General features: G+C 41.5%; 2 protein-coding genes across 3 annotated transcripts; both read left to right on the top strand.

Annotated features, from left to right (window-relative positions):
- The first annotated feature begins 1523 nt into the window (after nucleotides 1–1523).
- LOC139386904 (prohibitin 2a) lies at nucleotides 1524–38014 on the top strand. Of its 2 annotated transcripts, XM_071132778.1 has the most exons (11): nucleotides 1539–1634; nucleotides 3642–3771; nucleotides 16525–16609; nucleotides 16910–16989; nucleotides 17807–17991; nucleotides 18336–18465; nucleotides 31004–31107; nucleotides 32857–32934; nucleotides 35525–35610; nucleotides 36405–36736; nucleotides 36964–38014. In XM_071132778.1, exons 1-10 carry the CDS (start codon nucleotides 1614–1616, stop codon nucleotides 36727–36729), a joined length of 1224 nt encoding a protein of 407 aa, XP_070988879.1. In that variant the 5' UTR covers nucleotides 1539–1613; the 3' UTR covers nucleotides 36730–36736; nucleotides 36964–38014. The 2 variants fall into 2 exon arrangements, with proteins under 2 accessions (XP_070988880.1, XP_070988879.1); XM_071132779.1 differs by lacking the exon at nucleotides 36405–36736 and having other exon boundaries at nucleotides 1524–1634.
- A 16062-nt stretch (nucleotides 38015–54076) lies between these two features.
- On the top strand, nucleotides 54077–71553 carry LOC139387395 (tetratricopeptide repeat protein 19, mitochondrial-like). The gene is made up of 10 exons (XM_071133547.1): nucleotides 54077–54572; nucleotides 54841–54932; nucleotides 58043–58153; nucleotides 58336–58374; nucleotides 61745–61801; nucleotides 62092–62153; nucleotides 65129–65223; nucleotides 69703–69857; nucleotides 70121–70283; nucleotides 70816–71553. The coding sequence occupies exons 1-10, from the start codon at nucleotides 54305–54307 to the stop codon at nucleotides 70980–70982; spliced, it is 1209 nt and encodes a 402-aa protein (XP_070989648.1). The 5' UTR covers nucleotides 54077–54304; the 3' UTR covers nucleotides 70983–71553.
- The last annotated feature ends 536 nt before the right edge of the window (nucleotides 71554–72089 follow it).

The following is a 72089-nucleotide window of genomic DNA, read 5'->3' on the forward strand; positions in this document are numbered from 1 at the left end:
GGTCCTCATGAGAGGCAGTGTCATCATAGTGCTTGATGGTTTTTGCGACTGCACTTGAAGAAACTTTCAAAGTTCTTGACATTTTCCAGATAGACTGACCTTCATGTCTTAAAGTAACGATGGACTGTTGTTTCTCTTTGCTTATTTGAGCTGTTCTTGCCATAATATGTCGTTGGTCTTTTACCAAATAGGGCCATCTTCTGTATACCACCGTTTGAGTCCATGACAACTGATTGGCTCAAAAGCAATAAGGAAAGAAATTCCACAGGCACACCTGTTAATTGAAATGCATTCCAGGTGCGACCTCATGAAGCTGCTTGAGAGAATTCCAAGAGTGTGCAAAGCTGTCAAAGGCAAAGGGTGGCTACTTTAAAGAATCGGTTTAACACTTTTTTTGAATACTACATGATTCCATATGTGCTATTTAATAGTTTTGATGTCATCACTATTATTCTACAATGTAGAAAATAGTAAAAATAAAGAAAAAACCTTGAATGAGTAGGTGTTCTAAAACTTTTGACCGGTAGTGTATGTAACAGTATAACTTTAAACCGTCCCCTCGCCCATACCCGGGCTCGAACCAGGGACCCTGGGCACACATCAACAACAGTCACCCACAAAGCATCATTACCCATCGCTCCACAAAACCGCTGCCCTTGCAGAGCAAGGGGAACCACTACTTCAAGGTCTCAGCGCAAGTGAGACATCGCCGATTGAAACACTATTTAGCGCGCACCACCGCTAACTAGCTAGCTATTTCACATCCGTTACATGTACATAGACTTGAAATCACTGGCCACTTTAATAAATGGAACACTAGTCACTTTAATAATGTTTTCATATCTTGCATGACTAATCTCATATGTATATACTGTATTCTATACTATTCTACTGTATCTTAGTCTATGCCGCTCTGACATTGCTCGTCCATATATTTATATATTCTTAATTCTATTCCTTTACTTAGATTTGTGTGTATTGGGTATATGTTGTGAAATGGTTAGATATTAATTGTTAGATATTACTGCACTGTCAGAGCAAGAAACACAATTTTGCTACACCCGTAATAACATCTGCTAAACACGTGTTTGTGAGCAATAAAATTTGATTTGACCTATGAAGGTGGATTGAAATGTGTTTAGAAATATCTGATTGCATGTGCTTTTTGGCTGTTCAGACTGCAGGAAAGAGATCAGATTAAATTCGGCTATATACAGAACACTTGTGTTACTTCAAACTGCCAGTGTGAACAAGGCTTTAGAGACTCATAGGGGCCAATAGACCATATAGGGAGGGACTGGATACATTTGAGTCACATTTATGTGCAATGTGTAAAATGTAATTGTCTACAGTGAATTCAACTTCTGTACATTTCAGAATGAGACCATTGCTTTACCTCCGTTTTGTAATAATTGTACAATTTTAGCATACTGAATTGCATCATACTGGAATCTGTGCATTTTGAGCTTCTGTTTGCAGCAGCAGGTGTGTTTAGCTCGCTGAAATAAATAAAGCCTACATTTTTCAATGATGCTCCACCCACAGGAAGTGCTACTTTCAACACACGCGACCTTCGATTCACTTCAAGTTACGTTTTCCAACAAGAACAAAGCATGGCGAATAAAGAGCCCGGTGTAAGTTGAAACCGTCATTTTTAAGCAGCTAGCGAATACAGTAGCTACATTATTTGGGCAATTAACTTGGTCTTGTGCAATATTGAACAAATGGAACGCCGTAGAAGCAACCATGTTAGCCAGCTATGCAACCTAGCATTAGCTTTTGAATGAGAATGATAGCTGACTTAACTAGCAAGATAGACAGTGGTTTGCGAGATAGACCATTCATAACTGAGACACCAATTCGTATAGATAGTAACTACATTATCCTGCAAGTATACTGCAAGCTCGAGTTTATCCGTTTGAGAATCTTTGCTAGTTAACGTTACCTACGTTAGTCCACACCCACTTGTTTTGTAATTTTCCATTATTACAGGATGAAGTTGAAGGTTGCCACGAAGATAACATGACACTAGTCTGATTAATCAGGCTGTAAAAAATCGTTACAGCCCGAGACGTGTGCGCAAAATCGTAAATGTTCCTTACAAGCCAGAGTGTTGCATAAAAGTACAGTATACTCTACTGGTTTGTCCTGCTGCTCGAAATTTGAGACAAAATATCCACAGTAAACTTGGTTCCAATAGTTTTTTGGCACCATTCATTTTTCCCCATATGTGATTTTAGAAACACTTCAAATTAGGTCTGGGTTTCGTGTAGGCTTACCTTAGCATGACCTTTTGATAACCGTGTAAATCTCTCTCGGTCAAGGTGATGTATTTACTCCCCCAAAATGAAACGCTAATGTGGCTATCATTAAAAATTACAAATGCCATGATATGGCTGAGACTGCCGAAACGAGCCAAATGTAAGAATCTCTATCTAATGTTAGTTAAATGTAGTAATGAATCATCAATTGGTTACATTTCTTTAAATAGACAATTCTGTGCACTGTCTTGTGCAAGTTTTAAATTGACACATTTAGCAAAGGTGTCAGCTAGAGATGACCTGCAGGGATTTGTAGTCTTGCATGAATTCTATGTTGATGCCAATTTAGCAGTTTTTTTTATCTGAAAGTAAATGGAGTCAAATATAAGGATGAAAGTCAGCTTGTCCGAGAGAGATTTACATGGTTATCAAAATGTCACGCCAGGGTAAGGCTACACAAATCACAGCCCTTATATTAAGTGTTTCTAAAATCCCTTATGGTGGAAAAACAATTGGAACCATTTCCCTGTTTGACCTCTAGGTTTTATGGGTATTATGTGGGGCTCTATTGTCAGTTCAAATCATGCACAAGACAGTTTACAGAATTGTCCATTTAAAGAGATTTGGCCAATATATTCACAACTACATTTAGCTGACATTAGATAGTTAATCCAGAGATTCTTCCCTTTGCCTCGATTCAGCAGTCTCATCCAGATCATGGCATATGTACATATTTGTTAGCCATATTAGCAGTCAATTAGCATTTCATTTTTAGAGGGGTAAATACAGGCAAATATATTACACGGTTGTCAAAACGTCACCCCAGGTGTGCTTACATGAAACACAGCCATTTCTAAAATTCCTGTATGGTGAATTTGAACCATTTCCCTGTTTGCCATCAAGGTTTTATTGGTATTATGACTCAAACTGTGGTATTCTATATGGTTTTACCAAGGTAAAATTAGTTTTATATTCTGCCCTGATTCCAGATATACCACTTTCATTGTCATTAATTGAATATCAAAGATAAAAACTTTACCCCTGTGCCTACCTCGGGTAAAGAATAACCTCTTGTGGAAAATGTTGTCAAATTTTGAGTAGCAAAAGGAAAAACCGTGCTAACGTTACCGGTATCGTAAGTTTAAATGTCATTCAACATTGTGGCTTGTAAGGAAAAGTTTGCACACAAATGATTAATCAGGCCATCATAACAATATCTACAGATTTTGCTAGTAGTAGATGTTACACAATTTATTTTGAAGTCTGCTCCACATGCTCTTAAAGTCCAGCTAGCTACCACTGTGACTGATGTAATCTCTGTCTGACTGTCCTGTAACTGCCATTGTTTGAGCTTTCTCTTTTCTCTCCCTCATTTTACAGGGTTTGCTAGGGCAGTTGAGGCAAATGGCTAGCAGAATGGGCTCTGGTCCAAGGGGTGCAGGTCTTGGGTTCAAGCTGCTTATAGGGGCAGGAGCACTTGCCTATGGAGTCAAGGAAGCCACATACACAGGTAAAGGACAAGACATACTATTAGAGCCTGACCAATTTATCGGTTAGTCTTTCACCGATGTCTATTTGTATCGATTATTCCACCGATCGTGCCGATATAATGAACAAATACGCCTGCAACTTAAATGCATTAATGTTCTAAAATGTTCAATGGTTGCCTGAAGAGGGTGCGCTACGTGAGCTGCTCATGGAATATCATTCAGTCCTGTGTTATAATGGGAGAAAGTATGGTGGTTTGATGTTGAGTGGCCTGCACTGCCAGAACATTTGAAATAATCTAAAGTACATTTCACCGAGGAAGCAGGCCTGTCCTTATCACGTCCTCACTTAGCTAGTTAACATTAACTGTCTAGTTAACCCTTGTAAATCTAGCCAGCTAGCTAGCAATCCTTTGCTGATGTGCTAACAGCTGTTAGCTAGTGCTGGGCTGGCGCATAAATGAACTCGTCTTTTGACTTAATACAAAAATAACACTTTCTGTCTGGGCTTGTCGGTTTAGTTAGCTTTCCGAAATATGCAATCTACAAAAAGCAAGACAGTTGGTGCAGTTCCTTTTAGTCCATGTGCTTGCCTTCATGATAAGGTTGTTGTAACTAGCCAGCTACTGTTGACGAACCCCATTCCATACGGCTTCAATGAAAACAAATGGGACTGATGCCAACAGTTGCTACAATCTGGGGTGTGAACTACGTTTCTATTCTAGCGTTGATTGACATGGTAATAGCCCGATGAGTATTGGGGGAAAGTTGAAAATACTGACCACTCTGACGCTGTACGTTAAATTGTGACGTGTCATGACGTAACGTACAGCATGCATAATGCAACTTATTCTGTCGTACAGCCTTTCTCCACCAGGTGTAGCGCTTCTCTCGCAGATTAAAAACAAGAAGGGGATAGTGATCGGGTAACGGGGGATACCTAGTCAATTGTACAACTGAATGCATTCGTTTTTTGCATCGAGACATCATGACTCTCAAAAGCCGCAACAGACGCTGTTTACTTCTGAGGATAACTTTAGCGCCACCCTAAAAACCTTATTCAAATTTGACACAAACCTTCAAATGGGTATGTAATGACATTAACTCTTTAGTGTTTTATTTACATTTTAGAGGTGATAAGTTGGACAGATCAGGTATAAAAAGCAGTTTGCCCACACAGCTTATCTCCCCCTATCACGCTGTAGGTTTCGCTTCCCCACCTGCCATTTTTAAAAAGACCAGACGGAGCTCATTTTCTTCAATCATGCAGAGACGGGCAGCATGACTGTCTCGTCATTGATTTTGCTGGAAAGGGTAGAGATTGTGGTACTCAACTGTGGTACTCAACTGTACTACAGTTGACCTGGAAGTATTATGTTTTTTGGGCGCTAATATAAGGTCAATTGTACGTTACAACGCGATGTACAAAAGTGCGTCAGCTAACTATAGCTTGCTAAATTAATATGCGTGTTATTAAAACCAGTGCAAGTGTTTGCCTGCATACATTTTTTTATTTATTAATCAGTGCATGAAATTTGCAGTTGAGAGATATATATATATATATATAACCAATACTTTTTGTATTGAGTAACAGTGTAATATTCATAGGGTTTGGATAAGTAATGAACCGCTAATTTATGAGAGCTCTCATTGAGAGCTCTCATTGCCATCAAGTGGAAACAAAGTCAAAATTGTCTATTGTAAAGTTGGATTCACTTAAGTTTAGGCATAAGGTTAGCACTGTCGTTAGGGTTATGTTTAAAATCAAATTTTAAGAAGAGACATATTTTTAAGTGGGCCGGGATTATGACTTTGTTTGTAACTAGTGATGACAGTGATTGTTTGCATGACCTTTGACTGTAGGAAAGCACTGTAGTAAATGTTCTCAATACAAATAGTGACGCTTAGTGCTAACATTATGAACTGCATGTTACTGCAATACATATTTCTGAACAGCACGTGTCAGCACACCTGCTTTTTTATTTGTGCTTTTGTTGCTTCAGGATGCTCACGTCTGCATAGCCCTTATTTATTCACTGTCCTAGACAAAGCGTGAACTCGTAGCTAAGAAGGTAAACTAAATAAGTGTTATTTTTGTATTGTTCAATTAAAGAAAGAAATGCATAAAATACAATCAAAATGTAAAATAAAAACGATAACCCTTAACAAAAACATAGTGATACGAACAAGACTTGATAGACACCGGTTGGCTTGTTTGTGTATTTTGAAGGAATCAGTTTATACAGTGCATTCTGAAAGTATTCAGACCCCTTCCACATTTTGTTACATTACAGCCTTATTCTAAAATTGATTACATTTATTTTTTTTCCATCAGTATACACACCACCATAATGGCAAAGCAACAACTGTTTAATACATTTGAAAACACTTTTTTTTTTCTTTTTTTTAAGATAAAAACGGATACCTTTTACATAAATATTCAGACCCTTTGCTATGAGACTGGAAATTGAGATTAGGTGCATCCTGTTGCCATTGATCACCCTTGAGATATTTTTACATGATTGGAGTCCACCTGTGTTAAATTCAATTGATTGGACCTGATTTCAAAATGCACACAACTGTCTATGTAAGGTTCCACAATTGACAGTGCATGTCAGAGCAAGAACCAAGCCATGAGGTCGCAGGAATTGTTCATAGAGCTCCGAGACAGGAATGTTGTTGAGGGACAGATCTGGGGAAGGACACAAATGTCTGCAGCTTTGAAGGTCCCCAAGAACAGTGGCTTACATCATTCTTAAATGGAAGAAGTTTGGAACCACCAAGACCTTTCCTAGAGCTGGCCGCCCGACCAAACTGAGCAATCGGGGGAGAAGGTCCTTGGTCAGGGAGGTGACCAAGAACCCAATGGTCACTCTGAAAGAGCTCCAGAGTTCCTCTTTAGAGATGGGAGAACCTTCCAGAAGGACAACCATCTCTGCAGCACTTCACCAATCAGGCCTTTATGGTAGTGGCCAGGCGGAAGTCACTCCTCAGTAAAAGGAAAGATGAACAGAGCAAAGTACAGCAAGATCCTTCATAAAAATAAAAAAAAGACCTGCTCCAAAGCGCTCAGGACCTCAGACTGGGGCGAAGGTTCACCTTCTAACAGGACTACGATCCAAAGCACACAGCCAAGACAACGCAGGAGTGACTTCGGGACAAGTCTCTGGATGTCCTTGAGCGGCCCAGCCAGAGCCCGGGCTTGTACCTGATCGAACATCCAAACCGACAGAGCATGAGAGAATCTGTAGAGAAGAATGGGAGAAACTCCTCCATATACAGGTGTGTGAAGCTTATAGCGTCATACCCAAGAAGATTTGAGGCTGTAATCACTGCCAAATGTGCTTCAACAAGGTACTGAGCAAAGGGTCTGAATACTTAGGTAAACGTGATATTAGACAATTCTATGTTCTTCCCAGCTACCTGAGGTTCTTCGTCTGCTGAGCAATATCTTTCTAGCATTGTATTTTTCGTGTGTGTATAGAGTACCATTCAAAAGTTTGGATGAACCTACTCATTCAAGAGGTTTTCTATATTTTTACCATTTTCTACATTGTAGATTAATGGTGAAGACATCACAACTATGAAATGACACATGTAATCATGTAGTAACCAAAAAAGTGTAAACAAATCAAAATATATTTTAGATTTGTCAAAGTAGCCACCCTTTGACAGCTTTGCACAGTCTTGGGATCCTCTCAACCAGCTTCACCTAGAATACTTTTCCAACAGTCTTGAAGGAGTTCCCACATGCTGGGCACTTGTTGGCTGCTTTTCCTTCACTCTGCTGTCCAACTCATCCCAAACCATCTCAATTTGGTTGGCGTCGGGGGATTGTGGAGGCCAGGTCATCTGATGTAGTACTCCATCACTTTCCTTCTTGATCAAATAGCCCTTACACTGCCTGGGGGTGTGTTGGGTCATTGTCCTGTTGAAAAACAAATGTATAGTCCCACTAAGCGCAAACCAAATGCAGCCTTCAGAATGCTGTGGTAGGCATGCTGGTTAAGTGTGCCTTGAATTTTAAATAAATCACAGACCGTGTCACCAGCGACGCACCATCACAGCTCCTCCATGCTTCATGGTGGGAACCACACATGCGGAGGTCACCCGTTCACCTACACTGCATCTCTCAAAGACATGGCAGTTGGAACCAAAAATCTCAAATTTGGACTCATCTGACCCAAGACATTTCCATTGCTTGTTTCGTCACCCAAGCAATTCTCTTATTATTGATGTCCTTTAGTAGTGGTTTCTTTGCTGCAATTCGACCATGACTGTTTCACGCAGTCTCCTCTGAAGTTGGCATTAAGATGTCTGTTATTTGAACTCTGTAGCAATTTTTGGCTGTAATCTGAGGCTGGTAACTCTAATGAACTTATCCTCTGCAGCAAAGGTAACTCTGGGTCTTCCTTTACTGTTAGGGTCCTCGCGAGGTCCAGTTTCATCATAGCGCTTGGTTTTTGCAAATGCACTTGACGAAACGTTAAGTCTTGACATGTTCCGGATTGACTGACCTTCTTTCTTAAAGTAATGGACTGTCATTTATCTTTGCTTTTTTTGAGCTGTTCTTGCCATAATATGGACTTTGCCCTATTTGGTAAAAGACCATCTTCTATATACCACCTTACCTTGTCACAACACAACTGATTGGCTCAAACGCATTAAGAAGGAAATAAATTCCATAAATTATCTTTTAAAAAGGCACACCTGTTAATTTAAATACATTCCAGGTGACTACCTCATGAAGCTGGTTGAGAGAAAGCGTAAAGCTGTCACGGTGGCTACTTTTGAAGAATCTCACACATAAAATATTTATATTTGTTCAACTTTTTTTGTTGTTGGTTACTACAGGATTCCATATGTGTTAATGGTTTTGATGTCTTCAATTCTACAATGTAGGAAATAAAGAAACCCTTGAATGAGTTGGTGTCTTAACTTTTTTGTGTATTGCGAGACCAGTTCTTTACATCCAATATGTTTTATGTAGTTATTTATATCCTGTTTTAGTCTGACAAAAAGGAACATTCTAACGGACGCTATTGACTGACAGTAAACATTTGTCTTGGGTGTTACTTTACTGGTAGCGTGATGCCTAATTTTAAATTTCAATCGACCCTGACACAGCCATGGCACGATAGCCACGAATACATGCAGTACTGATCATCCAGAGCGAGGAAAAACCAACCCTCTCCACCCATATTTTGTTTTTATTCCATGGTCGTTACTTTATCACCTCGGCTATTTTTTTTGTTTTAATTAGGGCAGAGTTTCAAGTTTTCATAACAATCGGTAATCAGCCTTTATGGACGCCGATTACATTACGAGGAGACCTGCTTGGCAGGCTGACCACCTGTTGTGGGTGCAGCATCAAAAGGACCTTCTGGCTGCAAGGAGCCAAAGTAAGTTTAATGGTAACTTATCTTAAACAATCTTCACATAACTAGTGGTTAACTACATGTGGTTGATATTACTAGGTTAACTAGCTTGTCCTGCGTTGCATATAATCAATGCGGTGCCTGTTAATTTATCATCGAATCACAGCCTACATCAACTTGATGATTTAACAAAAGCGTATTCTTGAAAAAAGCACCATCGTTGCAATGTACCTAACCATAAACATCAATGCGTTACTTAAAATCAATACACAAGTTTATATTTTTTTTAAACCAGCATAAAAATGTCACTACACCAGCAGTAATAGGTACCGCACACTTGAGTAAATATGGATCCAGATTGTCAGCGCCTAATGATTTCTTATAATCTATTGCAGATAAGACATCTTCTGACTTTGTGAAAATGTAAAAAACGGTTTACTGCTTTCCACATCAGCTAAAGGCTGAGGGGCTAAAAAATATACCAGTTGCCCATTTTTTCTTTCAAAAAGAAAACCAGCAGAAATAAAAATGCTTTTTAAAAACATCACAAATTTCAGCTCGGTCACTGAGCCCAGATTCCGATGTCTGTTTTTTTTTTTTGCCTAGTATCTCTGATATATGCAATAGAGCAGTGGTCACTGATGTCATTAGCAAATAACCCACTAGCTATATAGTTGTGAGGTGTATTTGTTAAGATAAGGTCTATTAATGTACATTTTGGGGGGTCTTTTGGATTAGGACTGGTAGGTATAGTTGAGTAAGATTTATTTAGTTACAAATGTCTTTTAATTTAAACAATGCTGGCATGAGCCAATCCAGATTGACATCTCTTATAATCAATCATTCAGAGTTTACAAAAGACATTAACTCAAGCAATTTGCTTAGTGCAGATACCAGAGCTGAGGGTGGGCGATAAGCTCCCACTAGCGTTAATAGTGCATTATGACCAAGGACCACGTTTAGAACTAAGCATTCATACTGTTTCAGAACAGAAGTTGAAATGGACTCAGGGACATCTAGATTGCATTTAACATATATGGAAATACCTCCTCTACCCACTCTGTCTGCTCTGTAGATATTGTAACCAGCTAACAGAACATCTGAGTCTGGAACAGAGACACAGAGCCAGGATTCAGATATAATCATGTCAGCATGTGATTGTGAGACCAGTATTTCAATCAAATCTAGCTTTTGGCTCAAGCTTCTAGCATTCAAATGAAAAATTCCTAGGCCACTATTTTGAGAGCTCATATCAGATGGAGCATTCAAGGTAATATTAGATGAGCGACACTTCCTTGTGTAACTACTGACAGGCCTGAGTTGGATGGAAATAAGATTACTTCTAACAATACCCCTCTGCCTGTGTTAACCTGCACGCCACACACTAGTAGAGACAACAACCCTGTTGACATTACCCATTCCTTATTCATTTTTAATATTGGGATTTAGTTTAATGTAAAAGGATGACACCAATCATTTTAGGATCTTATAGGCCTACTCCAATAGAGAATCTAGGCACATTTTATTTAGCTCTATAATTCTTTATCCTAGCCCTACAATAGATCTCTACCGATTTAAGTTTTATCTTAAAGCTAATCGTCTCATTCACATATGTGAACAAGTGCCGCACTACATAACAGCTTTTAAGTCATTAATATACCTGATCTCTACATTTAGCCATATGTCAAACAAACTACCTTGGTATTGCTAATGTACTACCTGTGCAATCCTCTTCAAATTTAATAAACAGCCAAAGAATGAAGGTCAGCCGACTGACGACACCGCTCGCGTGTCCGAGCGTTGCAAAATAAATGTAGAAATCTGTTATTCAATTCATGCTCGCGTACGCAAACGAGCGTGTTGCCAAGGGCTAAAATAGAAGTCAGTTGTATTTCTGACGCAGATCGCGCTGCAAGTCCTGCCTCTCCCATCTCATTGGTTTATAGAAGCAGGTACCCACGTGCCTTCTCCTCATTGGTTATACCCACGTGGGTGACAAAGACGACCGAGGTTAGTGGCGGTAATGCAACTAATCGCATTATAAAGTCAGGAAGGAGGAGATGACTAGAAACAACTCGGTTGACCGTTTTATGTGTGGATTAATTGTCGGATTAGAGGACCTTGTTATTTTACCTGAAATGCACAACTCAATGTTTATCCCAGGACAAATTTGCTAGCAACAGCAAGCTAGCTAAATGGGACAAATAAGCTAGCAAGTGTAAGCTAAATTGCCATACATGCTTAATGCTTTTCAACCCGCCCCCAAATGAATATAACTGGTTCAGATTATGTTTTGATATTTTAACCTGCGTGTCGTGATCGCATTTGGTGTGGGGGGAACAAAATACATTTATGCACTAGCGCAGCCGGTTTGGGTTACGGTTGCACATTTTGGGGATATTCAGAGGTGGAAACTTTCCATGGGAATTAACGGGAGTATTTGCAAATTAATATTAATACCATTTTAATCGTTTTTGCATGGGATATTAACCATATCATATGGAGACAGAAACATAAACCTTTTTCTTTAAGTAGACATCGGAAGTTTACATACACTTAGGTTGGAGTCATTAAAACAAGTTTTTCAACCACTACCCAAATTTCTTGTGAACAAACTATAGTTTTGGCAAGTCGGTTAGGACATCTACATTGTGCATGACACAAGTCATTTTTCACTTATTTCACTGTACACAATTCCAGTGGATCAGAAGTTTGCATACACTAAGTTGACTGCCTTTTAAACAGCTTGGAAAATTCCAGAAAATTATGTCACGGCTTTAAAAGCTTCTGATAGCCTAATTTACATAATTTGAGTCAATTGTAGGTGTACCTGTGTATGTATTTCAAGGCATACCTTCAAACGCAGTGCCTCTTTGCTTGACATCGTGGGTAAATCAAAAGAAATCAGCCAAGACCTCAAATAATTGTAGACCTCCAAGTCTGGTTCATCCTTGGGAGCAATTTCCAAATGCCTGAAGGTACCACGTTCATCTGTACAAACAATAGTACGCAAGTATAATCACCATGGGACCACGCAGCTGTCATATCGTCTCCTTGAGATGAACGTACTTTGATGCAAAAAGTGCATATTAATCCCAGAACAGCAAAGAACCTTGTGAGAATGCTGGAGGAAACGGGTACAAAAGTACCTATATCCACAGTAAAACGAGTCCAATATCAACATAACCAAAAAGGCAGCTAAGCAAGGAAGAAGCCACTGCTCCAAAACCACCATAAAAAAGCCAGACTACGGTTTGCAAATGCACATGGGGAGAAAGATCGTTCTTCTTGGAGAATTGTCTGATGAAACAAAAATAGAAATGTTTGGCCATAATGCCCATCATCATGTTTGGAGGAAAAAGTGTGAGGCTTGCAAGACAAGGAACACCATCTCAACCATGAAGCACGGGGGTGGCAGCATCATGTTGTGGCGTTGCTTTGCTGCAGGAGCGACTGGTGCACTTCACAAAATAGAACATTTGTGGGCAGAACTGAAAAAGCATATGCGAGCAAGGAGGCCTTCAAACCTGACTCAGTTACACCAGCTCTGTTCGGAGGAATGGGCCACAATTCACCCAACTTTGAAAGGCTACCTGACACTTTTGACCCAAGTTAAACAATTTAAAGGCAATGATACCAAATGCTAATTGAGTGTATGTAAACTTCTGACCCACTGAGAATGTCTGAAAGAAATAAGCTGAAATGAATCATTCGCTCTAATGTTATTCTTACATTTCACATTCTTAAAATAAAGTGTTGATCCTAACTGACCTAAGACGGGGCATTTTTACTAGGATTAACTGTCAGGAATTGTGAGAAACTGAGTTTAAATGTATTTGGCAAAGGTGTATGTAAACTTCTGACTTCAACTGGAGTTACAAATGTATTTAAATCCTTCCAATAGGAATACAATTTTGTTACGAATTGAACGTTAAATGAGTTGACTTCACATCGGATGATTTCACTGAACAAAAGGGAATATTGAATGATCCATTCCATCTCCTAAAAATGTTTTCAACATACATCTGTAAAATTATAGTCCTTTGGTTGTCTTCCCCTCAGGTTTCCATGTCTTCTCCCTGGACCTCCTCAATGTCCACCTCTTGAACATCAGACTGAGGCCTCATCTTCACTGTCACTTTCCAAACTGATTGATGATGGCTCGTTGTCAGGCTCAAAGCCTCAAATTTGCCCGGATGGCCACCAATTTTTCAACCCTTGTTGGTCAGCTGGTTGCGTGCTTTGGTGTGTGTGTGCTCAAATGAGGACCAGTTGCGCTCTGAGGCGGCTGATGTTGGTGGGATTTGGAGGATGGAGGCCACGGGAAAGAGCCTCAGATCCACAAAGTCCCTTCCACCAGGTGGCTGATGAGATATGTTGGCACGACTGCCATATTGCATCCCAAAGCCCTTGCTTGGATGTGCACTTCGCCAGACTGCCAAGAACCTTGCCGCGAGACATGGTAGTGATGACGCCATAGGCCTTGTTGATCTCCGCACCAGACAGGATGCTCTTGCCAGCGTACTTGGGGTCCAACATGTACGCTGAGGCATGTATGGGCTTCAGGCAGAAGTCTTCATGCTTTTGATGCATTTCAGAACTGCAGTTTCCTCTGCTTGGGGCAACAGTGAAGTGGGCAGGGCAGTACGGATTTCTTCTCTTACATCTGCAAGCAGAGTCTGAACATCAGAGGATGGCATTGGCTCCCTCAATCTGTGCAATGGCTACTGCTATAGGTTTCAGGCTGCTTACCACACTCTCCTTAAATACATCATCCAGGAAGATCCTCTTGGTGGGGCTGTCCATATCGGCAGACTGTGATATGGCCATTTCTTGGAGAGACTCCTTCCCCTCCAGGAGACTGTCAAACATGACAACACCACCCCAACAGGTGTTGCTGGGCAGCTTCAATGTAGTGCTCTTATTCTTCTCACTTTGCTTGGTGAGGTAGATTTCTGCTATAACTTGATGACCCTTCACATACCTAACCATTTCCTTGGCTCTCTAGTAGAGTGTGTCCATGAGCACCACAGCCAATGGGTGTGATGTGAGGGTTGTCCTCCAATTTAGACCAATCAGCCTTCATGTTCTCAGCATTTTCTGTCACCAGTGCAAATACCTTCTATGGTCAAGGTCATTGATGGCGGCATTCAGCTCATCTGCAAAGTAGAGACCGGTGTGTCTTCTTCCTTGTGTCTGTGCTCTTGTAGAATACTGGTTGAGGGGTGGAGAGGTAGTGTAATTATTCCTTGCCCACAAACAAACATTTGACCACCCATCAGAGATGATTACAATACAGTCTGACCTTCAAGTGAAGGTCAAGCAACTCGGCATCCAGCGAATTAGTAGATAAAGCATATCTGGTTTGAGGTGTGTATGCTAGGCGAAGAACATTGAGTAATCTCTTCCAATATACATTGCCTTTGAGCATCAGGCGAACCAGTTGCATACACAGCTCAAGCAAAACATTCATCAGCATTTCTGACTACGTTCCTCCATTGAGTCAAACGTCTGATTCCAGGAGGACCATGAGCTGTTGCTATCTATAAGGTGTAGAGGAACTTTTTGTCAGAGGCTGCTTGTTGTGAGCGTTAAAAGACAGTCAATCAACGAAACAGCGGGCAAATCATTGGTACACAATGATGTCATGACTTGTCTTCAAATCGGTTTCTTTCAGTCAATACGTCCTGCGAAATGGCCCATCAGGTTTGATTGTGTTACAAACAAACCAGTTGATTGCAGTGAAACCAAACATGACTGGAAAAGTCACGTTCTGTATGGGTTATTTGCCTGGAATGTGTTGTCGAAAATGGAATGTGACGGAATTCACGGAATTGAGGATTCTACTGTGAAGGGGGAGAGAATGAGAGAAGATTGAGTCACAGGTCTGCCAGCAGTCACGCGCATTTCACATGAGAGCTAGCTGCGTTCCTTTGCTTTTCTGAAGACAAAGAAATTCTCCGGTTGGAATATTATTGAAGTTATGTTATAAACATCCTAAATATTGATTCCATACATCGTTTTATCATACCGTAGTGTCTTTTAAGGGAGTCCACGGTAGTTGTAATTTTCCACTCGTGTTTTTTCCATTTTATTACTGTAATCCATTCCTGTTTAAGGCCTCAACCTCCCTCAGTAGCCAGGCAATAGATCCAGCTTTTTTTAACTGCTCACTTATGCTTGTAAGCAATGCTTTATCTTCTGGGGACGCAGTTATAAAGACAGCGGCTTCCTTTCAGTTTCACTCGCAGAGCTCGAGGAAAGGTCTTGTTCTCTTCGATGTATCTGATTCTTTTCGAGCATATCAAAATGCTGATCAATAAATAAAGGTTCTCTATATTATCCAGAATGTTTGTTTCAGTTATCATCAAATCCTCCATTTTTATGATTAATTCATGGGACAATCTGTGCCTACCACGCTACCACGTCATCAACTCTCAATCGTCTTGAGACTTCTCCTTAGCAGCAGATTCATTTAAATGGTTGTAAAACGAGTTCTCTAATCTCAAATATTTGGTCACATGATTAATTTTGTGTATGGTTTCCTAGAAAAAAGGGTTGGCTCAATTTACCATGCTCTTCCCAAATCAAAGTTATGTGCCTATAGTTAAAACGTGATAGCTGCAAGACCAAGTTTAGCCTCTCACTTCAATGCTCAAAGTTGTTGCGTAAATCAACCGTATATTGCTATTTTATTTAACTAGGCATGTCCGTTAAACAAATTCTTATTTACAATGACTGCCTACACCGGCCAAACCTGGACGAAGCTGGGCCAATTGTGTGCTACCCTATGGGACTCGCGATCACAGCCGGTTGTGATACAGCCTGGAATCGAACCAAGGTGTCTGTAGTGATGCATCAAGTACTGTGTTGCAGTGCCTTAGACCGCTGCGTCACTCGGGAGCCCGTGCTGACTCATTTTTTTTTTATGGTTAATGGACTACCTTTTTAGCTGGGATAGCTTTGTAAATTAAAGGAGAATTGGGGGAGGTTGACCTTACTGCTTGACAGACTAGAGACAACACTGCGCTACAAGGACCCAAGGGCTCTTTCTCAATTCGTCTTAACTCAATTCCTATCTCCTTTACTCACCACCACCTCATACATTGGTGGAAAGGTTCAAAAGTAGTCATTGGATGTTCTCACGTGCGACTTAGAGATCGGACAAGAGTAGAGGAAAGCGCAGTGTTGTCTGTTTGTCAAACAGTACGGCCCCCTCCCCCTAATCAACCTTAATTCACACTGCTATCCCGGGGAGTTGTCAGACATTTTCTATTAACGCTATTGTATCGGTGGTCATTACCATGGGATGCAAATAACCCCTGGATCATGTTTTGAAGCGTCATTGCTAAACTGTACTGCAACTGGTTTTAAATGAGTTGTTCCTTTTCTCCTCAGTGGAAGGTGGTCAGAGGGCCATCATCTTCAACAGGATTGGTGGGATGCAGATGGACACGGTACTCGCTGAGGGGCTCCACATTAGGTAGATGTCCTTCGTTATCACTCACCTTTTTGACCTTGACTGGCAGGGCAGTGCGTTGTCGTGTTCATTAGGCTCATGATGGAGGAAAACTGCAATAGGGAGGGACTACCTGCACATGTCCAATAAGAAACTAATGTTCGTTTTCCTTTTGCGAAATGTTTTGTTTTCGGTTGTGTGCTCTAATGAACACGAACGACCCTGAACTGTTTTCACAGCGGGGGATGAGGGTGATCCATGTCTTTGGTGGACTGTTTAAACAAGGCTATATTCATTGTCCTCACCCTACATTCTTGTTGACAGGATACCATGGTTCCAGTACCCTGTCATCTATGACATAAGGGCGAGACCAAGAAAGATATCGTCCCTAACCGGAAGCAAAGGTGACTTGGTTGGACATGTGTTTCTGAACATTTAATCCTGATCAAAATTATCCTTTGTCTTGGGATCAAATAAAACCTCTTGTTGCATATGAGATGCTGTTTAGTTTATGGAACACATCTAGGAACAAACTGTACCTTTTTTACCCCAATTATTTTTTTTTTGTGATTTGATTGACTCCACAACAGCACTTCAGTCAGTGGCCTGGGCCATTCTAAACTGTTGTATATTTGTGGAGAATGACATTCACCAAAACTAGATCCACATTTACTGAATTGTAACAAGGTCCATTATTCCTGCTGTTGCTATTGCAACACACTGATTCCATGGCAGGATGGATTTAATGGATTGATTTTTTAAATTATTGCTGTTCGTACAGAATGTATTCAGAACATTATCTTGCCTCCTGGCTGCAGTGAGACGAGTGGAAAAATATTGGATAAAGAACATTCATTATTTTCATAGAGAAGGAAAGAAAGACTGGCAAACAGTGAAAGGACCACTGATATTTACAGCCATTTTAGCCTAGTGGTTAAGAGCGTTTAACCAATTACCAAAAGGTTGATTGTTTGAATCCCTGAGCCGGCAGGATGGACAATCTGCTGTTCTGCCTTAGAGCAATGCAGTTAACCCCCAAAAACAACTGCACCCCGGGTGCGGATGACATGGACGTTGATTAAGGCCTTGCCTCTCTGATTCAGAGGGGTTGGGTTAAATGCAGACGACACATTTCGGTTTAATCCTTTCTCCTATTGAGTCTTGAATATCACCTAAAATGGCTCCGACTCTCTCTTCCTTATTGTCTCTGTCCCGGTACAGACCTGCAGATGGTGAACATCGCCCTGCGTGTGCTGTCCCGTCCTGTGGCCTCCAACCTGCCTGCCATGTACCAGCAGCTCGGCAAGGATTATGATGAGAAGGTGCTGCCATCCATCGTCAATGAGGTGCTGAAGAGTGTGGTGGCCAAGTTCAACGCCTCGCAGCTCATCACACAGAGAGCTCAGGTATACAGGAAGGGATGGTTTTGGGAATGCTGTTTCTCTTAAAGTGCTATGGTAAAGTTGTAGTTGCCACTTAGACTTTTGCGCTATTGGTATGCACTTTATCACCTTTTATTTTGTTAAATATTTTTTTTTGTTAGATTTGAGTCTGAAGGACTTTTCTGCATTATACAAACATTTACACTACATTTGTCCTGGCTCCATGCACCTGCAGCTTACTGAATGTACTTTAATGAATTGAGCTCAGTAATGGCCTTCTCAATTGAAACAGGTTTTTATAGTTTTCCAATCGAAATGCATTTTAGAATGATGGACCAATGGCAATAAAAGGGTTCTTCTGTCGTTAGGTGTCCCTGATGATTCGGCGGGAGCTCTTTGAACGGGCCAAGGACTTCAACATCATCCTGGACGATGTGGCCATCACCGAGCTGAGCTTCAGCAGGGAGTACACTGCCGCGGTGGAAGCAAAGCAAGTCGGTGAGGAGGCTCACGCTCATACCCTTGCTATTGCATATATAGTACACTACCTTTTTACCAGAACTCTAAATACATTCTGGTATTTGAAAAACTGAATTGGGCCCCCACTGTTTTTGTATACAGCCTATGGATGGGACTGGGGAAATGTTACCACTCAAATTCATAGACTGCACTCTAGAGCGGTGAAAACATACACGGAACAAAGAATAAGTAAAAAATATTAACTTGGCAGCAGAGAAAAAATTGCAGTTTTAAAGCTTATCTAATACAATTCTGCCATGGAGCTGAAAGAAAATGTTGCAGTTTCAAGCCAGTTTCCTGCAATTCTATACATTTTTGCCGTGTAGCTTGAATGTATTTTTCAGGAAAGCTAATTTCCTACAATTGTAGGAAATGACCAAGAAGTGACTGGTTGGTACGAATTCTCCGCTGCGCTCTATCAGCACCATGGACAGCGCCCAACATACAAAAGCAAGATTTTGACCAACCAGCTAGATTGTTTCTTACCTTTTCAGAAGAGCAACATTTACCTGTCCTTTAAAAATAGCCTAGAACTAATTACTAAAACACTTCCTTATTTGGATCTGTAGTGTATGCAAAACTTCAGTCTATTTTATTGGTTTTTACTTTCCTAAAACAATTCATTACAGGAATCATAAGGATAATGTACTTTACTGTTTAACCTCTGGGATATGTGGGACCCTAGAGTCCCACCTGGCCAAAAGCCAGGGAAAATGCAGAGCGCCAAATTCAAATAAATTACTACAAAATCTAACTTTCATTAAATCACACATGCAAGATGGCAAATTAAAGCTACACTTGTTGTGAATCCAGCCAACATGTCAGATTTCAAAAGGGCTTTTCGGGCGAAAGCCAACAATGCTTGAGGATAGCATCTCTGTAAACAAAGAAACCATATTTCAAACCTGCAGGCGCAAAACAGCGAAATAAAAATATACTTCATGCCTTACCTTTGACAAGCTTCTTTTGTTGGCACTCCAATATGTCCCATAAACATCACAAATGGTCCTTTTTGTTTGATTTAATTCCGTCAAAATATATATCCAAAATGTCAATTTATTTGGCGCGTTTGATCCAGAAAAACACCGGTTCCAACTTGCTCAACGTGACCACAAAATATCTCAAAAGTTACCTGTAAACTTTGCCAAAACATTTCAAACTACTTTTGTAATACAACTTTAGGTATTTGTTAACGTAAATAATCGATAAAATTGAAGACGGGATGATCTGTGTTCAATACAGGAAGCAAACAAACTGAAGCATGCTTTCTGGTCACGCGCCTCTATCTAACAGTACACTTCAAGTGACCCTCGTTCAAGATAGGCCGTACTTCACTACACAAAGGAATAACCTCAACCAATTTCTAAAAACTGTTGACATCCAGTGGAAGCGATAGGAACTGCAAGAAGGTCCCTTAGACATCTGGATTCCCATTGAAAAGAGTAACCTCCAAAATAAAAAAGAAACTCTGACTGGTTTGTCCTCGGGGTTTCGCCTGCTAAATAAGTTCTGTTATACTCAGACATGATTCAAACCGTTTTAGAAACTTCAGTGTTTTCCATCCAAATCTACTAATAATATGCATATCTTATCTTCTGGGGATGAGTAGCAGGTAGGCGAATTTGGGCATGCATTTCATCCGGACCAAGAAGTTAACCAAATGGTTTTAGCCTCCTAAATAAATAGGATTTTTTTTAGTGGGGTGAATGAATTTCCATCCTGCACCAATGCAACCAATAAAAAAAAGATCTATTCCCACAGCCATGTGTCAAACGGTCGCAAAAATGCCTTGTAGGCTTTACACTATAGGCATACACTAACTTTTTGTTTTACTTCCTCCTGCCTCCATATTCGCAAACAGTAGTAGCCTAGGCCAAGGCTCCTCTCGTTTTCGCTCTTCAGCAGCAGGGCAGTCCCGGACAATTTGGTTAGCTACAATTGTATTTATTGGCTTTTTAATTTATTTTATTGACCAAAAGCCAGCAATTACCGGCTAATAGAAATCCTGCACCCCAGTGCCTTTGTATAGCCCCCCTACATGCTCCGTCCATTGTGCTGACATCGAGCAGTGAAGAAGCATCTTTTTAGCTATTTTTATATGGGGACATAACTAAAATTGACCATGTACACGTTTCAACTGAGGGGGCTAAGCCCCATTTTGCCCCCTCGTTGAACCGGGTATGAGGTTCTCCATGATTTCTATTTGGTTTAAATAGTTAAGTTTACACTGAAAGCCTTTTTTATATATCTCTCCATCCAGAAAATGTATTCCCCCCCAATGTCATTCCGCGACGTCCCGACCAACCGTTTGGGAACCACTGCTCTAGATGCAACGGATGACAGTCAATGATATCCAGTGGTGTAAAGTACTTAAGTAAAAAATACAACTTTTACTCCACTAAATTTCTGAAGAAAATACTTTTTACTCCATTCATGTTCCCTGACACCCAAAAGTACTTGTTACATTTTGAATGCTTAGTGAGACATGAAAATGGTCCAATTCACGCACTTATCAAGAGGTCATCCCTATTACCTCTGATCTGGTGGACTCACTAAACACACATGCTTTGTTTGTAAATTATATCTTAGTGTTGGCGTGTGCCCCTGGCTATCCGTAAATAAAAAAGCATTGTGCCTTCATGTTAGATTAATATAAGAAATTCAATGATTTTTTAAAAACTTTTCATACTTAAGTATATTAGCAATTTCTTGTTCAATTATTTTCACTTTTACTTGAGTAATTGTCTACGGTGTCTTTACTGTTACAATCAAATAGTGTATATGGGGTCATATTGCACTTCCTAAGGCTTCCACTAGATGTCAACAGTCTTTAGAACCTTGTTTCAGGCTTCTACTGTGAAGGAAGAGAGAATGAGAGCTGTTTCAACCAGAGGTCTGGCAGAGTGCCATGAGCTGATCACGCGTGCCCCTGTGAGTTAGCTGTGTTCCATTGCATTTCTAAAGACAAAGGAATTCTCTGGTTGTAACATTATTGAAGATTTATGATGACATCTTAAAGATTGATTCTAAACAAAGTTTGACATGTTTCTACGAACTTTAATAGAAGGTTTTTTTACATTTCGTCTGAACAAGTGATCGCGCATTATGCATTTGGATTACTGGGCTAAACGTGCGAACAAAAAGGAGGTATTTTGACAAATGATGGACTATCAAACAAAACAAACATTTATTGTGGAACTGGGATTCCTGGGAGTGCATTCTGATCAAGATCATCAAAGGTAAGTGAATATTTATTACGCTATTTCTGACACCTTCTTTGGAAAATGGCTGGATGTTTTTCTGTGACTAGTGCTGACCTAACATAATCGCAAGGTGTGCTTTTGCTGTAAAGCGTTTTTGAAATCTGACAGAGGTTGCATAAAGAAGTTTATATTTCCATGCATAACACTTGTATCTTTTATCAATGTTTATTATGAGTATTTCTGTAATTTGATGTGGCTCTCTGCACTTTCACCGGATGTTTGTTTGAGACGATGCATTTCTGATCATAACACACCAATTTCAAATGAGGTTTTTGGACATAAAGATTAACTTTATCGAACAAAACACACATTTATTGTGTAACATGAAGTCCTGTGAATGCCATCCGATGAAGATCATCAAAGGTTGGTGATTAATTTTATTGCTATTTCTGATTTTTGTGAGCCCTCTCCTTGGCTGAAAAATGGCTGTATGGTTTTCTGTGACTAGGTGCTGAATTAACATAATCGTTTGGTGTGCTTTCGGTGTGCTTTCGCTGTAAAGCCTATTTGACATTGGACACTGGCTGGATTTACAAGAAGTTTATCTTAAGCAAGTATTTTAAGGAATTTTAATTATGGGATTTCTGTTTTGAATTTGGCGCCATGCAATTTAACTGGCTGTTGGTGGCGCTACCGTCCCACATATCCCAGAGGTTTTATTTTGAATCCTGCGACTGTTGGGCTAAATTACTGTGAGCGCTGCTATCTGTCCCGGGATCCTGCCAGATTCCATATAGGGGGAGAGACTGGAAAGCCCAGCTAGCCTAGCTGGCTCGGCGGTCTCAAATGGAGGTCGCTATTGAACGTTTCCAGTGTTGCAGGAGCTGCGTTTACTTTGCTTTGTTCTGGGACAATATGGACCGCGCTGACTTTCAATGTCGCAACTGCTTGCTTGCGGAGGACTACAGGAGCGAAGTAGCTATTCTTAGCCAGCAAGTAGCAAACTTACATAAGCTACTGGGGTCCCCACTCCCATCTTCTTCCACCCCAGTAGCCGGACGCCACTCTGGTGGAAGTTACGCCGCCTTGTCGGGCTCTCCACAGCCGACTGGCCAGTGCTAGGCAGTGTTCTATCTCAGGGAGCTGATCTCGACCCAACCAGCCATGGAGGTATGTCACTCACCGTGGAAGTCAAAGAAGGCGTCTTCTGTCAAGGGTCTCCATGAACTGAAACCGACCAGAAACTGCTTTGTCGCCCTGGGTCCAGAGGTTCCGGCGCCTTCTTCCTTGGTGGCTTCCCAATCAAGATTGGATCCGGAGCTACCTGTGTCTTGGTCCTCGGTTCTGTCTTTCTCTCAGGTGGCTTCTACCTCGGGTTCAGATCCTTGGAGCTCCCAGCCTCACCAGACGTGAGGCTGCCTGTGAGACCGGCCCATTCAACATCACCAGCTGTCATCATAGGCAGCTCTATGGTGAGAAACATCTTGGTCCCCAAGGCAAAAACCCTGTGCTACCGAGGAGCACGAGTACAGGACATAAGGCTGCTTCCGACTGTTCTACCACAGATGCTGGGAGCTGACACTGTCGAAGTCCATGTGGGGTCAAACGACATCAGGAGGGCTAGCTCGGAACATTTGAAAATGTATTTTAAAGAACTGATTTTAGCATTAAGAAGCCAATAAACGGCCAAAAATTTCAGGTCCAGTACCATCGTTGGGCTGCGGGTGTGAAAGATTCCGCAGACTACTGGCATTACATATCTGGCTAAAAGACTACTGTAGCTCTGTTAGGATCACTTTTATTGATAACTTTGACACCTGGAAACGGAAGATACTCTACAGGGATGACTGAGTCCATCCAAATCATCTTGTCTCCTGGACTCAACACATTTCAAGGCTGCATTGAAGCAATGACTGGTAAATGATCTAAGACCAGCTCAGTTAATCACTACCATTGTGACAATGAGTCGTAAATGGTGCATCAAATGTACATGATCTTAGGGGCATTGGCAAACGCAATGTAATTTAATTTATGTAGTCGGTGAAATTTGGGGATACATCTGTATATCCTACAGCTATTGTAATCATAAGCCTATACACCAAAGTTACTGTTAGCACTGAGGCAGTGTGCAATAGTAGGAAGACTACTTTATCCAGCTCACCCTACCTCCTGAACTTTCCAAAAAGCATTAAAAACAATCAAGCAACCCAGAAAAGTTCTAAAAATAGCCCATATTAACATATGTACAGTTGATGTCGGAACCTTAGCCAAAATCATTTTAAATTCGGTTTTTCACAATTCCTGACATTTAATCCTAGTCAAAATCCCTGTCTTAGGTCAGTTAGGTTCAACACCTTATTTTAAGAATGTGAAATGTCAGAATAATGTATTTTTATTTCTTTCATCACAGTCCCAGTGGGTCAGAAGTTTACATACTCTCAATTTGGTAGCATTTCCTTTAAATTGTTTGACTTGGGTCAAACGTTTCGGTTAGCCTTCCACAAGCTTACCACAAGTTGGGTGAATTCCGGCCCATTCCTCCTGACAGAGCTGGTGTTACTGAGTCAGGTTTGAAGGCCTCCTTGCTCGCACACTTTTTCAGTTCTGCCCACAAATTTTCTATAGGAATGAGGTCAGGGCTTTGTGATGGCCACTCCAATACCTTGACTTTTGTCTTTAAACCATTTTGCCACAACTTTGGAAGTATGCTTGGGGTCATTGTCCATTTTGAAGACCCATTTGCGACCAAGCTTTAACTTCCTGACTGATGTCTTGAGATGTTGCTTCAATATATCCACATAATTTCCCTCCTTCATGATGCCATCTATTTTGTGAAGCACACCACTCCCTCCTGCAGCAAAGCACCCCCACAACATGACGCTGCCACCCCCATGCTTCTCAGTTGGGATGGTGTTCTTCAGCTTGCAAGCCTCCCCCTTTTTCCTCCAAACATGACGATGGTCATTATGGCCAAACAGTTCTATTTTTGTTTCATCAGACCAGAGGACATTTCTACAAGAAGTACGAACTTTGTCCCTATGTGTAGTTGCAAACCCGTAGTCTGGCTTTTTTATGGCAGTTTTGGAGCAGTGGCTTCTTCCTTGGTGAGCGGCCTTTCAGGTTATGTCAATATAGGACTTGTTTTACTGTGGATATAGATACTTTTGTACCCGTTTCCTCCAGCATTTTCACAAGGTTCTTTGCTGTTCTGGGATTGATATGCACTTTTTGCATCAAAGTACGTTCATCTCAAGGACAGCTGCGTGGTCCCATGGTGATTATACTTAAGTACTATTGTTTGTACAGATGAACGTGTTACCTTCAGGCATTTGGAAATTGCTCCCAAGGATGAACCAGACTTGTGGAGGTCTACAATTTTCTTTTCTGAGGTCTTTGCTGATTTCTTTTGATTTTCCCATGATGTCAAGCAAAGAGGCACTGAGTTTGAAGGTAGGCCTTGAAATACACTGCTCAAAAAAATAAAGGAAACACTTAACTTCTTCGATATAGGGGGCGCTCTTTTAATTTTGGATAAAAAACGTTCCTGTTTTAAACCAGATATTTTGTCACGAAAAGATGCTTGACTATGCATATAATTGACAGCTTTGGAAAGAAAACACTCTGACGTTTCCAAATCTGCAAAGATATTATCTGTGAGTGCCACAGAACTGATGCTACAGGCGAAACCATGATGAAATTTCAAACAGGAAATGCCCCAGATTTTGAAGGCGCTGTGTTCCAATGTCTCCTTATATGGCTGTGAATGCGCAAGGAATGAGCTTACACTTTCTGTCGTTTCCCCAAGGTGTCTGCAGCATTGTGACGTATTTGTAGGCATATCATTGGAAGATTGACCATAAGAGACTACATTTACCAGGTGCTCGCTTGGTGTCCTCCGTTGCAATTATTGCGTAATCTCCACCTGCGTGTATTTTTCCGTTTGCTTCAGAGGAGAAACCCAACTGCCACAAATGATTTATCATCGAATAGATATGTGAAAAACACCTTGAGGATTGATTCTAAACAACGTTTGCGATGTTTCTGTCGATATTATGGAGTTAATTTGGAAAAAAGTTTGGCGTTGTAATGACTGAATTTTCGTTTTTTTTTTCTTAGCCAAACGTGATGAACAAAATGGACCGATTTCTCCTACACAAATAATATTTTTGGAAAAACTGAACATTTTGCTATCTGAGAGTCTCCTCATTGAAAACATTCGAAGTTCTTCAAAGGTAAATTATTTTATTTGAATGCTTTTCTTGTTTTTGTGAAAATGTTGCCTGCTGAATGCTAGGCTTAATGCTATGCTAGCTATCAATACTCTTACACAAATGCTTGTGTAGCTATGGTTGAAAAGCATATTTTGAAAATCTGAGATGACAGTGTTAACAAAAGGCTAAGCTTGTGAGCCAATATATTTTATTTCATTTAATTTGCGATTTTTATGAATAGTTAACGTTGCGTTATGGTAATGAGCTTGAGGCTATGATTACGCTCCCGGATACGGGATTGCTCGTCGCTAGAGGTTAAACACAATGTAACTCCAAGTCAATCACACTTCTGTGAAATCAAACTGTCCACTTAGGAAGCAACACTGATTGACAATAAATTTCACATGCTGTTGTGCAAATGGAATAGACAACAGGTGGAAATTATAGGCAATTAGCAAGACACCCCCAATAAAGGAGTGGCTCTGCAGGTGGTGACCACAGACCACTTCTCAGTTCCTATGCTTCCTGGCTGATGTTTTGGTCACTTTTGAATGCTGGCGGTGCTTTCACTCTAGTGGTAGCATGAGACGGAGTCTACAACCCACACACGTGGCTCAGGTAATGCAGCTCATCCAGGATGGGACATCAATGCAAGCTGTGGCAAGAAGGTTTGCTGTGTCAGCGTAGTGTCCAGAGCATGGAGGCGCTACCAGGAGACAGGCCAGTACATCAGGAGACGTGGAGGAGGCCGTAGGAGGGCAACAACCCAGCAGCAGGACCGCTACCTCTGCCTTTGTGCAAGGAGGAGCAGGAGGAGCACTGCCAGAGCCCTGCAAAATGACCTCCAGCAGGCCACACATGTGCATGTGTCTGCTAAAACAGTCAGAAACAGACTCCATGAGGGTGGTATGAGGGCCCGACGTCCACAGGTGGGGGTTGTGCTTACAGCTCAACACCGTGCAGGACGTTTGGCTTTTGCCAGAGAACACCAAGATTGACAAATTCGCCACTGGCGCCCTGTGCTCTTCACAGATGAAAGAAGGTTCACACTAAGCACATGTGACAGACGTGACAGAGTCTGGAGACGCCGTGGAGAACGTTCTGCTGCCTGCAACATCCTCCAGCATGACCGGTTTGGCGGTGGGTCAGTCATGTGCTCGCCAGAGGTAGCCTGACTACCATTAGGTACATAGATGAGATCCTCAGACCCCTTGTGAGACCATATGCTGGTGCGGTTGGCCCTGGGTTCCTCCTAATGCAAGACAATGCTAGACCTCATGTGGCTGGAGTGTCAGCAGTTCCTGCAAGAGGAAGGCATTGAAGCTATGGACTGGCCCGCCCGTTCCCCAGACCTGAATCCAATTGAGCACATCTGGGACATCATGTCTCGCTCCATCCACCAACGCCACGTTGCACCACAGACTGTCCAGGAGTTGGCGGATGCTTTAGTCCAGGTCTGGGAGGAGATCCCTCAGGAGACCATCCGCCACCTCATCAGGAGCATGCCCAGGCATTGTAGGGAGGTCATACAGGCACGTGGAGGCCACACACACTACTGAGCCTCATTTTGACTTGTTTTTAGGACATTAGTTGGATCAGCCTGTAGTGTGGTTTTCCACTTTAATTTTGAGTGTGACTCCAAATCCAGACCTCCATGGGTTGATAAATGTGATTTCCATTGATCATTTTTGTGTGATTTTGTTGTCAGCACATTCAGCTATGTAAAGAAAAAAGTATTTAATAAGAATATTTCATTCATTCAGATCTAGGATGTGTTATTTCAGTGTTCCCTTTATTTTTTTGAAGCAGTGTACATCCACAGGTACACCTACAATTGACTCAAATGATGTTAATTATCCCATCGGAAGCTTCTGAAGCCATGACATTGTTTTCTGGATGTTTCCAAGCTGTTTAAAGACAGTCAACTTAGTGTATGTAAACTTCTGACCCACTGGAATTGTGATTAAGTTAAAAAATCTGTCTGTAAACAAGTGTTGGAAAAATTTGATGTCCTAACCGACTTGCCAAAACTATATTTTGTAGTGTTAGTTTTAAAAAATTAGTTTTAATGTTTCCAACCTAAGTGTATGTAAACTTCCGACTTCAACTGTAGCCTTAGGAACAAGGTCCATGAAGTAAATAACTTGCTTGTAACAGATGACATTCATATTCTCTCTGACACTCTCACTTAGATAATACCTTTGATACAGTGGTAGCAGTACATTGTTATAACATCTACCGAAAGAACAAATGCCAACGGAGACAGTGTTGCGGTCTATATTCAGAAATACATTCCTGTAAAGCTTGGAGACTATCTAATGTTAAATACTGTTGATGTAATATGGCTACAGGTTCATCTGCCTCATTATTGTGGGAAGCTGCTGTAGACCAAGTGCTAACAGTTAGTATCTGGATAACATGTGAATGCTTGATAATGTATGTCAACAAGTATATTTTCTGGGTGATTTTTAAATCTTGACTGGCTATCATCCAGCTGCCAACTCAGAAAAAAACAAACTGTCACCAGTCCCTGCAACCTGGATCAGGTTGACAGTCAACCTACCAGGGTAGTTATAAACATCACAGGAATTAAATCTTCAACATGTATTGATCACATCTTTACTTATGCTGCAGATATTTGCTTTAAATCGGTATCCAAATCCATAGGATGTAGTAGCATTATCTAGGAAAGTTCCAAGCGCTGGGCCTAAAAGTGTATGAGGTCATACAATAGTTTTTGGAGTGATTCATATGTTGATGATGTAAAGAATATTTGCTGGTGTGTAATGAGGAGCAACCAGACACTGCACTTGACGCATTTATTAAACCACTACTTATTCCAGTTACTAATAAGCACACACCCATTAAGAAAATGACTGTAAAAACTGTTAAATCTCCTTGGATTGATGAGGAATTGAGAAGGATGAGGCAAAAGGTATGGCAATTAACTCTGGCAGCCCAACTGATTGGCAAATGTACTGCAAATGAAGAAATCATGTGACTAATAAAAAGAAACTACACAATGAAATAAAGAATGATAGTAAAAAGCTTTGGGGCACCTTAAATGACATTTTTGGGGAAAAAAGCGACCTCTGCTCCATTCATTGAATCAGATGGCTCATTCGTCACAAAGCCCACTGATATTGCAAACTACTTTAATGACTATTTCATTGGCAAAATAAGCAAACATAGGAATGACATGCTAGCAACAAACGCTGATGCTACACATCCAAGTATATCAGACCAATTTATGAAAGACAAGAATTGTACTTTTGAATTGGGTAAAGTTAGTGTGGAAGAGGTGAGAATTGTCGATCAACAATGACAAGCCACATGGGTCTGACAATCTGGATGGAAAATTTGAGGATAATAGTACAAGATATTGCCTCTTCAATTTAAGCCTACTAGAGAGCGTGTGCCCTCAGACCTAGATGGAAGCTAAAGTCATTCCTCTACCCAAGAACAGTAAAGCCCCCTTTACTGGCTCAAATTGCTGACCAATCTGACCGTTACCAACCCTTAGTAAAGTTCTTTTTTTTTGTTTGTTTTCCCCTTCCCCTCATATACAAAGCTATTTCACAGTAAACAAATTGACAACAGAATTTTAGCATGCTTATAGGAAAGGACACTCAACAAGCACAGCACTTACACAAATGACTGACTGGCTGAGAGAAATTGATAATGATTGTGGGGGCTGTCTTGTTAGACTTCAGTGCAGCTTTTGACATTTATTGATCGTAGTCTGCTGCTGGAAAAACATATGTGTTATGGCTTTACACCCCCTGTTATGTGGATAAAGAGTTACTTGTCTAACAGAACAGAGGGTGTTCTTTAATGGAGGCCTCAAATATAATCCAGTTAGAATCAGGAATTCCCCAGGGTAGCTGTTTAGGCCCCTTGCTTTAAAAAACATTTTATTAGCTACATGCCACTGAGTAAAGCCAGAGTGTAATATATGCGGATGACTCAACACTATACACGTCAGCTACTACAGCAACTGAAATGACAGCAACACTCAGAGCTGCAGTTATTCAGAGTGGGTGGCAAGGAATAAGTTAGTCCTAAATATTTCTAAAACTAAAAGCATTGTATTTGGAACAAAACACTCACTAAACCTCAACTAAATATTGTAATAAATCATGTGGAATTGAGCAAATTGAGATGACTAACTTGCTTGGAGTAACACTAGAATGTAAACTGCCATGGTCAAAACATATTGATGCAGTAGTAGCTAAGATGGGGAGAAGTCTGTCTATAATAAAGCAATGCGCTGCTTTAACAACACTATCAACAAGGCAGGCCTTAGTTTTGTCGCACCTGGACTACTGTTCAGTCATGTGGGCAGGTGCCTCAAAAAAGGACTTAGGAAAATTGCTAATGGCACAGAACAGGGCAGCACGGCTGGCCCTTGGATGTACACAGAGAGCTAATATTAATAATATGCATGTCAATCTCTCCTGGCTGAAAGTGGAGAAGAGATTGACTTCACCACTACTTTGATTTATGAGAGAGCTCAGTGCAGTAAACATGTCTGTCTAAACTACTGGCACACAGCTCGGACATCCATGCATACCTCACAAGACATGCCACGAGGTCTCTTCACAGCCCCCAAGTCCAGAACAAACTATGGGAGGCGCACAGCACTACATAGAGCCATGACTATATGGAACTCTGTTCCACATCAAGTAACTGACGGGAGCAATAAACTTAGATTTAAAAAACACCTTATGGAACAGCAGGGACTGTGAAGCAACACCCATATTGGCGCATACACACACACACACATGCGCACTATACATGAATTTCGTAGATATGTGGTGGAGTAGGGCCTGAGGCACAGAGTGTGTTGTGAATGTAATGTTTTTTAAATTGTATAAACTGCCTTAATTTTGCTGGACCCCAGCTTCGGCAGCAGCTAATCGGGATCCATAATAAATATTTTAAATTGGGTTTGGACTGAAACTACAGGACAGTAGAGCTCCAAGAGGGTTGTGCAGCCCTGCTTTATGCTATGCTTCATTGAGCTTATCTGATGTAGTAAAGAAAGTTCTGCAATCAATTCTCTTGTCATGGTAATGTGACCACCTTGCTCTGTATTTTCAGCCCAGCAGGAGGCACAGAGGGCCTTCTTCTATGTGGAGAAAGCCTTGCAGGACCAGAGGCAGAAGATCATCCAGGCTGAAGGAGAGGCAGAGGCTGCTAAAATGGTGAACTCTGAAGAGGAGACTCCTCTGAACACGCACAGCTAAAGCTGGTCCCAAATCTCTTCCTAACCCTTCAATGTTATATATGAAGGGTCTGGTTAGGTTTAGTGGAAGAACCTCTACAATATTGCTTCCACCTTTACAGATCTGCAAATATTGAAGGGCTTAGGCCAAATGGAGGTTTTAGGGAGTGATTTGCACCAGCTGTTACTCATTCCCTTCCACTCATGTTGGTTGACCATACAGCTGAGTACACACACTGCTGTATCCATAGACATGGATGTATTATTTTATATATTTCTATGGCAGCACATCATACTCTTGTGGTTTTTAGGTTAAACACTAGTGTGCTTTTGCTCTTAATTTTAATCTCAGATGTGTCCAGTCTCCAGTGGTGTATAGATAAGATTTGTGTTACGAAATTCTGGTCGTTTTCCAGAAATCCCATTAGGAAGATTCCCGGAATCAGAATGGAATAAGCAGGATTTCTGGAAAACCAGGGAATTCGGGGAAAGTTGCCAGAATTTTGCAACCCTAGATACGATGGTAATGCTGGATAAAAAGGCATTGCAGGTATGAGACTGTTCATTGATTTGTTGTCTTTTTAAAAATCCAATACAGGCAGGGAGTAATGCATCTCCATATTTTGTAAAACGCAATGCTAGCCTCCCGGGTGGCGCAGTGGTTAAGGGCGCTGTACTGCAGCGCCAGCTGTGCCATCAGAGTCCCTGGGTTCGCGCCCAGGCTCTGTCGTAACCGGCCGCGACCGGGAGGTCCGTGGGGCGACGCACAATTGGCCTAGCGTCGTCCGGGTTAGGGAGGGATTGGTCGGTAGGGATCTCCTTGTCTGATCGCGCACCAGCAACTCCTGTGGCGGGCCGGGCGCAGTGCGCGCTAGCCAAGGGTGCACGGTGTAGCCTCCGACACATTGGTGCGCGCTGTGTTAAGAAGCAGTACGGCTGGTTGGGTTGTGTATCGGAGGATGCATGACATTCAGTCTTCGTCTCTCCCGAGCCCGTACGGGAGTTGTAGCAATGAGACAAGATAGTAGCTACTACAACAATTGGATACCATGAAAAAGGGGAGAGAAAAAAAAGGGGAAAAAAAGCAATGCTTAATTTGACTTCTCCAAATGGATGTTCAGTTCCTCTGTTTACATCAGTTGTAGTTCCATCTCAAACAAGATGCCAGAGACCTTTAGTCTCAAAAGTGATGTGCTCCTGTCTACCTTGGGAACTCTACATTATTGTCGCTTTAAGCTCTGACTGCTCTGAAGTGTTCTGACGAGATCAAGTGGATACGACATTTTGCTCACTGATGCTTATTTACGTTTCTAGATGTTTTCAAATACAGCTGATGTCTGTCAGGCTTTATTTTTTTGTCATAAAAGGTTAGGTTAAAATGGAATACACTAAAGGTACCTTCCGTTCACTTTTATTTTATTTTAAAAACATGAACCATTTTGGGTCTATACATCATTGATTTAAAGAGAACAAGTGAACTGGGTTTATCCTAATTTCATTCACTTTGAAATACCTTTCTGCTTTTAGGACATGTGCGTGCCAAATTTAACTGACCCAACTTAATGTGGTGACTAGTGTGATTTGGGATCATGGCTGGATCATAGGCAAAGCCAGAGTCAGACCAGTAAAACCTGCTGGATGTGGACTAGGCTATGCCCTCCGGGGTATATTGAGGTGCCAAGATGGCATACATTAACTCATTTGCATTTTCTTATTTGTGTAACTATAGTTGGGTGAGGCGGTGACAAAGAACCCTGGCTACCTGAAACTCCGGAAGATCCGAGCAGCTCAGAACATTGCCAAGACGGTACGGAAATCCAGCTTTTTGTTAATCGTTTGTAGGCCCTGTTTTTAAATACTTTAAGATTGCGTTCTTCGTTCCTCCCTTACCTAATCTGACATGGTGGAATTGGTGAAAGCTATGTGATGAAACCAGTGTTACATCTATCAATTTGCGTGAGATCAGTGAACAAGGTAGGAAGGAAGGGTGGTCAAAAGGGCCATAGTGATTTTTCCTTAGCCCACTAGATGGTGCAAAATGACCACTTTCTAAAGCAGGATGCATCTGGATTTTTATAGTCGCTTGTGAATGTTGATGGCGGTTTGTAGTCTGTCCATCCTTTGCCCTGAATCTTTTTTGCATATTCTGCAAGTGACTTTGGTCAGGTCTGCTGGCTCACCTTTTTCATTCGGCCTGAAACCTGAAGAACTGCAGAACTTGAGAAGATGTGCTTTTCTTTCCCACCAAGTCAGCTGTCGTTTTTTCTGATTTAGCGTAAGGCAGGCTGTACTATAGTTACTAAGTGAAATCCCGTCACTTCCTTTTTTGTTTTTTTACTGTCGGAAAGCAACCTAATGGAAGAAAAAATATTGCAAATGCGCTTACCCAGATGAGCAAGATGAAATAACAATAGCCTACACTTGATATGTCTATAATATTTGTTTTCAAAAGGTAGGCTAATATCTGAGTATTTTTATGGACAAGAGAAACAGCCCTTCCAATTTGAAAATCATTCTGCAGCCTGGACTAGATTAAAACACAACTTCACCTAACACTGTTTTGAACAATTATTTAATTAGATTGTTTGTCTATTGTAACCATTTGAATAAGAATGACATTACAGTGGGGCAAAAAAGTATTTAGTCAGCCACCAATTGTGCAAGTTCTCCCACTTGAAAATTGCAGGCCTCATCTTTTTATCATAGGTACACTTCAACAATGACAGACAAAATGAGGGAAAAAAATCCAGAAAATCACATTGTAGGATTTTTTATGAATTTATTTGCAAATTATGATGGAAAATAAGTATTTGGTCACCTACAAACAAGCAAGATTTCTGGCTCTCACAGACCTGTAACAACTTCTTTAAGAGGCTCCTCTGTCCTCCACTCGTTACCTGTATTAATGGCACCTGTTTGAACTTGTTATCAGTATAAAAGACACCTGTCCACAACCTCAAACAGTCACACTCCAAACTCCACTATGGCCAAGACCAAAGAGCTGTCAAAGGACACCAGAAACAAAATTGTAGACCTGCACCAGGCTGGGAAGACTGAATCTGCAATAGGTAAGCAGCTTGGTTTGAAGAAATCAACTGTGGGAGCAATTATTAGGAAATGGAAGACTAACAAGAGCACTGATAATCTCCCTCGATCTGGGGCTCCACGCAAGATCTCACCCCGTGGGGTCAAAATGATCACAAGAACGGTGAGCAAAAATCCCAGAACCACACGGGGTGACCTAGTGAATGACCTGCAGAGAGCTGGGACCAAAGTAACAAAGCCTACCATCAGTAACACACGACGCCACCAGGGACTCAAATCCTGCAGTGCCAGACGTGTCCCCCTGCTTAAGCCAGTACATGTCCAGGCCAATCTGAAGTTTGCTAGGGAGCATTTGGATGATCCAGACGAAGATTGGGAGAATGTAATATGGTCAGATGTAACCAAAATATAACTTTTTGGTAAAAACTCAACTCGTCGTATTTGGAGGACAAAGAATGCTGAGTTTCATCCAAAGAACACTAAACCTACTGTGAAGCATGGGGGTGGAAACATCATGCTTTGGGGCTGTTTTTCTGCAAAGGGACCAGGACGACTGATCCGTGTAAAGGAAAGAATGAATGGGGCCGTGTATCGTGAGATTTTGAGTGAAAACCTCCTTCCATCAGCAAGAGCATTGAAGATGAAACGTGGCTGGGTCTTTCAGCATGACAATGATCCCAAACACACCGCCCGGGCAACGAAGGAGTGGCTTCGTAAGAAGCATTTCAAGGTCTTGGAGTGGCCTAGCCAGTCTCCAGATCTCAACCCCATAGAAAATCTTTGGAGGGAGTTGAAAGTCCGTGTTGCCCAGCAACAGCCCCAAAACATTGAGGAGATCTGCATGGAGGAATGGGCCAAAATACCAGCAACAGTGTGTAAAAACCTTGTGAAGACTTACAGAAAACGTTTGACCTCTGTCATTGCCAACAAAGTATATAACAAAGTATTGAGATAAACTTTTGTTATTGACCAAATACTTATTTTCCACCATAATTTGCAAATAAATACATTAAAAATCCTGCAATGTGATTTTCTGGATTTTTTTCTCATTTTGTCTGTCATAGTTGAAGTGTACCTATGATGACAATTACAGGCCTCATCTTTTTAAACGGGAGAACTTGCACAATTGGTGGCTGACTAAATACTCTTTTGCCCCACTGTATGCACCAAATAACAGTTCTGATATAACCAATGAGTCCTTTTAAATTGCGTTCTTCTCGCAAATTGTCCCCTCTGTGTGCAACAAATTGTTTTTTTACGATACAATCGTAGATCCACGCTGTTTGGATTGTCCCAACGTACTATGTCATTCCGGACATTGCCCAATCCTACTGACTGTGTCTGCTCTCCAGGTGGCGACATCGCAGAACAAGGTGTACCTGAGTGCAGATAACCTAGTGTTGAACCTCCAGGACAACACAAGCAACAGCTTCAGCAAGTAGGTTCCCTTCTGTTACCCTAAGACTGTTCCTATTTATCTGGGTCGTGTTCATTTGGCACCAAATAGAAGACAACAGGGTGGAATTACTTAGACTTGTCCAATAAGAAAGGCTCCTTGTTTTTCGTGTTGGTAAACATTTTCCATTGTGTGCCCTAATTTATTTATTTTATTTGTATAATAGCACTTTGGTTTAGTTTTAATCTCAAAGTGCATTAAATTATAAATCATATTAAAAATATAACAAAACAAGAAATATGACAATATAAGACTGATGTACACAGTTGACAAAAGGGGGAAGGTGGGCCAGGGGTGGAAATGAGCCTTAAAGGCTCAGTGTAGTCAAAAATGGGATTTCCCTGTGTTTTATATATATTTGCACACTGAGGTTGGAATAATTCTGTGATATTGTGAAAGTTATGATGCCCTTTTAGTATAAGAGCTTTTTGAAAAGACACTGACATTTCAGCCTGTTTTGGTGGGATGGTGTTTTGACCTGCCTGGTGACATAACCAGGTCGTAAAGTAGTTAATAAACCAATAAGACCGTTAAGTCTCTCTGCTAATAACAGCTAGTTTTCGGTTTTCCCTTTCCCTACTCAGACCACTCCCAGACAGTCCTAGCAAAATTCTTGCTTGAGAAATGGCTCTTTGCTAAGAAGCTATTTCTATTTCTTTATTTAAATAATTTAAATTGAAAGCAATCATTGGCAAGGTACTTAATTGTTACCCAGAAATGATTTGATTTTTGAGATGAAAACGGCTGCATTGGACCTACTTTAAATGCCCCAACAGTTTGAGCAGGTTGGGAGAAATAGGCTGGACGAGCCCTGAGATTATCAGCAAGGCTGTTCAAGAGACGCTTCCAGAGATTGAGGGAGAATTGAAGACCCCTGAGACAGCCAGTGTTCCTGCAATGCTTCCAGGGATTGAGGAACAACACTTCTCGAAGAGCCCTGATATTGTCAGCATGGCTGTTCCAAAGATTGAGGAGGAACATGAATTGAAGTTCCATGAGATGGTCGTTGTTCCAGAGACATGGAGTGAGGCGGGAGAATACCCGGTCCCCCATATTGCGGCGGCGGGTCCTGGGGACGTGGCGCAAAATGGCGAGGCTTGAACGTAGGGTGCGTGGATGGGGAGGGGTTAAGACAATTTCTTACCCAATGGTGAAGAGAGAGTACTGGTAAAATGCATGGGAAAGAATAATTATTTGATCTACTAACTACTACTACTAACTAAAATATATACAAAGAATATCATCAAACTATCTGATTGCTTGTGAACGGCCTTGTCTTAAAATGTAGGTTTCCTCTTTTTATTGATATGCTTTTTTTCCATTTTTTTTTTTCAGTTTATCGTTGCCGAGGTAAAGGGAAGCGTCCCTGAAGAGTATGCATTCCGTATCTTCAATTTGAGCCATCTCTACACATTATACCTCTTTGCCACACAGTGGTTTTCAACACTGGTCCTGGAAGACCCCTATGCGTACAGGTTTTTCTGTCTAGTCATTCACTTGCATTATGTTATGTTCAATTTGTCTTTGAAATGGCTTTCCACATATGGTATCATGTTACAGTTGCCTGGCTTTACCTCGTATTAAATGTAATGATGTACAGATGAATAGAAACCGGATTGTGCCGGGGTACTCACAGACCAGCACAAAGGAGCACTTATTTGTTTCTACAAAGTGTATCTCCTTGTCACAGTGCCTAGCTCTTGGCCTGTATTCACAGAGCCTCAGAGTTGGTGTGCTGATATACAGTAACATTAGTTTTAGATTATATAGAAAGAGAGCAATGATCTAAGATCAGGTCCTCTTCTCCAATATGCTTTTTGGATGTGGGCCCTGGTTTGAGTTAACAACTCCATAGTGGCACGAAATCAACTAACTACACAGCAGGTGCAACCCAGTGGTTTCTTACACTCCAAGTGTCATCACCTCCCTGCCTTTATTATTTAGTTAAATTTAGATGTGACAACGTCATGCATCGGAGAACCATCCATAGAGTCCTACTCTGACATTGCTAGGAGACGGGCTCCTCCGTACTTTTTCTATATTTGTGTTCTGTAACACTCAACATAAGCAGTTTTTGTCCTGGATATACCTGTTGAAAGTGTCATGCCGGATCTTCACGAAGTATCGTGAATGAATACCAATGAATCTTAATGTCCTGTGTCACAAAACAATGTTACACCAGCGTAATACATCTAATTGTAATGAAAATATTTATTTTCTTTGGTTCATGTTTCCCCCCCCCTTTACATTTTTTTTTTCACTGCATTTCAACCTATTTGTTCATCTTTGCTCGAGGAAAAAGGTCTTCATTACTGTGTTCGTAATCCTAACTAGAGGCTGAAGCACTCACATTGGGTTTGAATAAATACATGTTTTTGGATCACAACAGCGTCTACGTGATCTCTAACGTCAGACTTGATACAAAACTGTTTAATCCTTTATGCACAATAATATCAGACTGTCCTGTGCTGTCATGATACCATGCAACATTTGCAGCAGTGTGTTCCATAACCCTTATACTGGCTACTTTAACACTTTTGGGTGTTGCAGATGTTAGGCTTGGGCGATATATCGGGTATTTTTAAATACTGATGATATAACTTTCAATATCGTTTAAGCTGTTAGAGGAGTTGATCCTGGTTCGATAACACTGTCTTCCTTGAGCTCGTTAATAGTAGAATGTTAATATCTGAAGATGGCAGAAAGGCTTGTCTCTTTTTGGCAATAACATGGAGTGGAATGTTAGCTAAAAAGACTGGTACCCAGACAAGACATTCAATCCACTCCTGGATCAAGATCCCTGTTGCCTAAAATTGTGTGCACTTCCAGTAATACCGTTTACCCCAGTATTGTACAGAAATGCTACGACTGTATTAAATTCTGGATACTGCCCAACCCTATCAGATGCCTTTAATGTGAAATTTTATTTATTTATTTTTTGTAGAGCAAAACATTTGAATGGGCATGCCCCCTTGTAGAAGATGGGGATCTGTGAAACTCACTCCTTAGCCTGAAGTATCGCCCATTGCGCCGTTGAAAAAAATGTTTTCAATAGCGCGATGGGTTGGAACACTTCAGGAGGGTGGTCTAGTGTTTGGGAGACAGAGGTCCTGAGTTGGCGTCTCGGTATGAGCTGAATCAAGGGGAAGCTGTACTCTAAGCATGAAGTCCTTTGCACAGGCTGCCTTTATTACACTGGCTACTATTTCATCGATTTCAGATCTAATTGTCACTATTGACCCTGATATTTTAGTAGTACCTTTCACACCCTTAAAGGGTGACCCTTCCTGATTTGGCTTTGTTTTTAGATTGGGTTCATTTAAGAAATACTAGCAGCCACGACAAAATACAAAAGTGAGTTGTTTTCGGGGCGTGGTTTGATGTGTTCGGCAGGTGGGAAGAGTTAGCCAAATTATTTTGGCAATTAGCTTCATCTGGCTGGTGTGCGACCATGGCAAAGTTGGTTTCACTTAGGCTATCCAAAGTGAAATCAATCTCCATGGCTAGTTAAGAACCGTCAATAAATTACACAATGTAAATTAGACTTATGTTGCACACCTTTTTAGTTCTCATTAAGTTCAATATTTGTATATATTATATTTCTACAATTTTAGTTGGTTTGATTTTTAAATCATTGGAATTTTTGAATATTGTTCCATGTACATTGTGTAATTTACCTTAATTTAGCACGTTGGTGATATCCAAAGTTAACCCAAATGTACCACAGGCATTACGATTGGGTCACGTGCAGCTACGAATTGATGGTTACTTGTGGGCAGGTTTGACGCAAACCGAACCTTCATTTACAGTCATGACCACAAGTCTCAACTCAGTTTAGGATGAGACTGACTTCATGATCAAAATGTTCCTATTTACATTTTGTAGCAAAATTTGACAGTTGAATAAATGTTCCTTGTGCATATTGATGCCAAAGTCTGTTTTCTACATGAGAAGTTGGTTTTTATGGGCAGTTGCTCTATAAAGGCATAGTTCATTGACTGTTTGGTTAGAAAATGCTTACATTAGCTGTTTGGGGCTAGTTCAACAAAAACCAGAGCGTGGGTTGCAGTCTCCTTGTCCTTAGACTGCTTTCAATATAAGGAAATAAATGTAGACATTTGGTAATTTGGCTGAATTATCTCTAAAGCCAGTGTTTCCCAAACTCGGTCCAAGGGGTTCATGTTTTTGTCCTAGCACTACACAGCTGATTCTCAAATAATCAATGCTTGATGATTAGTTGGTTATTTGAAACAGCTGTGTAGTGCTAGGGCCAAAATGTGCACTCCTTGCGGTCCCGAGGACCGAGTTTGGGAAACACTGCCTTAAGGCATACTATACTGAACAAAAACATATGTAGTGTGTTGGTTTTATGAGCTGAAATAAAAGATCCCAGAAATGTTCTACACACACACAGCTTATTTCTCTAATTTTGTGCACAAATGTTTACATCCCTGTTAGTGTTTACATCCCTCCTTTGCTAAAATAATCCATAGAGGTGACAGGTGTGGTATATCAATAATCTAATTAAACAGCATGATCTTTACACAGGTGCACCTTTTGCTGGGGAGAATAAAAGGCCACTCTAAAATGTGCAATTTTGTCTCAAGTTATGAGGGAGCATGCAAAAGGCATGCTGACTGCAAGAATGTCCACCAGAGATGTTGCCAGAGAATATCCAGTCTCATTTTCGAGAATTTGGCAGTCCAACCGACGTCACAACCTCAGGCCACGTGTACGGTGTCGTGGGGGTCAAGCAGTTTTCTGAAGTGAACAGTGACCCATTGTGGGGTTAGGTTATGGGCAGACATAAGCTACGTTGAAGAGGAGTGGGACAACATTCCACAGGCCGCAATTAACAGCCTAATCAACTCCATGCGAAGGAGATGTTGCACTGCATGAGGCAAATGGTGTTCACACCAGATGGTTCTGATCCATCCCCCTACCTTTTTTTTAAGGTATCTGTGACCAACTGATGCATGCATATCTGTCTTCCTCGTCATGTGAATTCCATAGGTTAGGGCCTAAAGCATTTCAATTGGCTGACTGACTTAAGAGCAAAATATTAGAAATTTTTGCATATTGTGATTTTGTTCTTTGTGCAGTATACTGATGCATAAGTACTCTGTATAGTGATTTACTCCTACAAAGAGCACATTGAATAAGAGAGAACTGTAGTGCTTTGAAGAAACTAGGGACTTCAAATGCTACTTTGTCAGAGGTTGTATTTAATTTTGCATTGGCATTCAGGTTACTATATCTTAATAGGGGTTTCATTGATTGGTTCCCTCACAATGACTTTGCTTGAGAATAAGCCTGCAGACATTGTAGTGGCATTGAATTTTCCCTTCCCACAAGTCCCAGAGATTAAAGACAAGGCAGGAAGGAAGCGGTCTACATGTATCCTATTGTGTGTATTTCACGAGGCAAGACATTGAGATATAAAGGAATTTTGTAGAACATGATTTTCTGTCATGAAGAGTAGACAATCTTGTTGGTGTTTAAAAAAAAAATTAAAAATTATACATTTGATTTAACTGGGCAAGTCAATTAAGAACAAATTCTTATTTTCAATGACAGCCTAGGAACAGCGGGGGCAGTTCAGGGCAGAACGACAGATTTTTATCTTGTCAGCTCGGGGATTCGATCTCACAACCTTTCGGTTACAAGTCAAACGCTCTAACCAAGTAGGCTACCTGCCACCCCTATATGTTATTTCTATCTGCAAAGTCGTGAACATTTTGCCTCACTGAATACACCCATGGTGTTCTGTTCTCGTTCCTCAACTGAGAATTAGCGAGTCTACTCTTCAGGGTGGTTAAAAACGGGGGATAAGGGCTCTCGACAGAGCTCCAGAGTTCCTCTGTGGTGACGGGAGAATCTTCCAGAAGAATAACCATCCCTGCAGCACTCTACCAATCAGGCCAGACAGAAGCCAATCCTCAGTAAAAGGCACATAATGGCCCGCTTGGAGTTTGCCAAAAGGCACCTAAATGACTCTCAGACCATGAGAAACAAGATTCTCTGGTCTGATGGAAAAAAATATTTAACTCTATGGCCTGAATGCCAAGTGTCACGTCTTGAGGAAACCTGGCACCATCCCTACGATGAAGCATGGTAGTGACCGCATCATCCTGTGGGGATGTTTTTCAGTGCTAGGGACCGAGACTGGTCCGAATCGAAGGCAAGATGAACAGAGCAAAGCGCAGAGAGATCCTTGATGAAAACCTGCTCCAGAGCGCTCAGGACCTCAGACTGGGGCGAAGGTTCACCTTCCAACAGGATAACGACCCGAAGGACACAGCCAAGACAAGGTAGGAGTGGCTTCGAGACAAGTATCTAAATGTCCTTGAGTGGCCCAGCCAGGGCCCGACTTGAACCCGATCTAACATCTCTGGAGAGACCTAAAAATAACTGTATACTTATGTAAATGTGATATTTCCATTTGAATTTTTTTTATAAACTAGCAAAACAAAATCTAAAACCTGTGTTTTGCTTTGCCGTTATGAGGTATTTATTGTGTGTAGATTTATGAGGGGGAAAAACTATTTAATATATTTTAGAATAAGGCTGTAACGTAACAAAATATGGATAAAGTCAAGGGGTCTGAATGCACTGTAGGTGGTGGGCTACTTACTTTTATGGCAAACGCCACCGAGTATGAAATCTTGTGTACTATCCATGGTACTCTCTCAGCTGATCACGTCTGATAATCACGTTATCCGTGTCTAAGGTAGTAGAAAGCTGGTGACATCTCGAGAGGGATCTCCGTCCAACAAAATACTATCAAGTTAAGATAGATATATCACTAGCTACTGTATCATTCTGGGAAAAGGAGCATTTTAGCTTTGTTTATTCCAAGTAATAATTTAAGACCACAAAAATGTATAGGACAAGTAGTGTAAATCTGATACAGTCATCAAGGCAGGACCCAAACATTTCAGTTCCTACTGACAAATGAGAAATGCCACATTATCCCTGTTAATAGTTGGAGTGGATGATTGTTGAGCACCCTGCCTCTAGCTCGCAAACCACAATCCTTTTGCTGTGAATTATTTTATTCACTTTTGTATCTCACTTTTGCCTCACATGATCTATTCAGCTCTCCCGTGTCCTGCTCCCAGAGATCAACTAAGTGCTAATTCACCAATAATGGGCTGATTCACTCACCTGTGAGGAGAACCATCCTACTGCAGTGTGATCTAGCCCTGCTGACTATTTTTAAACATTGGGACCACATTTGCATTAGCCTGTTTTTCTTTTTCTGGATTTTATCTTACACAGTCTAGTGCATTTTAGAGTTGAAGAGCACCCACTACAGATACACATGCTTGATTTGAGCATCTTTATTCATTATTGTCTCTCACTTTTGTCTCCCATGACCTATTCACCAAGTTCTGCAGTTTGAACTAGCCCTGACCTCCCTATTGAGACCTCTTACTGTACCTTCAGAAAATATTCACACCCCTTGACTTTTTCCAAATTCGGTTGTGTTACAGCCTGAATTTAAAATTGATTAAATTGAGATGTTTTGTCACTGGTTTACACACCATACCCCATAATGTCAAAGAGGAATTATGTTTGAGTCAATAAGTATTCAACCCCTTTGGTATGGCAAGCCTAAATAAGTTAAGGAGTAAAAAATGTCTTAACGAGTCACATAATGAGTTGCATGGCCTCACTCTGTGTGCAATAGTAGTGTTTAACCCACACAATTATCTGTAAGGTCCCTCAGTCGAGCAGTGAATTTTAAACACAGATTCAACCACAAAGACCAAGGAGGTTTTCCAGTGCTACGCAAAGAAGGACACTTATTGGTAGATGGGTAAAATAAAGGTTGACATTGAATTACACTTTGGATGGTGTGTAAATATATCCAGTCACTACAAAGATACAGGCATCCTTCCTAACTCAGTTGCCGGAGAGGAAGAAAACGGCTCAAGTACTTCACCGTGAGGCCAACGGGGACTTTAAAACAGTTACAGAGTTTAATGGCTGTGATAGGAGAAAACTGAGGATGGATCAACAACATTGTAGTTACTACACAATACTAGAATAAAGACAGAGTGAAAAGAAGGAAGCATGTACGTAAAAATATTCCAAAACATGCATCCTGTTTGCAATAAGGCATTATAGTAAAACTACATGAAATGTGACAAAGAAATTAACTTAATGTCCTGAATACAAAGTGATATGTTTAGGGCAAATCCAACACATCACTGAGTGCCACTCTTCATACGGTATTTTCAAGCTTGGTGGCATCAAATCAAATTTTATTGGTCACGTGCAGATGTTATTGCGGGTGTAAAGAAATGCTTGCGTTTCTAGCTCCAACAGTGCAGTAGTATGTAACAAGTAATATCTAACAATTTCACAACAATACACACTGATCTAAGTAAAGGAATGGAATTAAGAATATATAAAGATATGGATGAGCATCATGTTAAGGGAATGCTGTCATCGGCAAAAACGAGGGAGTTTTTAAAATTAAAATAAATGGAATAGAGCTAAGCATAGGCAAAATCCTAGAGTAAAACCTGGTTCAGTCTGCTTTCCGTCTGCTTTCCAACAGACACTGGGAGACAAATTCTTCTACTTAGAACTATCTGTGCCACTGACTTAAAGGCTCTGCATTATCAATCTGACATCTGCAGTGTCCGTATAGCATTTACTCTGATGCGGCCTCCGCAGAAGTCAGAGCATTCATACTTCTTACAGGACCTCCTGCCCGCCCCCACCTACCGTCAACCAATCATGTCAATGCGGAGCTATACGGAGCCCTCCGCATTGTTACAACAATTGCATGACACTCCATACTGAGTCTCCGGGCCACATTGCTGGATCAAGCATAAATTGGCTTTTAGTCTGTCTTTAATTCCGTTTGTCTGCAAATTAATAATTGATACTGTATATGTTGGATTCACTTCTCCATCTCAACCAAAATAACAGTTAAATAAAGGTTTGATTTAGTCCTATTTTTTTAATCGTTTACACTTGTACACGTATAAGGGTTTATAATGGTAGATTTGGGCACTAATAAGTACCTAAATTGGAACGTAGTGGCTGTACAGTAACATTACGTCAGAGCTCTGGCTCTGCACTTCACAGCACTGTATGGGTTTTGACTGACAGCCGTTCTGAACTTGAGCACCGTGTGCAACAAGAAGGTGCCCCCCCATCCTCCCGGTAATTGGGCAACTTTTGCAAATTTTTGGTTGTCAGACTGAGGAAAATGCTGTAAATGAAGGTGACTCAATGCATTCTGAAAGATGAGACATTGAGGATTATAATAAATGCAGGGCTCTGTTCCGAACACAACAACTACAAGTGTACTTAAGGCACAGCTAGGAGAGCTATAGTTGAAGACTTCATACGCTGATTAAAACACCTGTTTTTCTGAGCATTCTTTCAAATTATTAGGACATGTAAACAGCTTAATCAACGTTTCAGGGGTGTATTTGATCTGTGCATTTGCTAGCACCGGTTGCGCAAGCCTTCATCTCTTTTGTGTGAAGTAAGTTCTGAAAAACTGAAAGTATGCATCTTAGAGTTTTCACATACAAACTTTATATGTCCGATCTCAGAATCAAATAGGCTTTGCAAAAATAACATGGTGATTTTCTGCATTTATCAAAAGTCCCATCAGGTAGCCTGATTTCAGATGTATCCATGTAAACAGGATTATTAGGGAAATCGTCAAATAGCATAGCTAAGCAGGGCTGGTCTTGGTTAAAACACTGGATGGGAGGCCAAAGGGTATCTGTAGATGGATCAATTATTTCAATAAGAGGTGCTGCCCAGCCTATAGTTTTTTTTCTGATAGTGGATATAACGTTGAAGATTGGATGTTTGTAAGGTACAAATTCAACATATTTATACAAGGTTTGCCTATGTTGACATAATTCTGTAGTTGAAATTTCACCCTCAATTTCCCCCCCAAACAACAGTTGATTACTTTTTTTAAATATGAAACAGGAAGTACCCGCAATTCACTCCATTGAGAAATGGTCACCAGAATCAGAGGGGGTCTGGGTCCGGCTTCAGGCCTTTTGCCGAGAGAATGTGGCCATGGAAGTGGACGTCTTTCACCTTGAACTGCAGCTTCTTCAGGCCAAGGCCAAGCTTAACTGATCGGCAGCGCTCCATCAGTGCCAGGAGCTTCACATCGTGGTCGCGTTCTGCTTCTTCGTCTGTGTCACCACAGCCTACGATCAGGACCTCATCGGCGATGGGTTCAATGCCCTTGATGTAGTGGGATCGTTTCAGTGCTTGGTTCAGATGCTTTGGGTTGATGCAGACCCTCAGCTTCTCTGTTTTTTTCACTATGACCATATTGCTGATCCAGTCAGTTGGTTCAGTCACAGATGTCATGTGGCCGTCGGCCTCATACCTGTCCAGCTGGGCCTTCACAGCCACTTTCATTGCAATGGGCATATTGCGAGGAGCACACTGGACTGATGCTCTCATCCACTTCAAAGTGTACCTCCCCAGGCACAGATTCAACGGGCATGTTGAATACATCGTCATATCTGCTGAGTACTTGTTCTTTGGACAGGGGTCCATGCTGGACATGATCCACAATGTGCAGGTCATTTGGTACAGTGAACTGCATCAGTCCCAGGCGTTCGCATGTAGAGCCTGAGAGGAGAGGATGTTGACTGGTTTTTACAATCTCAAACTCCAGCTTGTGTTTGCGTCCCCGAATAACACATTCTGTCTCAAAGGTGCCCATAGAGCTCATTAGCTCTCCTGAGTACAGCTTTAGTCTAGTATTGCTGGGCAATAGATGTGTGTCAGGTGCCAGATTGATTTTGTCTTTGTAGCTCATTACATTGCATGTAGCACCAGAATCCAGTTGACATTGTTGTTGCTTGTTGTGTAATCGTAGTGTCACTAACCATTTCTTCCCTCTTGAGTGTACAGCCCCAATGGATTCATGCATGTAAATGTCACTTTCACTGTTCAGCTCTGAACATTGAGTGACATCATCAACACAGTGAATCTTGCCCTCACTCACCCTTCTTTTGCTTTTGAGACACACTTTTGCAAAATGATTATTAGTTCCACAAGCTCTGCATGGTTTTCTGTAGGCAGGGCAGTGCTCTTTGCCACGTGTGTGTGTATTCCCACAGTATTTACATGCTACGGGGCTCTCTGTGTTCACTGTTCGTGGTGAATTGCTCTGCCTCGATTGGTTTAGTCTGAATGTCTGCCTAGCAACAGCGTGAACAGTATCAACGTCGGAGCGTGGGGTTTCGATTTCCATTGCTCTCATTCTCATGTCAGTGACTTCAGCAGTGCGGCACATTTCGATGGCAGTTACTAATGTTAAGTCTCTCTCTCAGTAGACGCCGGCGTGTATCCTCATTTGCAATTCCCAGCACTATTTTGTCACGAATCAATTCATCTTTCAATCCCCCGTATTCACAAGTGGCGGATTTCTCTCTCAAACGGGTTACAAAGTTGTGTACTGACTCACCCTCTTCCTGTTTGCAGCTTCCGAAAACGAACCGCTCATAAATTACGTTTCTGGCGGGTTTGAAGTAATTCTCCAATGCATCCAATATAGCCTTTGCATCACACTGTTGTCGTGCTGTGAGGGTGAGATTGTGCCGGTAGATATGCCTGCATTCGCTGCCCATTAAACTCCTCAGAGTTGCAGCTTGTACCTCGTTGGGTTTCTCATGTAGACAGGTCGCCAGCGCATAGTCCTCGAATTCATCCCCGCACACAGAGCTATTGTAGACAACCCTGATGCTACGGCCGAGGACAGGAATAAGTACAAGAAGTTCTGCTATGGGACAATACCGGAATAAGGTGGAATCATGCCAGCCGCATGTGGCAGGGGCTACAGTCCGTTACGGATTACAAAGGAAGACCAAACCGTGACCTGCCCAATGATGCCTCTCTACCAGACAAACTCAATGCATTTTATGCATGCTATGCCAACAACATCGAGCCTGCATTTAAAATAACAGGTGTGCCTTGTTAAAAGTTTATTTGTGGAATTTCTTTCCTTAATGCATTTGAGCCAATCAGTTTGGTATATAGGTATGGTTGGTATATAAAAAATAGCCCTATTTCGTAAAAGACAAAGTCCATATTATGGCAAGAACAGCTCAAATAAGCAGAGAGAAACGACAGTCCATCATTACTTTAACATATGAAGGTCAGTCAATCCGGAAAATCTCAAGAACATTGAAGGTTTCTTCAAGTGCAGTCGCAAAATCCATCAAGTGCTATCATGAAACTGGCTCTCATGAGGACCACGAAAGGAAGACCAAGAGTTACCTCTGCTGCAGAGGATAAGTTCATTAAAATTACCAGCCTCAGAAATCGGCAATTAACTGCACCTCCGATTGCAGACCAAATAAATGCATCACATAGTTCAAGTAATAGACACATCTCAACATTAACTGTGAATGTTGTGAACTGTGAATGTTGACCTGTCTAAAGGTCTTACTCACGCTCTCCGCATCCGATGTAAGTCCTATAGACAGATCAACATTCACAATGCCGCATGGCCATACGCATTACCAGGACGTGTACTGCGAGCATGCGCTGACCAACTGGCAAGTGTCTTCACTGACATTTTCAACCTCTCCCTGTCAGTCTGTAATACCAACATGTTTTAAGCAGACCACCATATTCCCTGTGCCCAAGAACGCTAAGGTAACCTGCCTAAATGACTACCAACCCGTAGCACTCACGTCTATAGACATGAAATGCTTTGAAAGGTTGGTCAAGGCTCACATCAACACCATCATCCCAGAAACCCTAGACCAACTCCAATCTCTATTGCACTCCACACTGCCCTTTCCCACCTGGACAAAAGGAACACCTATGTGAGAATGCTATTCATTGACTACGGCTCTGCGTGCAACACCATAGTGCCCTCAAAGCTCATCAATAAGCTAAGGACCCTGGGACTAAACACCTCCCTCTGCAACTGGATCCTGGACTTCCTGACGGGCCGCCCCCAGGTGGTAAGGGTAGGTAACAACACATCCGCCATGCTGCTCCTAAACACAGAGTCCCCACAGGGGTGCGTGCTCAGTAATCCCTATTCACTCATAACTGCACGGCCAGGCACAACTCAAACACCATCATTATATTGGCCGATGACACAACAGTGGTAGGCCTGATCACTGACAACAACTAGACGGCCAGTAGCGAGGAGGTCAGAGACCTGGCTGTGTGGTGCCAGGACAACAACCTCTACCTCAACGTGATCAAGACAAAGGAGATGATTGTGGACTACAGAAAAATGAGGACCGAGCATGCCCCCATTCTCATCGACGGGGCTGCAGTGGGAGCAGGTTGAGAGCTTCAAGTTCCTTGGTGTTACACATCACCAACAAACTAACATGGTCCAAGCACACCAAGACAGTTGTCAAATCAAATCAAAGTTTATTTGTCACATGCGCTGAATACAACAGGTGTAGACCTTACAGTGAAATGCTTACTTACAGGCTCTAACCAATAGTGCAAAAAAATTATTATGTGAACAATAGGTAGGTAAAGAAATAAAACAACAGTAAAAAGACAGGCTATAATACAGTAGCGAGGCTATAGAAATAGCAAGGCTACATACAGACACCGGTTAGTCAGGCTGATTGAGGTAGTATGTACATGTAGATATGGTTAAAGTGACTATGCAAATATGATGAACAGAGAGTAGCAGTAGCGTAAAAGAGGGGTTGGCGGGTGGTGGGTGAGACACAATGCAGATAGCCCGGTTAGCCAATGTGCGAGAGCACTGGTTGGTTGGCCCAATTGAGGTAGTATGTGCATGAATGTATAGTTAAAGTGACTATGCATATATGATAAACAGAGAGTAGCAGCAGAGTAAAAACAGGAGTTGGGGGGGGCACGCAATGCAAATAGTCCAGGTAGCCGTTTGATTACCTGTTCAGGAGTCTTATGGCTTGGCACTCCGGTACTGCTTGCCATGCGGTAGTAGAGAGAACAGTCTATGACTGGGGTGGTTGGGGTCTTTGACAATTTTTAGGGCCTTCCTCTGACACTGCCTGGTGTAGAGGTCCTGGATGGCAGGCAGCTTAGCCCCAGTGATGTACTGGGCCGTACACACTACCCTCTGTAGTGCCTTGCGGTCAGAGGCCGAGCAATTGCCGTACCAGACAGTGATGCAACCAGTCAGGATGCTCTCGATGTTGCAGCTGTAGAACCTTTTGAGGATCTCAGGACCCATGCCAAATATTTTTAGTTTTGCTGAGGGGGAATAGGCTTTGTCGTGCCCTCTTCACGACTGTCTTGGTATGTTTGGACCATTCTAGTTTGTTGTTGATTTGGACACCAAGGAACTTAAAGCTCTCAACCTGCTCCACTACAGCCCCGTCGATGAGAATGCTCGGTCTTCCTTTTCCTGTAGTCCACAATCATCTCTTTAGTCTTGGTTACATTGAGGGATAGTTTGTTATTCTGGCACCACCGGGCCATGTTTCTGACTTCCTCCCTATAGGCTGTCTCGTCGTTGTCGGTGATCAGGCCTACCACTGTTGTCATCTGCAAACTTAATGATGGTGTTGGAGTCATGCCTGGCCATGCAGTCGTGGGTGAACAGGGAGTACAGGAGAGGACTGAGCAAGCACCCCTGGGGAGCTCCAGTGTTGAGGATCAGAGTGTTGCTACCTACCCTCACCACCTGGGGCGGCCTGTCAGGAAGTCCAGGATCCAGTTGCAGAGGGAGGTGTTTAGTTCCAGGATCCTTAGCTTAGTGATAAGCTTTGAGGGCACTATGGTGTTGAACGCAGAGCTGTAGTCAATGAATAGCATTCTCACATAAGTGTTCCTTTTGTCCAGGTGGGAAAGGGCAGTGTGGAGTGCAATAGAGATTGCATCATCTGTGGATCTGTTTGGGCGGTATGCAAATTGGATTGGGTCTAGGGTTTCTGGGATAATGGTGTTGATGTGAGCCATTACCAACCTTTCAAAGCACTTCATGGCTACAGGCGTGAGTTCTACGGGTCTGTAGTCATTTAGTTAGGTTGCCTTTGTGTTCTTGGGCACAGGGACTATGATGGTCTGCTTGAAACATGTTGGTATTACAGACTCAATCAGGGACATGTTGAAAATGTCAGTGAATACACCTGCCAGTTGGTCAGCGCATGCCCGGAGCACACGTCCTGGTAATCCATCTGGCCCCGCAGCCTTGTGTATGTTGACCTGTTTAAAGGTCTTACTCACGTCGGCTACGGAGAGCGTGATCACACAGTCATCCGGAACAGCTGATGCTCTCATGCATGCGTCAGTGTTGCTTGCTTCGAAGCAAGCATAGAAGTGATTTAGCTCGTCTGGTAGGCTCGTGTCACTGGGCAGCTCGCGGCTGTGCTTCCCTTTTGTAGTCTAATAGTTTGCAAGCCCTGCCACATAAGATGAGTGTCGGAGCCGGTGTAGCATGATTCAATCTTAGCCCTTTATTGACGCTTTGCCTGTTTGATGGTTCGTCGCAGGGCATAGCAGGATTTCTTGTAAGCTTCCAGGTTAGAGTCCCGCACCTGGAAAGCGGCAGCTCTACCCTTTTGCTCAGTGCAAATGTTGCCTGTATGGCTTCTGGTTGGGGTATGTACGTACAGTCACTGTGGGGACAACGTCCTCAATGCACTTATTGATGAAGCCAGTGACTGATGTGGTGTACTCCTCAATGCCATGAGGAGTACACCACATGGAATATGTTCCAGTCTGTGATTGCAAAACAATCCTGTAGTTTAGCATCTGCATCTTCTGACCACTTTTTTATTGACCGAGTCACTGGTGCTTCCTGCTTTAATTTTTGCTTGTAAGCAGGAATCAGGAGGATAGAGTTGTGGTCGGATTTACCAACTGGAGGGCTAGTGAGTGCTTTGTACGCGTCTCTGTGTGTGGAGTACAGGTGATCTAGAAAAAACAATCCATTTGGTTGCACATTTAACATGTTGATGGAAATTTGGAAGAACTGATTTAAGCTGGCACGACAAAACATATTCCCCATCAGGAGACTGAAAAGATTTGGCATGGGTACTCAGATCCTCAAAAGGTTCTACAGCTGCACCATCGAGAGCATCAAGACTGGTTGCATCGCTGCCTGCTATGGCAACTGCTCGGCCTTCAATCGCAAGGCACTACAGAGTGTAGTGCGAAAGGCCCAATACATCACTGGGGCCAAGCTTCCTGCCATCCAGGACCTCTATACCAGGCGGTGTCAGAGGAAGGCCCTAAAAATTGTCAAAGACTCCAGCCACCCTAGTCATAAACTGTTCTCTCTGCTACCGCACAGCAAGCGGTACCAGAGCGCCATGTCTAGTTCCAAGAGGCTTCTAAACAGCTTCTACCCCCAAGCCATAAGACTCCTGAACATCTAGTCAAATGGCTACCCAGACTATTTGCATTGCCCCCCCCCCCTCTCCACACCACTGCCACTCTGTTATCATCAATGCATAGTCAATTTAATAACTCTACCTGCATGTACATACTACCTCAACTAACCGGTGCCCCCGCACATTGACTCTGTACCGGCACCTGTATATATATATTTTTTTTACTGTTATTCTTTAATTACTTGTTTCTTTTATTTATTTGTTTTTTAAATCTTTTTTAAAAAATTTGACCCCTTTTCGTGGTATCCAATTGTTAGTAGCTACTATCTTGTCTCATCGCTACAACTCCCGTAGGGGCTCGGGAGAGACGAAAGTTGAAAGTCATGCGTCCTCCGATACACAACCCAACCAAGCCGCACTGCTTCTTAACACAGCGCGCATCCAACCCGGAGGCCAGCCGCACCAATGTGTTGGAGGAAATACCGTGCACCTGGCAACCTTGGTTAGCATGCACTGCGCCCGGCCCGCCACAGGAGTCGCTGGTGCGCGATGAGACAAGGCTATCCCTACCGGCCAAACCCTCCCTAACCTGGACAACGCTAGGCCAATTGTGCGTCGCCCCACGGACCTCTCTTATTCTTATCCGTATTTATTTTTTTAAGCTGCACTGTTGTTTAGGGGCTCGTAGATAAGCATTTCACTGTAAGTTCTACAGCTGTTGTATTTGTCGCATGTGACTCAAAGTTTGATTTGAACTGTTCAGAGTGAATCAGGCCTTCATGGTCAAATTTCTGCAAAGAAGGACACCAATAAGAAGACTTGCTTGGGCCAAGAAACACAAGCAATTGACATTAGATGGAAATTAAATGAGAGATTTTTGGTTCCAACCGCTGTGTCTTTGTGAGACGCAGAGTATTTATTAGTTTTTTAATTTGGACTTTATTTAACTAGACTAGTCAACTAAGAACAAGTTCTTATTTACAATGATGGCCTATACCGGCCAAAACCAGGATGATGCTGGACCAATTGTGCACCGACCTATGGGACTCCCAATCACAGCCGTTTGTGATAGTCTGGATTCAAACCAGGGTGTCTGTAGTGACACCTCTAACACTGAGATGCAGTGCCTTAGACCGATGTGCCACTCGGGAGGTGAATGGATGATCTCTGCATTTGTGTTTCTCATCATGAAGCATGGAGGAGGTGATGGTGTTGGGGTTCTTTACTGGTGACACCGTCTGTAGTTTATTTAGAATGCAAGGTACACTTAACCAGCATGGCTACTACAGCATTCTGCAGCGATACCCCATCCCATCTGGTTTGGGCTTAGTGGGACAATCATTTGTATTTTAACAGGACATTGACCCAAAACACACCTACAGGCTGTGTAAGGGCTATTTGACCAAGAAGGAGAGTGATGGGGAGCTGCAATCAGATGACCTGGCCTCCACAATCACCTGACCTCAACACAATTGAGATGGTTTGGGATGAGTTGGACTGCAGAGTAAAGGAAAAGCAGCCAACAAGTGCTCGCATTATGTGGGAACTCCTTCAAGACTGTTGGAAAAGCATTCCAGGTGACTACCTCATGAAGTAGGTTGAGAGAATGCCAAGAATGTGCAAAGCTTTCATGTTATTTTGTTATTTTATAGTTTTGATGTCTTCACTATAATTGTACAATGTAGAAAATAGTAAAAATAAATAAAAACCCTTGAATGAGTATTAAGTGTCCAAACGTTTAACTGTTTTGTACAGATAATTATCAGACTCGGGTTACAAACGCTGGTAAACACTCAAATACATTTTGTTAAAAACAATCGACAAAAGTAGTGCATTGGGCCTTTACTAGTCTTGTAGTAGAGGACCAATGTACATGTCTTCAAGGCAAGCCATCGTTATTTTATTGTTGCAATGTTTAGAATCCTGTTGACCTTGAACGTGGAGATTCATTTCCGGGTTATGTTTTTTCATGGTCTTCAAAATAAATGCCCTCTATTATTGAAAACTTGGATTTATTCAATAAATAGGCTAAAATATTTGTATGATGAATAATATTATTGTAACTATAAGGTACAAATGCACTTTGTGTGGTTGATCGCTTTTTAATTTGATTTCCGGAAGTAACTTTTTTTTCTGCCTCAAACTTCCGACGAATTGTTTACGACTAGAACGTTTACCGCTTTTGTTAAATTAACGTCAGAGTTGATTTTTCGTCGCAAATAAAAGGCAAACTTACGAAGCAGTTTATGAAAAATAACATAGCAGGTTAGCGTAATTCTATTGAAATTGTTGTGCTTTTTACTTACATTTTCCAATAACTGGATCCCTTCTAACCATTACCAACTGATTTTTTTATATATGATATGACGCTACCGGCTGTCAATCGTGCGCTCTTTGCTAATAGGAGTCAAATAAAACTATGTATTTCAGAGGTCTTACGCAACCTGTCATTAAGTAGCCGATTCAATTTTAAGACACAATCATTGCAATGTCTGAAAACGGTGACTTCTCAATCTAATGCTGTTACGGTGAACAGAAGGTCACAGCTATACCGGCGGAAATGCGAAAGCAATGGGGATGAAAATAGTCGTGCTACGAGTAACTGGACTTATGCAATGTGGAGTGCAATTGGTAAGTAAGTTATTGTCATGTTAGATATGTTACAGTACTCTTCCTTATTGGGTGTCATTGTCAGTATTTTAAATTGCAGTCAAAAGGCTATCATCAATCATATTTTCCATTCATGTGCATATTATTTGCGTAGCTATGAGTGCTTCATGAAATGCAATTACAAGAACATGTATTTGTATTTCTACATGTGAATACTCATAACCGGCCATTTAAGTCATTAAGTGACATGAATGTTTTATAATGCATCCCTCCCTCTCCTTCGTGATAGCGTTTTCTCTCTTCAGCAAAGCTGAGGAGGACACCAGAACTGAGGCTCAGAAGAAAGAAGATGAGATAATTTTACTTTTGAAGAGAGCCAAGGTAGTTAATTGTCATCGCTGTAGGCAACTCCTCAATTTAGTTTTTTTAGCAGTCATCTAAACAATAGGGCTACAGTAGCACGTAGCTCTTGATCATGACTCTGTTAAATTACATTACACATAAGTCATTGGATGAAGGTGTCTTATGCATGAGGGAGTTATGTTAAAATCCCAGACACTCAATCTGAACATTAACACACGCCGCTTGCGGTACGGTTTTGGGAGCATAAGGTCCTTCTAAAAAAAAATACCTAAAGGTTAAATTGATACACTCCTTGGTAGTGTTCTCCATGTTACTTGTTCATGAAAACAGACATAAGACGAGGTAACCACCTGTACTAATTAGCTATCTAGCTTGCTCCGAACATTTGTCTGTAAGCCAACTCGGGAAGTGTAGCGGAAATGTACACTGAACAAAAATATAAACCCAACATGTAAAATGTTGCACACATGTTTCATGAGCTGAAATAAAAGATCCCCGAAATATTCCATGCGCACAAAAAGCTTATTTCTCTAAAATGTTGTGCACAAACTTGTTTGTATCCATGTTAGTATTTCTCCTTTGTCAAGATAACCCATTCACCTGACAGGTGTGCAATAGATGTCTCAAGTTTTTAGGGAGCGTGCAATTGGCATGGTGGCTGCAGGAATGTCCACCAGAGTTGTTGCCAGAGAATTACATTTTCGTTTCTCTACCATAAGCCGCCTCCATCATTGTTTTAGAGAATTTGGAAGTATGTCCAACCGGCCTCACAACTGTAGACCACGTATGGCGCCGTGTGGGCGAGTGGTTTGCTAATGTCAACCTTGTGAATAGAGTGCCCCATGTTGGCTGTGGGTTTATGGTATGGGCAGGCATAAGCTACGGACAACAAACACAATTGCATGTTATCGATGGCAATTTTAAAGCATTAAAAATACAGTGATGAGATCCTGAGGCCCATTTTTAGTTTTATTTAAACACGGTATTTTTGAGTATCAGATGCATATCTGTTATCCCAGCATTATGAAATCCATAGATTAGGGCCTAATGAAATAATTTCAATTGAGTAATTTCCTCATATGGACTAACTCAGTAAAATCAATTAAATTGTTGTGTGTTGCGTTTTTATATTTTTGTTCAGTGTAGTTTCCTCGGATGGAGGCAACCATAGCTATATGGACCTGTGCAAAACTGCAATAGTAAGTGTATTTTTTGATTTTAATTGAAGGATTCTTTCTCGCTGATGAAAGATAAGGACCATATGTTTTGAAAGCTGTATCGCAAACGATTTATCATTGACGTTTCTAAATGTTAAAACACAGATTCAGAATTGTAGTTCACATGAGCCAGTTGTGGGCGACGCTAATGGCTGAAAACTGTAGGGAGAAGGCAGAATGCCTCCTAGAGTTTGAGAGCTGCACTACCGGTCAAAAGTTTTAGAACACCTACTCATTCAAGAGTTTTTCTTTAGTTTTACTATTCTCTACATTGTAAAATAATAGTGAAGACATCACAACTATGAAATAACACATATGGAATCATGTAATAACCAAAAAAGTGTTAAACAAATCAAGATATTTGAGATTCTTCAAATAGCCACCCTTTGTCTTGATGACAGCTTTGCACACTCTTGGCATTCTCTCAACCAGCTTTGAGGTAGTCACCTGGAATACATTTCAATTAACATGTGTGCCTTGTTAAAAGTTAATTTGTGGAATTTCATTCTTCCTTAATGCGTTTGAGCCAATAAGTTGTGCTGTGACAAGGTAAGGGGAGTATACAGAAGATAGCCCTATTTGGTAAAAGACCAAGTCCATATTATGGCAAGAACAGCTCAAATAAGCAAAGAGAAATGACATATCATCATTACTTTAAGACATGAAGGTCAGTCAATTTCAAGAACTTTGAAAGTTTCTTCAAGTGCAGTCGCAAAAACCGTCAAGCGCTATGATGAAACTGGCTCCCATGAGGACCGCCACAGGAATGGAAGACCCAGAGTTACCTCCGCTGCAGAGGATAAGTTCATTAGAGTTACCAGCCTCAGAAATTGCAGCCCAAATAAATGCTTCAGAGTTCAAATAACAGACACATGTCAACATCTGTTCAGAGGAGACTGTGGATCAGGCCTTCATGGTTTAATTGCTGCGAAGAAACCACTACTCAAGGACACCAATAATAAGAAGAGACTTGCTTGGGCCAAGAAACACGAGCAATGGACATTAGACTGGTGGAAATTTGTCAACATTTTAGATTTTTGGTTCCAACCGCCCGTGTCTTTGTGAGACGCAGTGTGGGTGAATGGATGACCTCCGCATGTGTATTTCCCACCGTAAAGCATGGAAGAAGAGGTGTTATCGTGTGGGTGTGCTTTGCTGGTGACACTGTCTGTGACTTATTTAGAATTCAAGGTACACTTAACCAGCATGGCTACCACAGCATTCTGCAACGATACGCTTTGGGCTTAGTGGGACTATCATTTGTTTTTCAACAGGACAATGACCCAACACACCTCCAGGCTGTGTAAGGGCTATTTGACCAAGAAGGAGAGTGATGGAGTGCTGCATCAGATGACCTGGCCTCCACAATCACCCAACCCCGACCAAATTGAGATGGTTTGGGATGAGTCGGACCACAGAGTGAAGGAAATGCAGCCATAAATGGCTCAGCGTATGTGGGAACTCCTTCAAAACTGTTGGAAAAGCATTCCAGGTGAAGCTGGTTGAGAGAATGCCAAGAATGTGCAAAACTGTCAAGGCAAAGGGTGGCTTTTTGAAGAATCTCAAATATAACATATAGTTTGATTTTGTATAGCACTTTTGTTTACTACATGATTCCATATGTGTTATTTCATAGTTTTGATGTCTTCACTATTCTACAATATAGAAAATAGTAAAACTAAAGAAAACCCCTTGAATGAGTAGGTGTTCTAAAACTTTTGACCGGTAGTGTATGAAGCATGCTACTCTTTGCCAAAAGATGATATGCAATCTCATGAACCAAAAGTGTCAAGTCAATGACATAATTTTTATTGCATCAATTCAGAGTGAACTGTTTATTTGTCAATGACATTTGTATAATGTCTTTCTTTACATTATGTCCGAGTAACATTGATGTGTCTTCTGTCCCAGCTCAGTATAATGCGTGGGCAGCTTCATGGAGCCAATGGATTCCTTCACCAGGCAATTGCGCTGGCCCACCAGTCTCGCAATACACAAGCAATCATCTACACCTACAGCCTGGTAAAAGCCTTGATGATAAAAACAAATGTTTTTAAAGTCTCTTCTGTGCTCATGTTGTCAAGATGGAATAAGGTTTATTTAGCTTACAGAGGCATTTTTGTACGCGTTTTTAATTTGTCATAGCAACAAGGTTTGCATGAAAACTCTGCAGTAGATCATTTTATTTTCCCATGTCTCTACAGATGGCAAACCTTGCCTATGTCCAAGGTGAGCTGGATAATGTAAGTAATAGCAGAGGTTGCCATCTTTCTCGTTTCAGTGAACTATTTGCTCTCCCACTTTGGGTATTTACTTTTAAAGGCAATATGACAATGTCAGTCACTGCGTGGTAACTTCCTGCTGATCAAAATCAACAACAAAGTTTAAATCTGGCAAGAAGACTGCCACTATCTGCGCTTCCCTGTTTATGTATGCTTCAAAGGAGGGCAGAAATTAAGAGCCAATAGAGGAAGTCTTGGCATTTTTTATTTGTGTTGTCGATGTCTGTTAGCTAGAGGTCAAGGTGATGTCATATTGCGGAGTCTACCGTAAAAATAAATAATAATACATTTATTTTATATACAGTTGAGGTTGGAAGTTTACGTACACTTAGTTTGGAGTCATTAAAACTAGTTTTTCAACCACTCCACAAATTTCTTGTTAACAAACTATTGTTTTGCCAAGTCGGTTAGGACATCTACTTTGTGCAGGACACAAGTCATTTTTCCAACAATTGTTTACAGACAGATTATTTAATTTGTAATTCACTGTATCACAATTCCAGTGGGTCAGAAGTTCACATGCACTAAGTTGACTGTGCCTTTAAACAGCTTGGAAAATTCCAGAAAATGTCATGGCTTTAATAGGCTAATTGACATCATTTGAGTCAATTGGAGGTGTACCTGTGGATGTATTTCTAGGCCTACCTTCAAACTCAGTTCCTCTTTGCTTGACATCATGAGAAAATCAAAAGTAATCAGCCAAGACTTCAGAAAAAAATTGTAGACCTCCACAAGTCTGGTTCATCATTGGGAGCAATTTCCAAATACCTGAAGGTACCATGTTCATCTGTACAAACAATAGTATGCAGGTATAAACACCATGGGACCACGCAGCCGTCATACCGCTCAGGAAGGAGCGGTGTTCTGTACTTTGGTGCGAAAAGTTCAAATCAATCCCAGAACAACAGCAAAGGACCTTGTGAAGATGCTGGAGGACACTGGTACAAACGTATCTATATCCACAGTCCAATATCAACATAACCTGAAAAGCCGCTCAGCAAGGAAGAAGCCACTGTTCCAAAACCACCATAAAAAAGCCAGACTAAGGTTTGCAGCTGCACATGGGGACAAAGATTGTACTTTTTTGGAGAAATCAGCTCTGAAACCAGATTGCATAGCGGAGAAGGTATGGTCAGTAATCTGTTTGTTGACTTGGCTTTCGAAGACCTTAGAAAGGCAGGGTAGGATAGATATAGGTCTGTAGCAGTTTGGGCCAAGAGTGTGTCCCCCTTTGAAGAGGGGGATGACCGCAGCTGCTTTCCAATCTTTGGGAATCTCAGACGACACGAAAGAGAGGTTGAACAGGCTAGTAATAGGGGTTGCAACAATTTCTGCAGATAATTTTAGAAAGAAAGGGTCCAGATTGTCTAGTCTGGCTGATTTGTAGGGGTCCAGATTTTGCAGCTCTTTCAGAACATCAGCTGACTGGATTTGGGAGAAGGAGAAATGGGGAAGGCTTGGGCGAGTTGCTGTGGGGGGTGCAGTGCTGTTGACCGGGGTAGGGGTAGCCAGGTGGAAAGCATGGCCAGCCGTAGAAAAATGCTTATTGAAATTCTCAATTATAGTGGATTTATCGGTGGTGACAGTGTTTCCTATCCTCAGTGCAGTGGGCAGCTGGGAGGAGGTGTTCTTATTTTCCATGGACTTCAGTGTCCCATAACTTTTTTGAGTTTGTGATGCAGGAAGCAAATTTCTGCTTGAAAAAGCTAGCCTTGGCTTTTCTAACTGCCTGTGTATATTGGTTTCTAGCTTCCCTGAAAAGTTGCATATCACGGGGGCTGTTCAATGCTAATGCAGAACACCATAGGATGTTTTTGTGTTGGTTAAGGGCAGTCAGGTCTAGAGAGAACCAATGGCTATATCTGTTCCTGATTCTAAATTTCTTGAATGGTGCATGCTTATTTAAGATGGTGAGGAAGGTTTTTTTTTTTTTTTAAGGCCAGGCATCCTCTACTGACTGGATGAGATCAGGATACCCCGGCCAGGTCGATTAGAAAGGCCTGCTCGCTGAAGTGTTTCAGGGAGCGTTTGACCCCTGACCCATTACGAATGCAGGCAATGAGACAGTGATCGCTGAGATCTTGGTTGAAAATAGCAGAGGTGTATTTAGAGGGCAAGTTGGTTAGGATGATATCTATGAGGGTGCCCGTGTTTACGACTTTGGGGTGGTACCTGGTAGGTTCATTGATAATTTGTGCGAGATTGAGGGCATTAAGCTTAGATTGTAGGATGGCCGGGGTGTTAAACATGTTCTAGTTTAGGTCGCCTAGCAACACAAGCTCTGAAGATAGATGGGGGCAATCAGTTCACATATGGTGTCCAGAAGACAGCTGGGGGCAGAGGGTGGTCTTTAGCAGGCGGCAACGGTGAGAGACTTGTTTTTAGAGAGGTGGATTTTTAAAAGTATAAGTTCAAATTGTTTGGGTACAGATCTGGATAGTAGGACAGAACTGTGAACTCTGAACTCAGAATTTAAAGGCAATGCTACCAAATACTAATTGAATGTATGTAAACTTCTGACCCACTGGGAATGTGATGAAAGAAATAAAAGCTGAAATCACTCTACTATTATTCTGACATTTCACCTTCTTAAAAAAGTTGTGATCATAACTGACCTAAGACAGGACATTGTTTTTCACAATTCTTGACATTTAATCCTAATAAAATAGTTTTTTAAAATGTATTTGGCTAAGGTGTATGTAAACTTCCGACTTCAACTGTAGTTCTTTTCATTACAAACAATCTCAAAGACGCTTTAAAAACAAACATATGTAGGGGTTTGGCAGTTCATAGTTGGTCTTCCACATCTTCAGATGTCTAGGCAGTTTGGAAAGGCATTAAGTCAGTTGGTGGCTTGAGTGGAGGGAGCATCGATGATACAGACGGGTAAGGGAGACAACGTCAGTCAGATAATGGTAGACAGGCCCGGAGCTCTTCATCAGGCACCTTGTCTCCTTTTCCAGAAGTAGGCTCGGTCATCCACTATCAAAGCGTAGCACCCACCTGGGTAATGTTTTGGCGACTGTAAAAGCGGCAGAAAAGACCAACACACTTCGACAATAGTCTGGAACGGGCGAGCCTCTGCCATTGCCTCACATCACAGTCCCCACATCCTTCCAGGAACCGGAACAGGTGGAACAAAAAGCCAGTGATGTGAAGCCATTCAGTTTTACTAAGCTCATAATGCATTAAGTATATTCTTAAAGAATCAATAGTATATAATTAATTGAAATGACCATTGAGCAGAGGTAAATATGCTAGATTTAATTAAAAAAATATATTTGGTGTTTTGCCTACTTCCAGTGGTCACCCCTGTGCTCTTCTCCCCCAGGCAGAGAAACTGTTCAAAGCGGCCATGAGTTTCATGTTGTCCGGAGGAACACCAGAGGTGAGGGTTGGTCATGTGTTTAAGTAATAGGTTAATAGAAGAGGAATGTTGTGACAACTGGACAGTAGAGTCACTGTGGCATCTTTCTGATTTTGAAATGAAGAGGATAATCTGTCATTTTACATCTTTTGTCAATCTGAACAAAGGAAGACTGTCTGGAATAAATAGGCTCTGGCTCATTCTGTTTCAAAATCATTGGTGTTGAATTGTTGTGGTGTATGTTGTGTTGTTGTCTAGACACTCAATGCTATTGCTACTTCAGTTTTTATTCCTTTTCCTTCTTTTCAAAGGACGACAATGGGGTCATTGAGATGTCCTTGAAGCTTGCTACCATATATGCCGGCCAGAATAAGTAAGTGGACTTCAAAAGTGGAGCAATTGAATCAATTTCGTTCTTTTACAACCAAACGTACACTACCGTTCAAAAGTTTGGGGTCACTTAGAAATGTCCTTGTTTTCCATGAAAACATGCATGAAATTAGTTGCGAAATTAATAGGAAATATAGTCATGATGTTGACAAGTTTATAAATAATGTTTTTTTTTATTGAAATAATAATTGCTTCCTTCAAACTTTGCTTTTGTCAAAGAATCCTCCATTTGCAGCAGTTACAGCCTTGCAGATCTTTGGCATTCTAGTTGTCAATTTGTTGATCTAATCTGAAGAGATTTCACCCCATGCTTCCTGAAGCACCTTCCACAAATTGTATTGGCTTGATGGGCACTTCATACCATAAGGTCAAGCTGCTCCCACAACCGCTCAATAGGGTTGAGATGCGGTGACTGTGCTGGCCACACCATTATACACACCAGCTGACTGCTTCTTCCCTAAATACTTCTTGCATAGTTTGGAGCTGTGCTTTGGGTCATTGTCCTGTTGTAGGAGGAAATTGGCTCCAATTAGGCGCCGTCCATAGGGTACGGCATGGCGTGGCAAAATGGAGTGATAGCCTTTCTTCTTCAAGATCCCTTTTACCCTGTGCAAATCTCCTACTTTACCACCACCAAAGCACCCCCAGACCATCACATTGCCCCTACCATGCTTGTCAGATGGCGTCAAGCACTTCTCCAGCATCTTAATTTTTTCTACATCTCACAAATGTTCTTCTTTGTGACCTGAACACCTCAAACTTAGATTTGTCTGTCCAAATCTTCCTCTGTCCAGTGTCTGTTCTTTTGTCCATCTTAATCTTTAATTTTTATTGGCCAGGCTGAGATATGACTTTTTCTTTGCAACTCTGCCTAGAAGGCCAGCATCCTGGAGTCGCCTCTTCACTGTTGACGTTGAGACTGGTGTTTTGCGGGTACTATTTAATGAAGCTGCCAGTTGAGGACTTGTGATGCGCCTGTTTCTCAAACTAGACACTCTAATGTACTTGTCCTCTTGCTCAGTTGTGCACCGGGGCCTCCCACTCCTCTTTCTACTCTGGTTAGAGCCAGTTTCCTCTGTTCTGTGAAGGGAGTAGTACACAGCGTTGTACGAGATCTTCAGTGTTTTGGCAATTTCTCGCATGGAATAGCCTTCATTTCTCAGAACAAGAATGGACTGATGAGTTTCAGAAGAAATTCTTCGTTTCTGAGCCTGTAATCGAACCCACAAATGCTGATGCTCCCGATACTCAACTAGTCTAAAGAAGGCCAGTTTTATTGCTTCTTTAATCAGAACAACAGTTTTCAGCTGTGCTAACATAATTGCAAAAGGGTTTTCTAATGATCAATTAGCCTTTTAAAATGATAAACTTAGATTAGCTAACACAACGCACCATTAGAACACAGGAGTGATGGTTGTTGATAATGGGCCCCTGTACGCTAATATAGATATTCCATAAAAAAATCTGTTTCCAGCTGCAATAGTCATTTACAACATTAAATGTCTACACTGTATTTCTGATACATTTGATGTTATTTTAATGGACAACATTTTTTGCTTTTCTTTCAAGAATAAGGACATTTCTCAGTGACCCCAAACTTTTGAACGGTAGTGTATATATTTTTTCATGTAAATGGAAGGTTTTAGAAGTGTCCGGACACTGTTTTTGTTGTTGATTTCACTTGTTTTTGACAAACTTATGCCAACGAGCGATTCACTTCCTCATCCTCGTTGTGCAGTACGGGGGCTCTGAAAAAAACTGAACAAATGATCCAAAAACACCCAAATACATCCTTTCAGAAAAGCAACATTTCTTCATACATTGATACAGGTATTTAGATATTGTACATATGAAATTGTGTAGTTCCGAACTTTATCCGCAACGTTATATTTCATTTTGTGGCAACTCGAGTTATACCTTTCCGTCTATTCTAGCAGCAGGCTACACGGAGAATGAAACCGCTGGATAGGGAAAACGCCTTGAGTCGTGCCCAAATTGAACATTAGGAGGCACATTTGCTTCAAATTCCATTTAATAGATGTAAATACGTTTTGGATAGTAGCTAGCCAGCCTAGTTGAAGAGTGCCGTATACACCATTTAAATAGGGTTTCAAGCCAAAGCCAAGCTTTTAAGTTGAGAAATCATTTTCTGTGGTTAGCTATAGTCAGATGGGCAGTATTTCTATTACATGTATTTGAAATAATTATTTGAATTACTTCTGAATATTTTGTATGTTGTATTACACTGGATTTAACTATACTCAAATGTATTTTGTAACAAGATACTTTCGAAAGCTATAATTTGTTTTTTCAAAATAGTTTTATTTTCTCTTTTTATTTTTATAGTGGTTCTCAATTTTGTGGCCCCCTTTCACCCTACATTGGTATCGAAAGTCTGATGGCATGATGGTGTGGTAAGAGAATCTGCTAAATGAACTAAATTTAAGGACTATCCATTGCGCACTACAAATGAAGGTCATTTCCATTTGAGCCGACATAGGCAGCGTTTACCGTGTGCTTTGCAGTTCATTTATTTTTTGGGGTCATTTAGCAGACACTCTTATCCAGAGTGACAGTGTATTCAACTAAGGTAGATAAACAACACCATATCGCAGTCGTAGCAAGAAAGACGTTTATGTAAACGTTACTGAGAATGTTGCTGCTGTTCGGCCGGCAACTTGCAAATGTATTTTAAAATACTAAATACATGTATTTTAAATCCAATACTTTTTCAAAAGTATTGTATTTATTAAAAATATTTTATTTTGATAAATTGGTCATTTGGGTATTTTGTGGTTGTATTTTGTCATTTTATGCCCATCCCTGGTTATAGTCCTGTAGTAGTATATTATTATAATGTGACTACATTTCACGATCCACCCCCAAATTCTACATATCACAGTTCACCATGTATGATGTGTAACCTTATATTAAATGTATGTTTTTATTTCTTCTCAGGAATGACCTGGCAGAGACTGGTTTCCAGTTTTGCACTGAATCCCTTGAAGCCAAGTTAGAGAAATTCAAGGAACTTCCCGCTGAGGAACAGTCAGGTATCTAATGACCTAACCATCAAATTGTTATTTTTTGCTGTAATAGCATAAGATTCTATGTTTTGTGGGTGTGTGTGTGGCACAACTTCCTAATGGTCCGCCACACTGATCCTCAACAGGGGGGCCCCACAGGGTAGCGTGCTCAGCCACCTCCTGTACTCCCTGTTCACCCACATCTCCAACTCAATCATCAAGTTTGCTGACAACACAACAGTGATAGGCCTGATTACCAACAACGACGAGACAGCCTACGGGGAGGTGGTGAGAGCCCTGGCGGAGTGGTGCCAGTAAAATAACCTGCACCTTCAAGACTGCTGTCTTATCTACATAATCATTGAACACTGGTCACTTTAATAATGTTTACATGCTGTTTTACCCACTTTGTGTATATGCTGTATTCTAGTCATGGCGCATCCTATATATACTACTGCTATACACACCTTTTACTATTCACATACTGTCCATACTGTATACTCACATTTACATAAGTACTCAGACCCTTTACTCAGTACTTTGTTGTACCACCTTTGGCAGTGATTACAGCCTCAAGTCTTCTTGGTATGACGCTATAAGCTTGGCACATCTGTATTTAGGAAGTTTCTCCCATTCTTCTCTGCAGATCCTCTCAAGCTCTGTCAGGTTGGATGGGGAGCGTTGTTGCACAGCTATTTTCAGGTCTCCAGAGATGTTCGATCGGGTTCAAGTCCGGGCTCTGGCTGGGCCACTCAAGGACATTCAGAGACTTGTCCTGAAGCCACTTCTGCCTTGTCTTGGCTAAGTGCTTAGGGTCGTTGTCCTGTTGGAAGGTGAACCTTAGCCCTAATCTGAGGTCCTTAGTGCTTTGGAACAGGTTTTCATCAAGGATCTCTCTGTAGTCTGCTCCGTTCATCTTTCCCTCGACCCTGACTAGTCTCCCAGTCCCTGCCATTGAAAAACATCCACACAGCATGATGCTGCCACCACCATGCTTCATTATAGGGAGGGTGCCAGGCTTCCTCCAAACGTGACACTTGGCATTCAGGCCAAAAAGTTAAATCTTCATTTCATCAGACCAGAGAATCTTGTTTTTCATGGTCTGAGTGTCCTTTTGTTGCCTTTTGGCAAACTCCACGTGGGCTGTCATATGCCTATTTTACTGAGGAGTGATTTATGTCTGGCCACTCTACCATAAAGGCCTGATTGGTGGCGAGCTGCGGAGATGGTTGTCCTTCTGGAAGGTTCTCCACAGAGGAACTCTGGAGCTCTGTCAGAGTGACCAGGTTCTTGGTCACCTCCCTGACCAATGCCCTTCTCCCCCAATTGCTTAGTTTTGGTGGGCGGCCAGCTCTAGTGTTACGAATCCCTTTGGCCCGGCAGTCTAGAGGGGATGATAACGAGACCCGTAACATAACTCATGCAAAGTGTAGTAGTGACAGTAACGGTGCGAACAAAAAAAAACAGACAACTTAATTACCGTCAAACACTCAGGGTTTATTTGAAAACACACGGTAAACAGGGGGGCAGGAAAAGGGGCTGAGCTGGACCCAAGGAAAGAAACAAATATCCAAAAACACCCCTAAGCTAGACTAGCCTACTACTATCCAGCTAACTAACTAACCAAAAATACAGTGGGTGGTCCGCCCAGTTCTACCTAGTGTTCTTAGACAAAGTAGTCCTACGGGTAGTGTATACCCATGGATAACTAGTCTTGGTTCCCCCTTTTCCCACCATCAAACAAACACCACAACAAAATAACAATACTCACAGGTGGGGACAAAGTGATATGCAGGTGCTAAAACAAATGAGAGATCAACAGAGATTGCATGACAGAGAGGTTGAGCTTTTGAGAAAACAACTGACAGGGTTTTTAAACCAAGGGAAAGGGGATGTGATTGGGTAATGGAAACAGGAGGAGGTGTGTCTTCTGATTAGCGACTGATTGGGGAATGGTGATTGCCACCTGTGAGGAGGGGAGAAGGAGAGAAAAGAAATACACACACAGAATACTTGTATCCGTAACATATAGGAAGAGTCTTGGTGGTACCAAACATCTTACATTTAAGATTGAAGGCCACTGTGTTCTTGGGGACCTTCAATGCTGCAGAAATGTTTTGGTACCCATCCCCAGATCTGTGCTTTGACACAATCCTGTCTCGGGGCTCTACAGCCAATTCCTTCGACCTCATGGCTTGGTTTTTGCTCTGACATGCACTGTCAACTGTGGGACCTTGTATAGACAGGTGTGTGTGCCTTTCCAAATCATGTCCAATCAATTGAATTTACTACAGGTGGGCTCCAAGTTGTAGACATAGCTCAAGGATAATTAATGAAACAGGATGCACCTGAGCTCAATTTCGAGGCTCATCGCAAAGGGTCTGAATACACAAATGTCTAAACCTGTTTTTGCTATGTTATTCCGGACATTGTGTGGAGATTGAGGACATTATTTATTTAATACATTTTACAATAAGGCTGTAACAAAATGTGGAAAAAGTTAAGGGGTCTGAATAACTATGCATACAGTTGAAGTTGGAAGTTTACATACACTTAGGTTGGAGTCATTAAAACTCGTTTTTCAACCACTCCACAAATTTCTTGTTACCAAACTATAGTTTTGGCAAGTCGGTTAGGACATCTACTTTGTGCATGACACAAGTAATTTTTCCAACAATTGTTCACAGACAGATTATTTCACTAATAATTCACTGTATCACAATTTTAAAAAATGCATTTAACTTTTTTTATTTAGCTAGGCAAGTCAGTTAAGAACAAATTATTATTAACTGCCTTGTTCAGGGGCAGAAGGACAGATTTGTATCTTGTCAGCTCGGGGATTCGATCTTGCAACCTTTTGGTTACTAGTCCAACGCTCTAACCACTAGGCAACCCTGCCGCCAAATTCCAGTGAGTCAGAAGTTTACATACACTGAGTTGACTGTGCCTTTTAAACAGCTTGGAAAATTCCAGAAAATTATGTCATGGCTATAGAAGCTTTTGATAGGCTAATTGACATCATTTGAGTCAATTGGAGGTGTACCTGTGGATGTATTTCAAGGCCTACCTTCAAGCTCCGTGCCTCTTTGCTTAACATCATGGGAAAATCAAATGAAATCAGCCAAGGAAAAACATTTTTAAACCTCCACAAGTCTGGTTCATCCTTGGGAGCAATTTCCAAATGCCTAAAGGTACCACGTTTATCTGTACAAACAATAGTAATCAGGTATAAACACCATGGGACCACGCGGACGTCATACCGCTCAGGAAGGAGCGGCGTTCTGTCTCCAAGAGCTGAATGTACTTTGGTGCGAAAAGTGCAACTCAATCCCAGAACAAAAGGACCTGGTGAAGATGCTGGAGGACACTGGTACAAATCATACTTTTTGGAGAGATGTCCTCTGGTCTGATGAAACAAAAATAGAACTGTTTAGCCATAATGACCATTGTTATATTTGGAGGACAAAAGGGGAGGCTTGCAAGCCCAAGACACCATCCCAACCGTGAAGCACGGGGGTGGCAGCATCATGGGGGTGCTTTGAAGCAGGAGGGACTGGTGCACTTCACAAAATAAAGGGCATCATGAGGAAGGACAATTAAGTGGATACATTGAAGCAACATCTCACGCCAAAATTCACACCACATATTGTGGGAAGCTTGTGGAAGGCTACCTGAAACTTTTGACCCAAGTTAAACAATTTAAAGGCAATGCTACCAATTACTAATTAGGTGTATGTGAACTTCTGACCCACTGGGAATGTGATGAAAGAAATAAAAGCTGAAATAAATCATTCTTTCTACTATTATTCTGGCATTTCATTCTTAAAATAAAATGGTGCTACCTATGACAGGGAATTTACCTAGCTTACCTACGACAGGGAATTTTTACTAGGATTAAATGTCAGAAATTGTGAAACTGAGTTTACATGTATTTGGCTAAGGTGTATGTAAAGTTCCGACTTCAACTGTGTACATACATACATATATACAATACCATTCAAAAGTTTGGACACATCTACTCTTTCCAGGATTTCTTTATTTTAACTTTTTTCTACATGGTAGAATAATAGTGAAGACATAAACTATGAAATCACACACATGGAATCACATAGTAACCAAAAAAGTGTTAAACAAATCAAAATATATTTGAGACTCTACAAATAGCCACCTGCCTCAGGCAGGTGTAGGTTGTAGGGCCAGTATCGCAATACTTGTTAGTATCGTTGCAAGGAAACGAAACACGATGCCCATTTAACATCTTTAGGAAAACAGCCCTAATGTTGTCATCCACAGTCACGTGTTTATTTTCCAAGCTATAGCACACAATACTTTACATTCAGCAGATTTTTAAAGGACCAAAGAATTTGGTCTGCTTCATGTGACGTGATCTTCTGAAAAGTTGTGAAACCTTGCTTTTGTATGTGTATTCAACTTTCGTGACCCTTCCTTTTGATATTGAGCTTGTTTGCTGACTGCATCCCTCCTCGTGTTTCTCCCTCTTTTCAGAGGAGTTGCGGATGGAGACCCGGCTGCTGCTGGGCCTGACCTTGGACTCCCACGCTCGCTACATGGCCGCCACACACCGCCTGAGCCGGGCGGCACTGGACTACAAGCGAGCCCTACTGATCTGCCAGGAAGAGCAGGGAGAGACCCACCCACAGGTACCAGTTGTTAAATGTTTAGGCATTTTAGATAGAGAGAACGCCTGTTTTTGTTCTCTCCACAAAGTTTAATGGATTATTTTAAAATGTATATCTGAGTTCAAATGTTTTCTTTGTTTATTGCAACGTCACTGAAATGAAGAAACAATGTTTATACAACCTATTGGAACGTAGTGGGTTGGGACCTAAAGACTTACCGTCACCTCTACTGTGGTGTTAAAGACAATTGACAAGAAAGTAATATTCTTCTTGGTCTTCTACAGTCGCTGGTGCTGCTGAGTGACCTAGCCACCATCCTGGACCTGCAGGGCCGCCACGATGAGGCCCTGCCCCTGGTAAAGCAGGCCGTGGAGCTGAGCAGAGAAGCCGGGCACCCTGACCAGCACGTGTTGTTGGGAAACATGGCAGGCGTCCTACTGCACAATGGTAAGGAGGGCTAAAAATGAGGACTGAAATTCTCATCACAAGTCAGTTTTCAATGTCAAAACATTAACTTTTTATTGAGAATTACTAAATTAATGTAGCTCAGTTGGTAGAGCATGGCTTTTGCAACGTCAAGATAGTGGGTTCGATTCCCAGGACCACCCGTACGTAAAAAATGTTGCATGTATGACTAAGTCACTTTGGATAAAAGTGTCTAAATGGCATATTATATTTCTCTATGCACGTTATCCTTCTGGCACATGTCAGTTTTATAATTTGGTGCAGCTGCATAAGTACAGGCATTAACATTAATGGATAACATTTTGTTCAAGGAGGTACTGCGAAGTCTTATCACTGTTAATATCAGAGAATATCTCTGTCGTGTTCATTACGGCATGCAACAGAAAACGTTTAACTATTTGTAACAGAAAATAAAACTGAGTTTCTTATTGGAGAAACCCAATTCCTAATTCAGTCTGTTTTCGTTCATTTCATGTCAAATGAACACAATCTTTGTGTGTTCCTCCTGGTCCAGGTCTGTTTGAGGAGTCAGTGAAGCTGTACAAGGAGGCCCTGGCTCTGGCCCAGTCTGCAGGAGATGAAGAAGCAGTAGAGCAGATCCGGGAGGGGCTGAAAGAGGTGGGCAACAGGAGGAAAGCAAAGAAGGCGGAAACAGAAGCCCCCAAGACTGAGACCGACTGACCAGTTGGATCAACCAAACAAATATTAACACAAGCCATCTCTGAACATTTCTGTTTGCAAATCTGAAGGGACTGAAATTAGATGGGTCATGTATGCACAAGATACGGAGCACATGGCTTATACAGTAGCTCAGGAGGAGAAGGAGAAATGCAATAACACAATCACACTGTTTTCAAGACAACAGTTTATCTTTCTATGGGCATGCAACAATCTCATCTGTGAAACCCTGTAATGTTTTGTCTGTAATGTGTGAAATCTCACTTCAATGAGGTGTTCTTTTGTTGTCAGATTGGCTCAAGATGTAAGGGGAAAGACTCTGAGCTAAAATAAGTAAGACAAAGCTGGAATTCAGTCAAAGGTATGTTGTTCGACAAGCGTATTGCACATTTACTTTTAAATTGCTGCTCCTTTATATTTACTCTTGAGACAACATCCGCAGCTTTTATCATGAATGCGAAAATGCAATTTGTTGACAATCCGCTTTTGATTGAATCCCAGCCTGAATATTGGCATCTTAGGAGAATGGCAAGTCATGTGAATGACTATAAATAAAACTGTAAGACATGTACAATTTATGTGTATACAACACAACTTGAAACAGACTTGAAAGTGACATGGGACTTAACTGTCAGCTTCAAGAGTGAAATGCCAAATCAGTAATTGTATTATTTTCCCTTTGTGTGAACAACCAAGGTATAACATAAGGCCGAGGCTGCGGGTCCAACTTTTCTGGACCCCGCTTTTCAGCGGCTGGGGTCATGTGGCTTCTGCGCATGTAGGGGATTCTGTACTTTGCCCACAATCTCTGCTCAACTTGTTGATAACCCCCCTTCACATTTCGCACTGTCAATCGTGAATGATAATTCTTTCAATTTTACAGGGGAAATGTCCATGCTGCATCTGCATACCGACGATTTGGTGTAAATCAGTTTCATGGGGATACAGTGCATTCGGAAAGTATTCAGACCCCTTGACTTTTTCCACATTTTGTTACGTTACAGCCTTATTCTAAAATAGATTAAAAAATAATGGTCTGCCAATACCATAACCCCACCACCCAACATGGGGCACTGTTCACAATGTTGACATCAGCAAACCGCTCATCCA

This window comes from Oncorhynchus clarkii, chromosome 28, assembly GCF_045791955.1.
Source record: "Oncorhynchus clarkii lewisi isolate Uvic-CL-2024 chromosome 28, UVic_Ocla_1.0, whole genome shotgun sequence".
NCBI lineage: Eukaryota > Metazoa > Chordata > Actinopteri > Salmoniformes > Salmonidae > Oncorhynchus > Oncorhynchus clarkii.

What these genes read in the sequence shown, in the direction of transcription:
- LOC139387395 (XM_071133547.1), top strand. Translation starts at nt 54,305, where the DNA reads ATGACGCTACCGGCTGTCAATCGTGCGCTCTTTGCTAATAGGAGTCAA. An exon ending in TGCAATGTGGAGTGCAATTG is followed by an intron (nt 54,573 to 54,840) that starts GTAAGTAAGTTA and finishes CCTTCGTGATAG; the next exon opens with CGTTTTCTCTCTTCAGCAAA. An exon ending in ATATATGCCGGCCAGAATAA is followed by an intron (nt 62,154 to 65,128) that starts GTAAGTGGACTT and finishes ATTTCTTCTCAG; the next exon opens with GAATGACCTGGCAGAGACTG.
- LOC139386904 (XM_071132778.1), top strand. Translation starts at nt 1,614, where the DNA reads ATGGCGAATAAAGAGCCCGGT. An exon ending in AGGCAGAGGCTGCTAAAATG is followed by an intron (nt 31,108 to 32,856) that starts GTGAACTCTGAA and finishes GTGTAACTATAG; the next exon opens with TTGGGTGAGGCGGTGACAAA. An exon ending in ACAAGCAACAGCTTCAGCAA is followed by an intron (nt 35,611 to 36,404) that starts GTAGGTTCCCTT and finishes ATGCCCCAACAG; the next exon opens with TTTGAGCAGGTTGGGAGAAA.